This window comes from Ammospiza caudacuta, chromosome 2 (assembly GCF_027887145.1).
Source record: "Ammospiza caudacuta isolate bAmmCau1 chromosome 2, bAmmCau1.pri, whole genome shotgun sequence".
Lineage (NCBI taxonomy): Eukaryota > Metazoa > Chordata > Aves > Passeriformes > Passerellidae > Ammospiza > Ammospiza caudacuta.
Window position 1 is genome coordinate 57,876,248 of NC_080594.1, and position 72,089 is coordinate 57,948,336.

Here is a 72,089-nt window from a genome sequence, read left to right on the forward strand (position 1 = left end):
ACTCGCCGGGCTTGCACGTCCCGTCTCCTCCCGCCCCGCCCCTCCACCCCGATATCTTCCCCCACCACCCCTCGGCGAGGAGTAAGTGCCACCGCTCCGCCTTCTCCTTTTCGCAATGTTGACGCAATCTATAAATAGTGGAACAAAAGGACCAACTTCCTCGCAGCTTTGCTGAAACTGCACAAAAAAGGCAACCGGGGGGGGGACACACACGAGGTTATTTTTTGATTTTATTTTTCTCTGGTTAAAAGGCGAATCCTCCTCCTCCCTTCCTCCCTCTCTCTCCTTCCCTCCCTCTCCCCCCCTCTCTACTGGAAGATCTTTTTTATTTTCTCTTGCTGCCTCCTAAGCTGGCAACGTCCTGCGAGCGGCTATTTTGCTTTTGCACCGAGAGAAGAGCTTCCTCCCTCGCCCTCTCTCCTGACAGTAAGTGCCATTTAGCTACCGCCTTTTCGGGAACTGGGGGGGCGGGGGGCGCCTGCTCGCCTACCTGCCTGCTGCCCCAGAGAGCGGGCAGCAGGGACCAGGAGCTCCGGGGAAGCGGGGGGAGCTTCGGAGGCGGTGAGGGGACAGCGCCGCGGAGCGAGCGGGGATGCGCGCAGGGGGAACGGGGCGTAGGGGACCCGTGGATATGGCCGGGGGGGCCGCCGGTGAAATAAGGTGATCGGGAGAGGGGACGGCGGCTGCCGCCCGCCGAACAAAAGCTGACGCTGATATTAAACGGGCTTTTGTTAGGGGGAAGTGAGTGTGCGTGCGTGCGTGTGTGTGTGCGGGGGGGACACCCCGCCCGCAGCAAGTTGCCGTGCGGCGGAGGGCACCTCAGACTTGTTTACCGCTCGGCGCGGCGCTCACTGGCGTGTTTACCCTGCACACACGGCGCGGGGCTCCCCTCCTCCCCCAGCCCCATCCCTCTTCCGTGCCCCCGGGAGGGGAGGGATGAGCGGAGCGGGGTTTAAAGCGGCGTTGGGGGGGGGGGGGGGGGTGCGCCGTCAGGAGATGCTGATACGATCACGCGTAAAAAAACCACCCCCCCTCCGGTTTGCAAGTCGGATCGGTGCAAGCGAGGCAGTCACTGGCCGGAGGGAGAATTACATCATCCCCTGCTCCAGTGATGCTACCTTTCGTGCCGCTACCATGCGCGCAGGGAAACAACCGGGGGCGCGCCTCACGCCCCCCCGGCCGGCTCGGTGCCACCCTGGGGGCGGCGGGGGGGAGCTGGGGGGCGGGGAGGCGCGCCCCCGCGTCACTCGCACACACACACACGCCCGTCCGAGTGTTTACAGCGCTCACACAGGCGTATTGTGACGTCGCCTGAGTGACAGCCCGCCGCGCCAACGGGGGGGCGCGGCCCCGCCGCCGCGGCAGAGCAGGGGCGCCCCGCCCGGCCTGGCCCCCGCCCCGCGGCGCCGGCAGCGGCTCCGCGGGGCGCGGCCGAGGGGGCGGAGGGGGCTGCGGGGCCCCCCCGGGCCCGGGGCCGGGCGCATCCAAAGTCAAATCCAACTCACACGCTCCAGTAGCGGCGTGGCTTACGCGATGCCGATGGGTTTGTTTGTGACGTTGTGTGACGTTTTAGGCGCACGCTGCAGAAGGGATAACTCGTGAGAGAGGCGAGGTGTATTTGCAAGCCTGGCGTGTCTGTGAAGTTACAGCGGGGGCGCGGGGGCCGGTCTCTCACCGGGGAGCACGGTCCTGATGGGACTTTGGGACAGGGACACCGTCAGCGTAGAAGCTGCCATATCGATGGCCCTGGACACTCCGTTGTCCAAAGTGGGCAAAAATTTTTTTTTAAAGGTATATAGACTTCAGTACCGAGGACAAAATCGAAATATCAATCGAAATATCAAACATCATGTGCTTTCCCCGGTGTTACAAGTGTGATGTTATAGGGTTAGAAACTTGTTGCCATGTGCTACTGAGTTGGGAAAAAGTGTCGTGGGGTTTACTCAGCCTGTGAAAATATTGAAGCAGTACTTACCCACTGCAAAGTCAATAAAACTGTACCACACTAAAACCAACAAAAAGTGCTTTACAAATTGATATTTGTCAAGAATTGTCTACCAGAATGCAGCAGTGTAAAAATTACTACCAAAACACCAGCATCTACTTCGTGCAAAATTCAAGTAACCACGAAGCCTTGTTTAATAGTACACACGGTTTTTAATGTGTTAATGGTTTGGGGTTCTTCAAAGCATATTACTTTTTGAAGTCTGGGTGTTTCTATTTGTGCAGAAAATAGACTGAGAAGCTTTGAGCTCCTACTGTTACAAAAGTTAAAAGGAAACAAAGTTGAGCTGCTAAGTCGGCAGTCTGGAATGAGTCAATAGTATCTCCTTTGTCCTGCTAGCTTTCTCTGCTGTGGTGTATCTTTGCTCTATTTCCTCTCCAAAAGCAAATGAGCATTTCTACCCTCAGCATATTAAACAGACTTAGTAGAATTCCTGGTTTCTAAATATTCTTATCCACCAGTAATATTCCAATGTGTCTGCCTTTCCCAGCTGTGTACAACAGTTGTGCTACCGTCGATGACAGTATGCTCACTTCTTTAACCACAGAGATGCTGCCACATTTTCCATTATCTATAATTAATAGATTAAATTATTATTGCTTTTTTGAATATGCCTTCATAAGGGAACAAATATGCCTTTTTAAAGTACTCCATTATCTCTTGGGGTTTTGGTTGGTTTTGGTTTATTTTGTTTTTAAGAAAAAGAAAAGATTGGTCTGGAGACATGAAGGAGATGTAAATAACTCTCCTCTTCATTTACTTGGGGATTCCCTGGGAGTCTCAGAGGGCAAGGAGGTAACATAGCTGGCTTTTACAACAGGATGACAGGTCCTGACACAGGGTCACAGACAATCTATGCTTGGCCCTGTGCTCCAGTTTTGTTTAGCTGGTAGCTAGTCCCTTGAGGGATCAATGTCAACTTAAGCATGCTAACTTGTACAAGCAATAGGCTGGCCAGTGACCGAGAGCTGGGACTGGCTCCTCCAGGGCTCCCTACTCCTGCTGCACTTGGAGCTCGAGTGCTGCTGCCAGGCTGCGGCTCTGCAGCTTGACACAGAGAGAATTAAAGTGGCAACAGTACAAAGCAAGCCCCAACACTGCCTGTTCTCTGAAAACAAAAGGTGGTTAGATGTATTAGGTGGATAGGAAAAGCAGCTTGGGTAGGGACATGGCTTCATGACTGAGGCACAGGAACTGGAGCAAACTCCCACTGCCATGAGCTAAGTTTCTGTCTACCTCAAACCGACTTTCCCCTAAATTCTGGCCTTGAACTGGTATTAGTTGTTCCACAGACCTGTCACACTCCCTGAGATAATAAACAAATGTCAATTCAATATCCCACACATAAAGGTATTAGGTATCAATCTACTTTCTCTTTTAAGATATGTATATCTTAAATTTATCGATTAGGTAACAAGGTATATGTGTGCATGTGTTTATGCACACACACATACACACCTCCTCACACTGTCAGTCCTTTCTGGTTTAACTTTCAAAACTCCTTGGAGATTAGAGTTGGGTTACTAGAGTTCAAAAAAGAGTGAATTTGTATTAAGTGACTGGGGTTGAAACCTGTATTTCAATATGTACAGTATGTAGTTTTTTATTCAGTTTAATGTTACCGTAGGAAGGCTTTTTAAGTCTGCAAGGTCAATATAATTTTTTGTGTTTATAAAAATAAGGCTTGTTTGTTATTAATTTATCTAACTCTGCTTTTCTTTTGATACTTGAAGTACATAAATGAGTAATTTAGCACATTATTAGCTGAATGACCCTTTCTTTCTTTTTTTCACATTTGAAAAAGATTATCGGTCAACCACTGCTGCATTACTGTATATGTGACCAGTCTGTCTGTACCATTTGATGTCTGATACTTTTAATTTTTTTTTGTAGTCTTATTCTGTATATAGGATCCCAAGGTTTTTTTGTCTGGTTTTTTTGTTTTTTAATGCCCTATAATTCCTAACGATAACAAGCAGTTTTCTCTGATCACCATAAAGGCCTATGCTACGGATTTCTACAGCTTTCATTTAAAACTGTAGACACATTTCCATCTTTTCATTTGTAAATGGTGTTACTAACTTACATTTGGAAATTTGACTGATTCAGACAGCACAGTCTTCCTGGTTCTGCAAGCAGGCAGTTCCAGTGTTTCAGCTTTTGCACAGTAGCACTTTAACAAGCAGCAGCCATGCATAACTAACAAGATTGCAAGCCCAGTAACTGCTTTTTAGAAGCCTCTACCCAGCTCTTATGTTATCCAAAATGTCCATTTTATGTTGTTGCAGCCATATGACAGTACTACTTACAGCAGGAAAGTGTAGTGGTTATTTACAATGGATGACATACAGGGGGAGAAAAAGAAGTTTTAAAAAATGGAGCCTGAGGTGCACGAAGAAAGAAGGATAGATTCAGCTATCCTTTTATAGTAACTGGTGTTTTGTGGAAAGTGGTTAAGAAAGGAAGACTCTTGATTCCTTCCAGCAGTTGGCCAGTGATGGCATGATACTTCTAACTAAAGGCTGACAGCATTCTTGGATAAACCCTTATGCAGGTTTCATATCTAGTATCTCATATTGCTCAGCTCCTTCTCTTGAACCTACTTTTAGATTCTGGGTCTTACCCTCTAACTATATTGATGGATGTCTAATAGAGCAGTTTTCAAATTTGGCATTAATGCTTCATAAAAAGTAACATTTTAAAGTACCATTTTAGTTCGCATTAGTATTTTTTTAACTGTACAGTTAGCATTGTGAATACAACACGTGTATAGATAATATTAGCTAGACAGGGCATCACTTCAAAATGTGTCCACAATGTGTACACAAGATAACACCTAGCACAGACTCAAAAAAGTGTTCTTAGCATGGATTACAGGTACAAATGAATATACTTTGATGAATGGAAATTAAGAAATCAGTAGTAGTTCACCAGATGAGAAATATGCCTTTAGACTCCAGAAAGAAGTAAAAAATAAATATGCTGAAAACTAGTCAACACTAACTAGAAAAACAGATTATTGAGACTACTGTACTTTTTAAGGACTCAGTATCCTCGTTTCTGTCTGCATGTATTATTTGCATGAACATAATTTTTCATAAAACAATGAAATTCACAGATTCCACTGTACCACACTGTACTGATTGGCTGTCACAACTACTGACTAAATATTAATTTTGGTAATCCTTCTAAGTTAAATCTATAAACTCCTATATTTGGATAACTTTTAAAATCCTATACACAAGTGAAACACTCAGCAAAACAATTTTTACACATTGTCCATCCTTGTTTTTAAATATTTAGTTAGTAATTTAAATTAGTTTGTCAATTTTACTTTTATTAGTTAGAGAGAGAAAGATTAGATGGCCTCTTTTGTTTTGAAGTGTGTTTCTTCTCAGTTTTATTACACTAAGGAGAGCGATAAACACTGCAGGCTAACTAGGAGTTCCACATTGGTGCAATCACTTTGGTTTCATAACTCCTACAGATTTTTATCCCTTACAAGCAATGATTTACATACCATTGAGGGAAAATGAAAATGAGGGGGAATCTCATTATGACACTGCAAAGTGTTCTTAGCTTCTCCTAACATGGATGAGATTAAACCTGGTTTATGTCACAAGAAATGTGAAGGGTGAGAGCAAAGGGTCCTTTCTCATAATAGTCAGGCACAATTAATGCTCTCTTCACTCAATAAAGAAAACCAGACCCAAAATGAGGAGGAGGAGAATATGGACTCCTATTCTTTCACCTTCACTCCCCACCCCCATCCTCTGAGCTGTAAAGAAAGGATCAGGTTGCACTATTTTAAAAGCTGGTGCAGTACGCACACTTCCTCACTACACTGGCAAGCACTGGGAGAAAATATCTGTCAGAGCTCCCTGCAGGAGTTCCTACTGCTTCATAACACCCTTTACTCAGGATTGTGACTTCTCAACAGAGCTGAGTCTTCAATAAAGTGATGAAAACTTCTCCCATAAACATACAATATTTTTAGGCACATATACAAATATCAGTATTATTGAAATAACTTACCTTTGACACATGGCTTTGAAAGCTTCACACTTGATGCAAATCATAAAAATCAAACTATCACAATAGCTCAGCACTACAGGCAAAGTAGACCTGTAAATAAATAAATAGGTAAGTTAAGCAACTTACTATAATTTCCAGAATATGCTTAAATAAACAGGATTGATAACACATTAAAGAATAGAATTGCTCTGACTTTCATCCTACTGTCTGAGCACAGGTTTCTGGTTACTGCTCCTATAGACACTTCAAGTTGAATCACACTGCTGATGTTAGATCTATATCAAGGTGGAAGATGGATGGTGCTTTGGCCAAAGTTTGGAATGGGAGTCTAAACAAGGGCCATAACCCTGTCCTTGACTCAGAATTTCACCAATGGCTTTTCCATTCTACGATAGGGACAGTTAAAACTGTCCTACATCTCACTGAATCTAAGAGATAAAATAATGCTTACAGGATATGCCCATGCTACACATATCAGGGTTATAAAAGTCAAAAATATTTCAAGATCTGAAATAAGTGTTAAGCGACATTTTGTTTACCTGTACATTTGTCTTTTTCAAAATATAAAACTCATAGTTCCCAAGGCAAGGTGCCTAGTTAACAATGCCTAACAGATGTCAAGAGGCCAACCCAACTCTGAAGGTCTCTCTTAAGGGGAGTTTCCATGCCATATCATATCTCCAGATAAAAAAAGAAACCCAAAATTACAGTGATTGAAATTCTCACCAGTCTTCCACTCTCTTCACACTAGAAATTAAGACCTGACTGGGAAAGGGCACTAAAAGCCTCATATCTCACCCAGGGATCCTCCTGCAGGAGCTGTGGAAGGAAGTCATAAGCCACCTCCTGTGGGAATAGGGCAAGTTTTGCACTGGGAGAAGGAGTCTGCACAAAGCACTGCATAAATGCTGTGCTGAGCCTGTAGCACTCAGGGGCTAGAAGAGCTGTATCTATCTGTCAAAGGGCCTAACAGTGAGAAGGAATAAATCCTGTTTAGTCTTGCCTCAGCCACTATTACCTGAGCTCTGAGAGTTTTAAAGGAACAAAATCTCATTCCAGGCTTCAAAGAAGCTTGAGGTCTACAGATAAAAAGTTCTATACTACATCTAGGTACTACAATTGTAGTTGCAAATAATGCACAATTTCAAGATACAGACTGGGAGATATTTCATATGAAAGCAAGAAGGAAATAATGACAGGTTGTGTCATATGACAACAAATTTACAAGTAATAGCAAAACTGTTTTTTTTCTTATGCATAAGAGTCATCATTCTAGAGGGAGAGTGTGCTGGAAACAGGAAAGAGGCACATGAAAACGGAAGGAAAGATAAGAAGTTTAATGGAAGATGCAGATCTGAGTGACTGAAGTCTTCATCAAATAAGAAAGCAGTCTGCTATTTACTTTCTGATGCTGTGTAAATGAGTGAATCAAAGCCCACACATTCTCTTGCAAATCATGTCACAAGGATTCTACATCTCTATGCCCCTGAGGTCATGAGTGACCATGTACTGACAGACTCCTGCTGCCTTTCTTTAATACACCTCCCTAACCACTTGAGCTCCTGTGAGTGCTATACATTGCATGCTTCCTACCCTTCCTTTCTTTTATTTTAGCAATCTATACCCTACAAAAATTTCCAATAATCTTATGTGTTTCCCTACATGTTTCTTGTACTTGTGAAGTTTCTCAATACTTAAGCAGACATATTAAGGGGTAAGGAAAAATATAAAAAGATGAGATTATTTCAGGGAGAGGCTCAGCAAGTTTTCAGAAAAAGGAATACTGTATTTCAAATAAAATAAGATTGTTTTCAACTGGAAGAGGCTCACATTTATATTACCACTGAAACTTCTGCCGAAAGGGGAGGAAACCATAACTGTAGACAGTAGTTCAAAAGGAAGTTCTGTTACAGTACAGATAAAAAAACCCTTCTTCTTACCAAGTATAAAATATGTAATTAATGCTGAAATTCTGCATATGCCTTGAGTACTGAGCCCTGAGTGTAGATTGCTTAATAATGCGTCCAACAGCCTTAATGCTGAAACCTATACAGGGAAATAATGATGACAATAGCATTCACCAAATACAAAACTAAGATATTCTTTCATTGAAACTCCTCCAGCTCTAACAAAGACAGCATTCAAAAACAACAACAACAACAAAAAAGCAAACAAACCACAAAACAAAACAAAAAACCAAAAGAAAACAAAAAAACAACCCAGCATTTGAAAGACCACTGTAGATGCTGGACATACTGGACATAGACTGATTCTTGAGTTAAAGACAGACATCCTCTAGCCAAAAGGAGTAACTCAAACAAAGAAGAGACCTTCAAGTTTAAGACTTTCAAGTTCCAGACCGCTAGTTTGAACTTATCTATGTTTTCACACATCAGTAGCTTCAGCGGAGTTAGAAATACCCAGTATGTGTAATGAAAACAATCTCTATCAGTAGATACAGCACAAACACGATAACATATGTTTCCCAAGCCTAGCGCAATTGTCAAGCAATTACTGTTTGTCAAGACAACACACTTGATAGTCAGGGTCACCTAACCCCAGGTCATCTCCTTCTACCTTAGAGTGAGGCAGCTCTCAGTAGCCCAGCTGCCCAGCTCTCTTTCCTTGGCTCTGAAGCCAAGCTGCAGATGCAGGTTTCCCTGCCGCACGCAGCCAGAGAGCCGAGGCAGGCGGGTGGCAGGGCTCAGCTCCACACCGCGATGGCTCCAACAGGCAGCAGATGCTGCGTTTTGTTCCCTGGGAAGGAGGGCCCGTGCGGGTCAGAGGCGACTCCTGACAACTGATTATTAACCAGGCCTTTCTAAAGCACTTGCAAGGCCCATATTGTGTTTGTTTAGGACCCAGAACTACAAGTGCACGATATCGGCAGACTGGGTGAATTGCTTGGTGTCTCTGAGTTCAATTGCCAATTCTAGCTACCTTTTAAAAGAGAAAAGAGAATAGCCTTGTCTCATGCAGTCTATTTTGGCCCAGTTTTATATTTCCTTTTTTCCCCTTTCATTTTAAAGACTCTTATTCAATTAAATATATCCTCTTTATAAAGTGTTACTCTTTCTGCTATCTAGATTGTGATGTCATGCCTGCACAATTTTTATTTAATCATTTATATAAGGGACTTCTTATTCTTAATTTTTACATCTTATGATAGAAAGTTTAATGGCTTCTCTTTACCATGACTTTGTCTTCCAATTATAATTTATAAAAGTGTGTGTGTAGATGGAAAATGGAATTAAATTTAAATGTAGCAAAAGAGACCTTAATTTTTTCTCAGTTAAATCAAACATCTATAATGTACACAACATGTAAGAATAAAAAACTTATCAGAACATACTGTATTGAAAACTGATTTATTCAACAAGGATGAATCACTGCTAGTTGGGGAACTTAGGTGATTGTTTCTGGCTAGCATGACCTTCAAGACTGTACAACTAGTACATCTCATCCTCTTTCAGATTTCATTCACGGACCTAATGAGAAAAAATGAATTACCTGCTTTTTCATCTCCCATTAGGTTTTTCAATTTTGAACATACTAGTCATTAATATAAAGTATATATGAATATATTTTAAAAGAGAAAAAGATGAATACTTTAAAAGAGAAAAAGAAAAGCCATCAGAAGCTGGTTCCACATTTTGCAGGTTATAATTCCAAATGCTCTGCCAGTGACTTCCACCCCTTCAGTGGTTTGACTTTATCTAAAACTTTGACATAAAAAATGTGTGGCATGGTATTTTTATTTTGTTATTTTAAAATACTATAGTAAATTTAACCTTAATACTGGCTGCCCTTATTTCATAATTAATTTTAAGTGGTCTTGTTAAGGAAATAAACTTTTAATTTAAAGAAAGCATACATATAGAAGTCATTAATAGTTCCAGGAGACCACACAAGTAACAGAGAACATGAGTTCTCTCCTTTTTCTTATAGCCATTTATACTATAATATGTTGAAACCAGCATGGGTCCCTACTGTGCCTGCTGGTGCACATGCAGAGTTAAAGAGACAGAGCCCTGGCACAGAGGTTTGCCTTCATCTCCTCAGTACCTGAGGCACTAGAAGTAAGAAGCCAATCAGGATAGGCTGTTTCTTTAATGCACTGGCTGTTCACAGGTAGATTTACCAGCAGCAGGAGGGAAAGGGTGAAAGGATGCATTGAAGAGCTCTAGATCCTTCCCTGTTCCTCCACCCATTGTTCTCTTCCTCAAGTTATAGCTGCATCGATGCCTATCTACTGAAAACTGAACAGACTTCGTGCTAATCAGGGAACTGAACATAAGAATTCACCATCTTAATCTCTGCTAAAAATAGAGACTTATCATAAAACTTCCTTGTCCTTGCAAAGTGACTTAGAAGGATAAATCTACTGTCAGGACACCTTCCCAAGTTTAAAGGGGAAGGAAAGTTATTTCTGAGAATTTCCTACAGTTGTGATTCTGGCTTGCTGCATTTTGGAACATGACTTACAGATTGGTATTGCAGATCTGTGGATTTGATATATTCACTTAAGATGGATGAGAACAAAATTCCTCCTCCTCCCAAATTACTGCGATGGAAACAACACTATCCCATGGATTTTCTATGGATCCATAGATCCATAGAATCCCATGGATTTTTCTTGCTCTTTTCATTGCCCCGCTCAAAGATTTCCTCTCTGTAATAAAGAGAATCTGAAAGCCAGTATAAGGAACAAGAAAAGTCACTACTCAGAATTACAATGGTATCAACAAGACTCTAGAGAGAGAAAGATGAGTAAAGTTTGATTTAAGGAAGGGCAAGATTAGGTGAGAAAAAAAAAGAGGTAGAAGCATTTCATCAACATATGTCAAAAAATCTTTGAAATACTACAGATTGGGAAGTTGAGAGTGCAGTAAAAGGAATAAGAATGACTAAGGTTGACTCTTGTTGATTGAATTCAAAGAAGGGACAGTCCTGAAAGTATTTTGTTTCATTTTTGCAAAGACTGGGAATAGGTCATGATTCCTAAACAAATTTTGTTTTAAGAATACTAGAGAGGTCAGACTGGTTCAGGCCAGGCATATATTTAACCATGTCCAATAGCTGACAAAAGCCACTTCTTATCCAAATATTCCCTCAGTGAACAGCAGGACCAGGACAAGAACACTTGATAATGTCCATACATTAAAGCATCCAACTTTGTTTTAGCTTGGAAGGTTTCTTGTACCTGATGTGGTTTGTCCGGTCAGTGACTTTCACTAGATCTCTCCTCCAGGGCCTTATGCAGTCTCTCCTTAGTTTGTGAGAACTTTGGTAATCTGTACTGTCTTTAGTAAAGGAATGCTGTGAGTATAATACCCATGAGCAGATAAAGTAATACAACTTATTGTATTATTTACTTCGAAGAGACCTATTGCTGTCCTCTGATGCACCCTTATTTTTTCATTACTAGAGAAGGTGGAAAGTTGACCTCTGTCCATCCTTTCTGTTTGTGACTTTAAAACATTTATTGCTGTTTTGAAAATGCAAATTTTTCTGTTTGTTAGAGGGATGCTGTAGCTACAGTGTCTGAAGAGGACTGCATTGCCCCAGGGCTGGATATCTATTTCTTCTTAGCTCTGCCAATCCACCACCAGTCTGCCTGCTATCTGTGGCAGATGCTGAAGCTGCTATTGCAAAGAAGTCCTTCCAAGATCCTGGGGAACTGGAAGCCTAGATAAGCACATTCTGAGAGAGCCATTCTTTTCCACTGTTAAGAAAGATGCATTAGAGGAAAAGATGCAGTCATGCATATTGTGCTCTTAAAACCCTGCTGGTCTTTCTGCAAGCAGAATGTAAAAGAATCGTGCGGAGTGGAAATAAAAAGAAGAAAATTTGCCACTGCACAGAAATCAGCCCCATTCCAATAAAATTACTTGCTAATAACTAAAGCTCAAGGAATAAACGTAAACTTTATCTAAACTTGGAAGCAGAAAACTGAAGCTAAAGTAGTTCAAGCCTCCTCTAAAGGAGGAGGACATTGTTTCTAGAGTAGACCTTAAGTGGGCACAGTTAACATCATAATGAAAACCACAGAAGCTTGTGAGAGTTTCCTATTATTTCAGTAGGAGATTCTTAACTCATGCAGTATTCTCCCATTTTCCTTGCAATGTGTTTTACAAGACACAAAAATATTTCTCAGGCAGACAGGAAAACACAGTTTCTATTAGTAAAAAATCATACAGACAGGTAAGACAGGTCTCCATTGTTAGGTAAAAATATAAACTAAAGCCTTTCCTAAATCTTACTACAAGTTAAGGTATATTGTATCATTAAACAGAAGAAGATAAGCAGCTAATACTGAAAAATGCACTTTTAGAGAAATTATATAAACTCCACTTAGTGTTCAAATTATTTAACAGTCCTGTACTATTGAAGTAGAAGAGGCTAAGGGAGGCTGACCATGCCAGGATACTCAAACAGAAAGTCTTTTCATTCAGGTTTGTGAGTAACTCTAGTTAAAGTGACTCTATTTGACACAAAATGATCTGCACTGTTGCAAAATAGTTTCTGTCAGCAGATTTCACTTAGGCAACGCCCTGTCTATCAGCTATAATCATACCAGGTTTGGCTGCAGGATCTGATTATTATTTCAGTAGGGGATGTCTGGCTAAGCAGGTAAAGAGAATGTACTGAAAGTTTCACAACACACAAAGAAAGATAAAAAAAGGCACACAAAGTCCATGTTATAAACAAGTAAACAAAACATTTTGTCAGGAGTTCTCAGTATCCCTCTAGTTAGAACAGGACACCTATTTGTGTGAATAAATGTGAGCAAGCACACATTTCGAAGTCTTCATTTGAAAAATGTGACTCTGGAAGACAGATCAGTGCCATTGACTCCCTGCTATGATGGCTAGATATGCTGATATGATGGTAGAAAGGCTCAAGGCTCTAACATTTTCAGCTCTAATCCCAAATGTTTCCTCATTCTGACTGCCTTAACTTAGAGCTGTATGCCACATAAAAGCTCCTGAGGATGGTCTTGCCCCTTACTGGCTTGTTGACAAAAATATATGATTAATTATCATGTTGACTATTGGCACTTGTTTGGGAAGTCCCTGAAAAACAATCCGAAATTTATTTATTGTTCAAGGCAGAGAGTACTGACTGAAATATTTATATGGCAAGCAGGCATCTCCTAAGCACCACAAAGATTTTGAATGTGAGCAGATCCCTGTCTCTGAATAGATCTGTCTGTCCCCCAGATCCTTGGTACTTCAAAGTAAGAAGGCAACACTGTAATGAGTCTTATTCATTCAAAGTTTAATGAGGAGAGGACTCCTTTGTGTACCCCAGACACCTGATGCAGCAAGTACCAGGTCATTGCAAGGCTGTGCTTTCAGAATGTAGCTCAAGTACAAAATGTTTTGGGAGAGACTATAAATGCTGAGAGGTTTTTACTGATCTTGAAAGATGACCTAGAGGCTGATTTAATTGACCTGTTGCTGTCTACAACCTCTCCTCTGGGAAGTAAAAAGCTCTTGATAATATGATGTCTCACAGTAAAACCATAACAAAATGTTTTAAATTGATGTTGCTTCTGTAAGTCTGAGAATTGTTGAAGATACAGTTTTAGACTTGTGTGAACTGAATCAATGATCTGTTGTGGTACTGCACCTCAATGCTTTGTCTTCTGAAGCCAGCTCTGGTGATGGGTATTTTTTCTGGGAGGAGGCAGGGTGAACACCAAGTCAGCAGAAAATTCCTGTTTGGTTCACAAGACTCAAGGGTAGGACTCTGTAATGTAATCCAGAGTTCCTATGAGGAATCTAATGTCTTTTCTCTGCTGCATGCATCCCTATGTAAAAATAGACATCTTGCAGGCTGGCAGTTCAAAATCCCTGAGGATTAGTGATTGGTTAGGAGATTACGGATACTACTCCAATTGGAATTTGAAATAGCAAGCAGAATTGCTGAGGCACTGATAGTTGACACTGAACTGTTAGGTCTCTCACTCTTCCTGTAGAGACAGAAGGTTCTGCCACTGATTTGGAATGGTACATTTGTTTCTGCAATCAGTTGTAGAAGACACCCTGTTTCTGGTGTTAGTTGTTTCTAATAAGCTGGACAGCTTGTTAGAGAATGAGAGAGGAAAGCCACGAGGCCAGCAAGTCACTCAGCACTGTGTATGACACCAGGCTGAAATACAAAGACAATCACTACTATTGGGGCTATAAATACATAAGGCACTTAACACAAAGCCAGCCACTATCAAGGTCCCTGCAAAGAGTATGCAAGCAGTAAAATTAGTCTTTTCAGGACCTGAACTTTAAAATACATGAACCAAAGACATGTCATATTGCTGAGGAGTATTTTATCCCTTCTACATGCACGGGCAGCAGCTTGTACTGGAATTCAGGTTCCTCTTGCCTCCATCAGACTTCCCTGCCAATACAAGTGGATCCTGATAATGGATATGCCCCAGAAGATCAGAATCCCAGCTTTTAGGACACTGACAAAGAGACAATATCTTTAATCATAACTATAGCTTTACTTGTAGAATTTAGAAATAAACTGATCTCTGTTTAAGGGAAGTCTTCACTCTCTCCCTCCCTTCCCTGCTTTCTGTTTCATCTCAGAAAGAGGAAATGTAACTATGGGATATGTTGGTCCCTGAACAATCATGCTAGGGAAAATATTAAACACCAGTAACCTATGGCTCCATTATCTATATAAAAAGAGGTATATCTAGTATGTTAACTCAAACTGTATTTTCCTAAAGGTCATTAGGGGACTTAATTTATTGTATGAAATTAATTATACTATTACAACTAAAGTTAAGTAAATCATGCAGTACATGATTTCCATCTCTGTGGTATGATGGAAATAATTAAATCATCCACATTTGTATTCACATGGCTATTTAATGGCCTGAGGTCAGTGGACATGAGGGTGCTTCAAGTATCTGCTGATACCATTTAATGGACCTTTTTGTTCAAATAACTTGTCCTTGCACTCATGGGGCACATGCACACCAGCAATGAAACGCTTCTATGCAACCACTCAAAGAGGCATCCAAGAGTACCCCAGAAAAGTTATTCATGTTCTTTATAAAAACTGGGCAATTAAAGTACCTGTCTGCGTTTTGGCCAACTTAGATGGAAAACTGGGTTATATAAATCAACACACACAGACACTGAATTAATAAAGTCATTATCTCTTTATGCTGTTGCTGTACCTCACACTGTTAGTGTGGAGAGCCCAAAACTGCATAGAAATGCAATTTCTAGTTCTTCAAATAAAATATTTTTCTTAATTCTGACGTTTTCTTATTTATTTCTCAAAACTGGCCAAAAACCTTAACGCTCTTAAATATTAACACTTTCCAACCTATATCTTTCTGATATGCAGTTTGTGCTACCTCATTCAGTCCAACTGCACTTATGTTAAAAAAGGGGATTACATTACATAATTAAATCTGCTAAAATAGAATAACTCAGAATAACTGCACACCATGTTCTACCAATTCTACTCCAATCATATATTCTTCTGCCAACTTAAATAAATATTATATCATTCCAGTTTCCTTGCATGTGGCTGTTTACCTCGCTGCATATATTTTTTCTTCCTAACCACCTTTTAATTATTCTGGTTTTGGATGTCCATATTTAATCTGTAAGTAATATTTTAAAAATTATTTAATGATAATTTCATTAACACCTTTCAAAATGGGGGTTATATCCATCTATATATTATTAACTGTATGTTTCTGAGTACCATACTACTCAAAATAGATACAGTCATCTTATTGGGATTGATTTCTGCAGTAGTTGCACTGGACTTCATGCAGGAAAACTAAATTTCTCATCCTAATAAATCCCCTCTGGTTACAGAAATACTTTCTTTAGTCAGCAATTTTTTTAACTGTTCAATAAAATATTACATGGGAAAGCTTAAAAAATATAGTTTGCATTTGCAACTTCAAACTGTAAAAACGAATGTTCCATTACAGAAATTCTTAAATTAATATACATGTTGAGAAGCAAGTTCTTACAAGTAAAACCAGACAACTGTAGTTTTCAATTGTAAGTAAAAGAAGCTTTAGCATTTTTTCTCAATTTGTTTAACTGATTAAGGCATCTTGCAATTTAAAACCATTATTCTCTCTTCAGGAAACACCTTGGATCAGAAATTACATTTCTGACTTACATGAGAAGTCAAGCCACACAACTTTTAGAGGCCTCTCAAAAGCAGTATTCACTTCTATCCAGGAATTATATTTTCCTATCCTTGTAAAAAACTGTAACTTAAGCATTCTAAAGTTATTTGCTAGACATGTTCCTCTAAAAACTTCTCTGACCTACACTGATTTCCTTCTAAATAAACTGAACTAATATAAAGGTGCAGTGAGTGATATTTTTGAATAATTCTATTCAAGCTGACAACAATCTTTATTCAAATCGACTTGCATCATGAAGTTTTAAGACTTTGTTGGTCTCTTTCAAAGTTAATACTCAAACAGCATAAAAAGATGCCTCCTACTTCAAAAAGAAACAACAACAACAACAAAAAAACAACCAACAAACCATAAACTAAAGCCAAGTAAATGTAAATGGTTCAGGTGCAGTATTAAACAAAAAAAGTCGTACTGGAACCCTTTGGTTCCTTATCAAGATAACAAGATAAAATGAGCCACAAAGGTGAAGGGGTGCTCCTTTTCTTTTTTCCTCTCTGAGGTATTAGCTGAGTGAAAGCTATTTGATTCTCTTTACAATACTCACATTTTTAATACAGCTGCACCTAATAAGTGAAACTTTTCTAACACAATTTGAGGGAAGAAGGTAGAATAAAATGTCCATTTGCAAATGTTCGCAGCCTTTCCTGTTGCAGAACCAATATAAGAAAAAACACTGGAAGATGAACACTTTAATTTGAAGACTTTAATTATTGTTTGATATAAACATATAAGTCCTCAAACATCTAACAGAGTACAACAGATAATTATTATTAATACTTTTCTCATCAGAAACAGAATACAACAGCAATAATTATTAATACTTTTCTCATCATCCTTCATGTTGAATTTCTAAGAGAGAACAGACATGATAGCCAGTTTTCTGAATAGACTGAAGTCTGTTGGTATTCTGAATAGTCAAATGATCTTTATTCCTTCAATATTCTTGTTCTTATGTTATATATTTTATGCTCTAACAGAAGCATATACATGGATTATTCCCATTTTAATCAAGGCTATGAATGTTGGTAACATGAACCATACATTTTCTTTAATATTGTTTTTGAGTACAGGAAAATAAAATAACTTGAGGTTTGGAGCAGAAATAGAAGTGATTCTTTCTAATATCACTAACTAATTTCACTTTAGGGTTCCATTATCACAGCATAGATACTAGGTTTCATTTTTATTACTAACAGACTTTATTTGTCACTGTAAAAATAGCCTGTTAACCACAGAAAGTAAAATCCACCATCAAAGTTCTGGTTTCGTTTAGGAATCAGACTTTTTCAGAAATTCTGTCAAGTAGCAAACCCTACTTATCGATATGTGACTTAAAAGAAACTACATGTGTTTTGAATTCAGAATATTTCCCTGTAATACCTACAAAGCTATACATACCTGAAGAGCATGTGCTAGAGAGAAGTAGAATTCAAGAAAAAAGGGCACTGGCAATGCTGAAATTAGCTTCCTGACCAGAAAACCAAGCAGTGCAAGCAGAATAATAGCACTGCTTGCATGAACATGTCGGATGCTTTATCCTTACTGATGATCTGTAATCAGAAATTATACATAAATAAACTTCAAATTTAAATAAGTGAAAATTAAAATACAAAAAGGCATAGAAAATTCAAGAATACATCTATTAGAAGAAAAAGAAACCTGCATTTATGATGATTGGTCATGTGTTCAGACTATACAAATTTATGTCCACATTCCAAATTTATTTTTCAAGTAACAACTGAATATTTTGGGTTATCTATTGTGTGGAGCCAACAATTATGGAAGAAAATAGATATAAGAGCATTATTATAACAGAAACATTTTTTCTAATCTGTTCTAAATTGTCAATGAGGAAGATGCTGCAGCATCACCAGAAAATTCGTTTCATTCTTTAACTGTCCTTGTACTTAAAAGGGCTTTCTAAATATGTAACCTGTTCTTTTTGACGGTAAATGAAGATTTTTTTTCTTGTCCTTCTGCAACTAGGTACAAAAGACCATTGGTGGCCATCTCCTTCACAATAATCTTCAGATATCCTACTATTTTCCCTAGTCTTCTCTTCTCTAGACTAAACAAATACCACTATTTTGAAATATGCCTTATAAATCTTGCTTTCCAAAAACATTTTCACTCATGTGTTCTTCTATAGATTCCCCTTCACCTGAAAATTAAATTAATTTTCTTTTGTAGACTTTATTTTAACACAGAGATCAAATAATTTTACTCACTGATTTTTATTCTGACAATTTTGCATGTATGTTCTTTGATTTTGCTTCATCTGTAAAACTAAGTAGTATCCATACTACTTGAAATTTTATGGAACTGTAGAGCAGTAGGGCCCACAGACCCTTGAAACAAAATACACCTCTACATCCCTTCAGTAACTTTTTTTTGGAAATCAGTAGTGACAATTTTCTTTGCATACAAAGTAAGTCACTTTTTTTTTCCCCTTTATTCAAAAAACTGGATACATGAAAGATTTTGTCTATATTCTTAGTTTTACATTTAACAGCTGAAATAAGAATTTTAATATTCTTAATAAATAAGCGGACAGATGGATGGATGGACAGACAGGCATAAATCCAGTTTTTCTTGGAGAATCAAGTATAATAAAAGGGAGATTTGACTCTCATCCCATATCTCTATTGTCTCAAATAGGTAATGTCTGCTGAAATACAGTTAGAAGGATGTTGGTAGTTGAAGAACACTAGGAATCTCTTTTTGATGATTACTCAACTACTAGTTTGTGGTAAAAGTATGTCCTATTTTGCATTATTTTCAATGAGTTTTGTGTGAATGAAGAAGAAATATTGTGGACCAAGAAAAGTGAAATAGAGGATTTAAGATAATAACAGATCAATTCTGCAGCAACTGTCTGGATTCATATTTACTCCCAAATGCCTGCCATTAGAGATCCCAGTCTCTTTACTTTTTTTCTAACCACAGATGATTTATTCCAGGAATCTTTGAATTATTTCCTTGGAAAGAAGGTGGCTGGGGTGGCAGGGGAGGTGAGGGGGAGAAGAAGTGATAAACTGCAGAGCAGTTTATGACATTTAGCCCAGATTTCCCTCTTCTTTGCTCTACTTCACTTGTGCAGACTGTGCAACTATACCATAATCACATATGAAAGTTCTTCTCAGAAGTGGTTTCTACAGTTTGGTTTAGCTTTTTATTATTCATGTAGTTTATTCATAGAGTACTTTCATAATGAATTTCTGAAACACAGTAGTTGTTCTTTGTAATCTAGTTAATCTATCAAAGGGCAAAATATCCCTAATGTGCTCTCAACAGGCTAAATGAGTAAAGAGGCTGAAGGACTCCTTGCAGCACTACACTCCTGCTCAGAGCCACCCAATCTCAATCTCCAGAAAAGCCTCTACCCTTCAGCCAAACTTCTGAATGCAGTTATCTCCTCCCTCCCATACTTCCAGCAGCTCCTAAAAACTGTCCCCCCTCACTTCCTCAGGAAACATAGACAGGCAATCCTTCAACAAGTGATTATTTAAGCAGGAGTGATGGGCACTGAATGCAATCACAATGAACAGAGAAGGAGTCTATGAACACTTATTTAGCACACTCGTCCTATCTGCTGTAAGATTTTTCAGAATCTCTTTTTGCAGAAGTCTTGAAGCAACTCTTTACCTCAAAACAGGAACTACCAGTTCTGGCAGTTCAGACACTAGGTTTAGCATATATAATGTACTCCAGAGAGAAGTGGGTAACTTCAAATATTTTGTTTGGCTGTTTCATGTAATTTTCTAAAGCTATACTTAAGGGCATTACAGTATTGTAATTTTATATAATTCACCTGCGTTTTCAAAATACAAGGTCATTATAAGAAAGAAAATTTCTTTATACGCAGCTAGGTATGTAATATGTGTGACATATTTGCTTTATGTTATTCTTTATGTGCATCTAATTCCAGGTTCTTATAGTATCCATTGATATTCTCTTCCTTTTTTTAATGTAGTTTCTAGTATTGGCAAAAACATAATCCTACTGATGTAAAGCAAGCCAAATGTACAGATTTGTACATTCATACTACAAAAGGGATTTTTCATAATGCAGTTCCCTACTGTTGCACATCCGGTCCATGGCAATATGGTAAAGCCAGATCAGCCGGTTTGTTCCTCCAGAAAAGCTGCCTGCATTTCTGCAGAACAGCTTCTCCAAATGCTAAATCTACAGGCAAATTTATGCTGAATCGTTGTTATGATGGTATATTTTCTTACCAGCATTCCATTAAGAATAATTTAATATTAAGAACTGTTTTCAAATCCCTACTCCTAATCTTACATCTCAAACTCTTGGCTATTTTCCTTTGATCTATAGCATCCTACAATTTTGCCCAATTTCTTTCATTTAGTTATTTTATGACCTCACCACACACCAGAGTAGCTGACTGCTTTCAGAATATGTATTTGTTTTTATTTGAGCAGTTTATTTCCTGTCTTTACCTCTAAGTGACTTAAAAAACAATACTCAACTGAATGCTAATTGATCATGGTCCAGCATTGTCTGATGTGCCACATTTTCCTTTCCTTTTTTATTTTGTCTTCAGACTTCAGCACTTAATCCCAGGTCACAAAGAAGTCTATGAAAGTAATTGCATTTTCCCTTTTTGTGCAGTTTTGCCTTCACATAGTTTTCTACAACCTGTAAAATTAGAAATTACTATGGAAATAACTGGTGACCTCACAGGTCAAAAGGTGACCTGGAACCTAATGGTAATTATATCACATACTGAACACCTGTCCAAGTAATACAGAGATTGCACTCATTCAAAGACATTACTGCATATCAGTTTGTTTGAAAGATGTATAAATATTCAGTAGAGCCCTTATCCCATCTTGTGCATGATGAGGTGACTATTTTATATTGAAGCATGCCCACTTCAGCATCAGCTCCTTCTCAAATGTCTCAGAATAAAATACCACAAGCATATTTCAGGCTTTTATCCTACAAGGTAGATGAGACCCAAACTGTATTTTAATAGTGAACAAAATCTATTTACCCAAATGGTCCTATGCTGAGTTCTTTATTGTAACCTTGCTTATCTTGAAAAGAATATTCAGTCATCTGACTGGCTTTCAAGTTTCCATGTTAAAATACTTCCACATCAGATAAGTACTGTTTTCCCTTCTATTGTCCTCTGACTTTCTTAAATTAACAATTTTTCAGAGTTCTGGTCAAGAAATAGTAGTCTGTAAGACTACTGGTTTTCATGCCATTGCATTTTTTATTTGAAACAAGCTAGTACAGTTGTAATTATTGCCAACTGGATGTAGTTCCTAAGGTTACATCCGTGTTACTGAGCTGAAGAGGGCTCAGGCACAGACTTGAGCTCTACCATGTAATAATCCACACCCTTTAACTGTTAGCCTTCTCTTTGGTGTACTTTTGGCTGAGGCCAACAAGCACTCAGGTAAAATACTGCAGGATTTGAGGAATAGCATGGGTTAGGGATTCTTGTAGCAGACAGTACAAATGAGGCTACCCTGGCTCAGGAGAGCAGGTGGGTTAGCCAGGCAAATGTGAGCTATAGTTTGCTACTGGCTCTTAACTGGGCTGTGGTGCATTTTCTTTTCTATATGACCTAAGAAATTAAATGCAGCCAAAAACTGGTAGAGAGATACCTTCATATGATGCCAGTCTCAAACCTGCACAGAGGACTGAGCTGTTGGTGAAGGACAGACCAGCGTTAGGCTGACTGTGACTTCCCAAAGCAGGCAAATTCTCAGCCTGTGAGTAGGAAAGGATCTTGGCTACCTTGTGCTACCTCTACTGAGGAGAACAACAGGACAGAATCTAGAATCTTTCATGTTTTCAGACACTTTTCTACATTCTCAATTACCATTAATGTTCACTGTTTCTTCAACTATCTTTTCAAATAAATGATCCAATTCATAGACAGTGGTCTTAGGACTTCCTTTTATTCAGTATTATTCTGTGGGGAAAAAAAAAGGAAAATTAACTGCTCAAGAAACTTGAAAAAAATCTGCTTTCTTGTATTCTTTTAAAATTTTCACATACTTTCAGAATATATTAGCCAAATTATACTAATTAATTGGATAATTAGGCATTCTTAGATAGCATCACATGGTCTGAGCTCTCTTTCTGTTCTTTCTTTGCATGATGGCAAGTTTAAAGTTCTCCTTTCCAGTTCTGCTTCCTTTTCTCCAACTTTATACTTCACTAAACATTTTTTACAGTGGATTCTCTCTTATTCTATTGCAATGTTACTCTGAACCAGCTTTTTGCTATTACTCTTCAAAATCATTCTGTCAGTCTTTCTGTCAGTGTTTTTCACAGTATGTTTACACTTTTTCTGGCCTTTTTATTAAACCAGAAATATTGTACAGTTATAAGGTCTTAATGTTAGATCTAGTATCACCTTTTTTCCTGATCACTATCAGATCCAGTACTGAATTAACTCTCATTATTTCTTCCAGTTGTTTTAAGTACTGTACAAAAATCCTGTACCTATTTTGAAGCACCTCTTGCACAGAACTCAAATTCCTCTTTTACAGCTGTTTACACATTTCCATATATACAACAATATATGTATGCATAACATGAATATAATACATCTGTATATATATATATATGATAATCATGGAGACCCTCATAGGCCTAGAGAAAGTCAAACAAATCAAACCTTCAACACAATCTTCATGGATTTTTCTTCTTCCATTTTCATTTGTGAAATTATTTCTGTGTCTGCCAGCCATGTGATCTGCAGAATCTGCAAGCAGGGTGATTGTTTTATAAATGCTATTTATGTTTCCTTTACCTTATATTCCTTATACAACTACAGATAGTTATATTCTATTTATGTCTTAGCCAGGCCTGTTTCTAATGCAATCAAAGAACAATTCTTGGAATTTGTAGTGGTATTGCATCTCTAAAGACCACCAGTACCTAAGCTGTATTTATGAACAGAAAGACCTATTTTTTCATTATTATTTTCTGCAGGACTTTATAGATTATGTTTTCACATCTTAATGTAGCAATTCACTCAAATTTATTCTCCTCTGGCAAATGTTTCCCTATGGTTACACTTATTCACTTGCTGAAATATCTTTCCTGTTTTGTTAGTATTTTCAGCTATGCTTTCCTTAGTGCTCCTAATAGATTTAAAAAGAAAGACATTTTAACTGATTTTTTTAAAGTGAGATTTTTATCACTCAAAAATCTCAAATCAAAAATACACAAAATTGAGTATAGAAATAATCTTATCATCAAACTACAAGTCTGAATTTTAGATTAGTAGTATTATTAAAAAAAACAATAGTTTTGTGACTTAAGCTACACCAGTACAGTACTCTCAAAACTAGTTTTCTAAAACGGTGCTAAGTCAGTTTGATGTACTTCCTTCTAACAATAATATGCCATTGTTAAAATTGTATTATTTTTCATGATGAGCAAGGCTCTAGTCCATAGCAACTCTGCTGTAAAATGAATAGGAGTATTAAGTCACAGATTATTTCAGGATCTGTGTTGCCTTATATTGTTAATAGAAGGGACAGATCTTCAGCAATCAGTGGTGAGTTAAATCTATGCTGTCAATGTGAATCATTTGAGGGTATACTGCAGAAAGCCAGATCAGGTTTTACATGGGTTTTAATATTCTTTTGCTCTCTATGGATAATTTTCATATAGTCTTTCTTTATAAACTTTGTTGCAGTCAGTGCAACTTAATTTCAGCAAAAACTTTCTGCTTCTACTGTTCAACACAAACTCCTCATTGGTGTAACTATTTTAGAGATTCTGAATTTCCTCTGCTTTCTAACCATTGTCTGTAATGTCATCCTCATGCTCAGCACACACATCTGGCAAAGGTGTTTTGTTAATGGCCTCCAAATTATGCAAAGTCCTGCAGGTAACTAACGCTAGTTAAAAACTTCTGGGCACCATAAATGACTCTCACTCACACCTCCAATAATTTTCTAGTATATTGCTATTATTAGTGCCATTATTTTTGCTATATTTTACACATGCCTATATAAAGCAAAAGTTCTGAACATCGCTGTTTATGTTTTATCATGGTATTCATTTTACTGCAATCCAAATAATTTAGATTATCTAAAGTACATTTAGTATACCTAATAAAATAGGTAGGTATCTATCCCATAAAAACATTAACTGTTATTCAGTATTTCTGCTACAGCAGAGCATGATTTTCAAAAATTCTTCTGATTTTATGCATGTATACATTTTAGTTGTCTTTTTAAAATATTCTATTTCCTTACATTGCTATCAGTACAAAGCACTCTTTCCAATAGCATTTTTCTTTATATGCAAACAAAACTGAAAACATTTGCCATACCATTTATGAACACAGCATGGTTTCATTCATGCTCTTTTTAAGTTAGCATTCCTATATTGAACAAGTACCATAGGTCTTTATTTTTACAGGAATGTTTATCTCTGTCTATAGTTACTATTCCATTGATGTTGGAAGCAAGGTACTTTGATCATCTGAAGGCATATGTATCATAAAAAAACCCTAAAACACTGTCATGAATTAAGTTTCTTTTCTGCTTTACTGGAAGTCCTAAAATAGCAGATCCATCCAGCATTTAGAAGTAAATATATTCTTAGGTATATATGATCATGCTCAAGGCAATATTCGAGGCAAATGGATGCAAACATATGAGAAAAAAGGGATCAGTATTGGACCAAAAGAGTTAGGAGAGACCAAGGTAGAAAGGAATCACAAACTTAGGTTAACAAAAGGAACAAAAAAAAGGGAGAAGACAGAACTCAAGAGAAGGAGATCTTTAACAGGTATAACAAGAAAATATTACCAGAGGGAGAAAGAAAATAAGTTGACCTTTTAATTTTTTAATAACTACTGAACAGAAAAAGAAATTTCATCTTTTAGCAAGTCAGACTTTACCAGTATGCAACTCCGTAAGTCTACACCACATTTTGCAAGTGAGCCATGTAGAACTCAGTTGTTAAAATAAAGACTAGTGCTGTATTTTATAACATTTTTATGTCTTTAATATGGATTTTATACTCTTCACATTTAATTTTACATTTCTAAAAACATCTTTAAGTTACAATTACATTGAGAAACCAACACATTTTATATGAAGGCAGAAGAACAATATTTTTTGACTACTCAAACCATAAAAAATTCATGTGAGCGCCATAGTCTTCTTTTTCTATGTCTTCATTACAATCCTATCAGTCAAGAAAATACTGGTATCAGCATCAAAGGAAGAGCCAGCAATCTTCCACATCACAAGTTAGGACAATACTTTCAACATGGAAAGGAGGATTGTCTGAGAGGTAGCAAGTGAAAAGCTTCGGAAAGGGTGGCAGCTGTAAAGAGTCAGAAGAAAAAAAAAGAAACAAAACAGGGAAAGATAAGATAACAAGATTGAAAAGGACAGGAAAAAACAATACACAGGAAATGGCAACAGCAACAATCATGTTTATCCATATTAGAAACAGTACAAGAACACTGACAGAGAAGGTGAGGAATAAGGCAGCTGTTCTTAAGAGTGGTCTTACGACAACATCTACTGTGGTATGCCATGCTCAGTTATTTCTCAATAAAGGTGACAGGCCAGTCACTTAACTTTTAGTTTGAATTAGTCAGTTCAGAGCAGGATTCCTGTGAAGTCAGCAAACTAAAATGGGCACCTCCAGAGGGCGATTCATCCCATCCTAAGATCTGAATCTTAGACTCTGAATCGCATATTTGAAATGTAATCAATTTTGTGAAGTTCACTAGGTATTTATGAAGCTAGCATTTATCTTCAAGGTGAATATTTATGGATAATAATATCTGGATTAAAATAATAAGTGATTAGTATATTTTAAACTTCCTTTAATGTGAACAAAGAAAATTTACTAATGACTTTCATCTGCACAGAACATATAATAGGTTTGTGCTGCAAAATATTTTTTACTACCAAACAATATTTGTGTGAACTACAGTGAGCACAAAAATGAAGTCTGACCCCATAAAAGGAAGTTTGCTTTTCTATTAGAATTAATTATATACTACTGGGCTTTAGGTTTATCTGCTGTAAATAAAAAATTAGGCTTAATATCACTGGGATTCTCTATTCCAAAATTTAAGACACAATTAATTAAATATCACATTTAACTGATACTTAAAATAGCACAGCTGATAGTTCAGTAATTTGTTACTAAATGCAGTAAATACTGCTGGGAAAAAATGCTGAAATCCAATGTCATGGTCATGGAGACATATTATAATGGTTATTTTAAACTAACTATAATTAAATTAAAGAGTCATGGGTGAAGGGCTGGTTTTAAAGTTGGTATACAGCCTAGTCTGTACGGGAAACTTCAGTGTGGAACTGGTCTCTGGAAACAACCTCTTCACACCACCTTCTCCAGCTTGCCAGGCCAGATGCAAAGCCAAGACTGTGTGCTTACAGAACAGCAGTACCAAAGCATAAATAATCAGAGAAGGGGATGTGAAAGTGAGCTTTCCTCCTGGGCAGTGATCTGGGGGCTGGAAGACACCAAAGGCACAGCTCACCGTTGGCACTTCCTTGTCCATATGGAAAGTCTGAGAGACATAGTCCTGGGACTGGAGTGGTCTTCCACTAATAACCATTTCAGAATACAGTCATCTTGATACTGCCTATTACATGAGGACAACACAGAGTTGCCAGTTACAATGCAATTAAATAGAATCTAAATATACTTGAAATGGGTTTTTGCACTGAACATTTTATATGACTTAAACCATTTTAGAATCACAAAACATTAAATAATGCAACATTAATGCAAAACAACATAACAGCAAGGGCTTAACCATAAAATAGACCAAAAAGTCTCTAATTTAGAACTTCTAAAATTTTATCTGCATTTAATTTCCTTTTTTTTTTTAGAATGAAGAGTACAGTTATGTTAGTTTTTCTGTATTCATATCTTTACTGGGTGCCCTTAAAAACTGCTGCCCAGTGACACAGACATAGCATAGGAACAGGAACCCTATCACACAGCAATTTATAGCATAGTTCTTATGCTGACCTATCTCTATCAGCAGAAATTAATACACTACATTCCAAAAGGTAGATGTTACCATTCCAAAATTAATTGTGAAGTGTCACCATAAGGCCTCTCCCTGCCCCACCCATTTTCTCTCTCTGTCCCCTTTTAGAGGGGGTGTTATTCTGTCATACATCAACTCAGGGCTCAGTTACACTGAAGTGTTGCTCAGGTGAACAGTTAAAATGCTTATGCTTACCATTGAGTGAATGTACAAAAATGGGAGATCCTTATCTCGGTAGTTAAATGGTTTTTTGCATGGTAATTAATGAAGACCAGTTATAGTCACTATGAATATTTGTTAATTGCTTAGTTTAAAAAGTATAAGATTTTCCTAAACATATACTCTTGCCATAGTACTATATATACTTATGTGAATCATGCAGAAACCAAGCACAGCCATGAACAGATTACTGAATGAAACTTTTTTTTGCAATTTCCTAATTTCTTTTGTTTTCTTACAGCCTATGGATGAAATCCACACTGGTGTCTAACCTGTAATGAGTGCCAATGTAAGTAACCCATTGTTCTACAGCTACATTTGGTTATGTATTGACTAACTTTGCTTAATCCTGCTGAGTAACAGCTAATAAGCAGGTTTTCTTTTCAATTTCAGTATTATTACAATTAGGTTTTACACAGAAATTCTGACACTCTTTACTGTTACTGCATGCCTGCTTTTGCCTTTTCCCAAATACCAGTGACTAGAATTAACAGAAACATATATTTTTTAAATGGTTTTGATTTTTTTCATGTCTATAAGTGGGTTTTTTAACTTGGTAAGACAAACATTGAAGTAGTCATCATTTCAGCATGAATTTTGTGATTCAGGTCAGCCCTGAAAGTCAATTTAAAGCCTTCCTTAGAAGTGGCTGTGCTAAAATAAAAATGCACAGGGAGTAAAGTACAGCTCAGAACAGCAGTTAGAAAGCTGAAGTCTCACTATGTTTTCCATGTAGCACAAAGCATAACATATCTGAGCACTATATAAAAAATATTACTGGAAATCCTCACCTGACTCCTCTCTTTCATCCTATTATTTCTCCTACACTCTTTAAGTTTTTTTCATCTTTCCTTTTGTAAAGGAGAATGAGTTCCTTCTCCCCGTTTCAGTTTCTTCCTTTGCTTTTTCCTGCTCACCTGCACACTTTCTGGAATTCCAGAATTTAAAAGAGCTATAGATCCAGTTGTGGGGTTAAATACCAAATTCTGAAAGTTGTAGCATGGATGAAGATCAATAACTTAAATTTCAAGTGTTTGTATTCTCTTACTTCCAGCAAAGATATAAAAACACTGGAATAAAGTTCAGCAATGAATCTATTTAGATAACTGCAACCTTTGGATGAGATCATCATTCTGTAAAGGGCTATGCTCATACAGCAAAACATAACAATTTCTATAAATTTGAATGCTATCATTATCTCTGCTACCTTCTTCTCATGTGTAGCTGTTATGAGAAGGGCATGTCCATTTCCCTCCTTTAGTGCCATTCTAAATTATGCACACAATGCTTCAACAAATTAAATGATTAATATCTTTAAATATTTATAACCACCTTATTATTAGATATTTAGGAGATAAAAATAGTGAGAGCTAGGACTACCATCTTGTACACAAATATAAGTATTTTCTATCCTGTAACAATTAATAAACAACATTTATTACCTGCATCCATGATATAGATTTTTAAATGCCACACAAAATCCATCTGTATAGTATTTTTTCAAGCAGCTTAATAGCCATAATATCAAATGTTGTTTCACACATAGTATCAACATTTGATGTTTCATTGACACAGTAACAGGAAGCCAGCTCAGTGTAAGTTACTTTGTAGAAGACAGTGCCAGAACTTCAAGGTGTTACTTCTCAGGAATCATGAACTCCGACAGTCTTTAAAGATAAAATGACATATGACAAACAGTAAAAGTAAAGCTAATTTTTAGGGACCAATGTTGACTAACTAAAAGAATAATCTCTATATTCAGTATCCAATCAAGAGAGAAAAAATAATTTCCTTTTAAAATAACGTACCCTGTTATCAAAAAAAACAAACCAACCAACACCCCCCACTCCAAAAGTGCTTTTTTTTACTATTGTTATGGTGATCTTGGTACATAATCTATTTGTATAGTCATGTGCTGACAGGATTATTAATTACTGAGTTCCAAGCTTGAGCAGAAGTCCTGTATCTTGTTAGCTAAATTTAGTCATAGACATAAGTGTGCAATCATAATCAATATTGAGAAGAAAAACTGTTAAATAAAAGCTGAAGGCTTATGAAAAGATCAGAGCCAAAAAAAACCCACTGCATTTAAAAAAACCTTTTCATTTAAGGGGGTGTTCTATGACATTGCTTTCAGTCTTTCTGCAGACTCTAGTCTTCATAAACAACTTTTTAGGGATTTGCAAAATAATAGTTATGGAAAGTAATCCCACTGTCCATAAACTTCAATTTAACACCAGTAGGTGTAATAATCCACTGGATTAATTTATTGTTAGAAAGATCATAGATCTCAGAAAAATGCAAATCAAAGAGACCAGGCTTTAGAAATCCAAGACTTTTTTCCTGTCACTTAGTAAGACAAACATTATCTAAAAGTCATAACTCATCATGTGGAAAAACTCCATCACATTCTTATGAGTTACATAGGAAGGGGGGAAAGGAATAAATTAATCAGCAGATTTCGAATGATGGGACTTGTCCCACTTGGAGAAGATGCCAACTGTACATTGTAAAGGAGAAGAATTACCATTGTGCAGCCGCTTTCCACAGCAGCTCATTTGAATCCTTTTGTATTCACTGGTGAGACCATGCTGCCAGTACTGTGCTCCTTGCTACAAGGACATGGATGTGCTGGAGCATCAGAGAAGGGCAATGGAGCTGGGGAAGGGTCTGGGTCTCAAGTCCTACGAGGAGCAGCTGAGGGAGCTGAGGTTGTTTAGTCTAGAGAAAAGGAGGTTCAGGGGAGACCTTATCACTCTGTACAACTGCCTGAAAGGAGAGTGGAGCCAGCTGGGGGTCAGTCTCTTCTTCCAGGTAGTAACCAGTGACAGGGTAACAGGAAATGGCCTCAAGTTGTTCCAGAGAAGGTTTAGATTGGATATTAGTAAACATTTCTTCACTGAGAGGGTTGTTAAGCACTAGAGCAGGCTGTCCAGGGCATTTAAAAGACATGTGAATACAGCACTTGGGGACACAGTTTAGTGGTGGACTTTTACTGTTAGGTTTATAGTTGACTTGATGATCTTAAGGACCTTTTCCAATCTACATAATTCTATTTTGTGATTCCTTTGTCCATCTGCATCTGCAGTGCAGAACTCCGCAGATAGGAGGCTGAAGAAAGCATAGTGAGACAGAAGACAAACTTTAGATGTAAAAGATTTATAGGACCATTTGTACCTTTGCATGTACTTGTTCCTGGAGTAAGCAGGAAAGTAGGTTTTCCACTTAAAAGGGTCATGAGCAGAAACTAGAGAAGAAGCTGAGATTCCAGAAGACAGATAAGGGTGTAGCTAGGACAAGTGTGGCGTGAGCTAGAGTCAGACAGAGAGCTGTAGCCATGTTCTCTAGTAACGTGGCTTTCACCTGACCCCAGAGTGTTTATCCAACTGTGATCTCTCCAACTCTTATTGAAACCCTTTCTCTGATACCTGTTCCAAATTCTTCATTCTTATGCACTTATCCTCAGACCTAACAATACACCCCATCACTGCTTCTATACCCATATGCCTTGCCTGGAGTCATAAATTCCTCTCTCCTGTTGCTCACAGGTAAATTCAGGAAACCACCTTTTCCCACAGTATAGCAGAAGTCACTCTCTCCTTCCTTACAAGTTGCTTTCTGATACAAGGCTAAGATTCCACTCAATCTCATATTCAGCTTGCACTTCAAGCCTGACCAAAGACAACAGCAGAATCATGTAAGCTAGCAACAGGTATTTAGCAAGATAATATAAAAACAAGCACAGCCCTCCTTATTTCCACATTTGTATCGAAAGACATGAGTAAGAAAAACAGAACATAAAAAGGTTAAACAGAGCACCTGTCAACTTGCTTCATCTTTTTAAAAAAGTTATTGGTAGTATTTGTTTCTAGTATCTTGTTTAAATTTCATACAATACATTGCAGTGATTGTAGATCAGACAAATTATTTCTTTTAGATATTTTTTTAAGATAAACATATTTATACTACTTGGATACAGCTTATAGCTAAGTGTACCTCCAATTTGACACCACCACAATTCCTAACAAAAATATGCACGGAAGGTTGGAAAAGCTAACATCTCTGCAAATTACTTATGGATGTGCTTGTATGGTACTCAGGACAATGGGAAGTAAACTCTGTCAAGGGCAACTAAAAGCACTGAGAATATAAATATTTTATGATGCTGGAAAATTTTCAATAGTAAGAAAAAAGTAATAAGACACATGATATGAGGGCAAAGAAGCTTTTTACAATGTTAATTTTAACATTCAGGGAAATAAAAGAAGTTGGTCAAATACAATTGGGATTTTGAAAAAGTAACAAATGGGTAATAAGACATGCTAATAATTGTAAGGAAAGTTTATGCCCATTAATAATGGCAGAGTGTAAAATTCTAAAATCTGTTTTTCTGGCAATGAGAAATCAGGCTTTAATTCAAAGAAAGATATATATTGTAGTAGAGGAGTTGACAAGTTTATTTTTGTCAGATGAGGACCCAAGACTTGAAAAATCATACTTACCAGAAAATGAAATCTACTAGTTGGGAATATATATGAAAAGCAGGACCACTGAAGAATTTCAGGGATACTCAAAAACAATACAATGATTCAGAACCCCATACTTCTGTTACTGGGGGAGGCATGATGGGGATAGAAGGATTAATGCTGCCAGACTGCTTTTCCTGGCTCCTTTCTGGGCACCTTTTGCTTCTTGTGAAGAGAACGCAACATTCCTAAAACTGAGAAGGTAGGGAGTACTCTCTACTTTTTCATACACTCCAGAATATCAGTTTCCACTTTGTTTTGAGCAACAGATCATTATCAGCCTTCAGCAAGTTTCAAAAGCCACCACACACCCATCTGATCAAACTTTTAATTGGAAACACTATTTAAAGCACAGTTATGGTTTAGCCAAACAGATGTTCAATTCACCATAGCCTTGGAGTCCAGTAGGGATTTGCAGACAACAGCTTGGAAACCATTCCAGCTGTTGCAAAGGTACAATGATATCTTCTATTCCATCCCTCCCTCCAGACCTTCTGGTTGCTGCATGAAATATTTCTGCTTTTTTATCTGATTTTCCCTGGAAATAATTTTAGGGCCTGCAACTGCATTTAGCTTCTGAAGTAGCAGCCAACTGGCATTTGCCATTGCCCACAGGTTAGTGAACAGTAGAAGCAAAACTGATCTGCACATCCATAATACTGCTACAGCTAGAAAAAGGAACAATAAAAAAACGTCTACAGAGTTAAGAAAATGGGAATAGTATATGCTTGATTCATGTGCAAAAATTTATCATCAATCAATGAGGACAACAAACTTATTTACAGATCCAGATACAATTTTAAGAAATTAATAGAAGCTGCTAAAAATCCATGCAAACACCGGTAAAATGGCTTGAGAGCCCTGGCTTCTCAGAGCAGCAGCAAGACATTACCTATCACTTTAACAGTGATATTCCAGCCCTACAGCAGGCAGGAACTCAGAGTTCAAATCATGTACTTTAAGCTCGTTGGGGTTATAAAATTCTGAGAAAACAGGGAGAAAGAATCTTCTCTTCATTTTGCAGCCCCTGCTGTTAAAACGAACAGCTACAAGTCCCTGCCTTCCTAAGTGGCAGGACTGGTCACAGCCTGCTGAGCTCATGGTTTATGGGCTGATGCCTGCTGTAATCCAACAGCCACTGACTCTCTCTGATGATGGATTCAGCTAAACAGTGGGGTCAGCGATATCTGGCCACTGTGACAGACACAGCTCCTGGATCACCACAGGTCCTGCTGTGAGATCCTTCTGCAGCTCTTCAGGGTCAGCATTAGGTCTGCCTCCAACTGTGAATATTTTCCTTTTATCATCTGCAATATTTACAATTGCGCTTTTCCAGACTGTTTAGGAACAGGTGGACCAGCAAAGGTGCCAGTACAAACCTCCATGAGGGGGTAATGTTAAAACTGCCCATTAGTCTCTGTACTGTTCCTTATCTTCTGACCCTTTACTAATCCACAAAGAATTTTAAGTGATTCCCTACTTCATTTTGTTAACAGTCTTCAGTTACAGAACTTTTAAAAACTTTTGGGTCACTTTTTCCTGTGCATCTGGAAATTACTCTTTCAAATAACTAGCAAAACTCTAAGACAAAACTACTTGTACAAAAGGCATGATGGTTGCTATTACACCTATCTATGTTCCTATAAACAGTATGCTTCATCACAATCACTGGCATTTTGTCTGTCATGGTAGCCTCACTTTTTAGTCCATTAGTCCATGACCATCCCTAAAACCCTTTTCAAAACTAGGGTCACATGTGTTACTTTCCATTCCTCTGTTATCAAGGCTAATTTAAATACCAGATTATACAACACAGTTCGTGGTTTGCTCACCAATTTAATTTCTGAATTGTTCTAGGGCTACTGAATGAACAGCATATTATTGGGCAATTTATTAATGTGTATTCAATCAATTTGTTTAAAAACCTTTTATTGAGATATCAAATCTGAACTACTCCCTATAAAAACAACTCCTATTTGGGGATGTCCCTAATCATCCTGTCATAAACCTTGCCAGCACAATGAGTTCCATTTCTTTCAATTTCTTTTTGTAATGGCTTTGTCTTTCTCCTTAACCACAACTATCTATTAACCTCACCTCTCATCTAGCAAAATTTACACTAGAAATATGTGGGGTTTGGCTTTTAGAATTTTAGTCCATTGCATTTCAAAATCTTTTTGTTCTGCCTCATACTAGGTCTACACTTGCCAGAACTGTGCTCTTTTCTGCTTTGCTTGCTTGGATTTTGCTTTTTAAAAAATCTCTATTTCTAGTAGCTTCTTTTACTGCTGAATTGTGTTGGAAAAGGCTTATTTAATTGGGTTAGAATCAGAAAACAAAGCCTCTGTGTATTTTGAATATTTATTTAAACTGTCTTCATTAGTATACAATTTTTTTTAAACAAGACTGGACTTTTAAAAATTTTTATTTTAAGCTTTTTTTCTCTGACAAGTATGACAAACTTGAGTATGATATCTCGCTACTGAATGGTTCTTCCACTGTCACTTGCTGCATGTTGATCTAGACTAAATCAAGGGCTGTCTTTCTCCTTCTGGATTCTCTATCTTGTTTGCTCAAAAATTAGTGCTCAATGATATCTAAATAGCAGCCTGTGCATGATGGCCTAATGAGGCCTAACATTCAGTTTATCCAGTCTATACACATATAACCAAGAACTGTTGCTAGGATCAAGCTTTTGGGTTGTACAGACTCCCCAGGCTCCCACAGCATTTCACAGCAATTTCACCTCCATCTCTCCAACTAGCCCAGAGCTCTTACTAAAGTTCTCCTACTCAGCCATAGAACCATATAGAACTACAATTTGTGGCTTATTCTGATAAAATTAGTCTATTGGACTATATTTTCTTTGGTACGTACTGCACTATTTGTCCACACAGTCCAATCTACCATCTCCGTAATCAGCCAGGCACTCAACATTCCATCATCTCTGTACAATCTAAACACTGACATTTCAGGGTGCTTTTAAAAGAAGGAGTTACATGCAGACCCACTTACAGAAAGAGGGTGACATGCCTGGGGAATTCCAAATTTATTAATCCTTACCACTTCTCTGAAGGCTCATTACTTTTGAAGCACAGTGGAAGCGGAGCATCATGAGATAGGGACAAAGCAAGATACCAAATAAAAACCAGTGTAGGTTCCTTCCCAACAGAGACCAAATGGCACTTGACAAAAGGACTGATGAATGGCACAATTATGGTTATTAAAGACTTCTGTACCAAGAGATGCTGTGTCAGGAATGAAATTAAGTTTGCTACAAAAGTAAGAAGACCTTCTGCATACACTGCAGACCATTGTGATAGTTGCATTTACTTCCTTATACGAGAAGGGAGGAGAGGGAGAGGGAGAGGGAGAGGGAGAGGGAGAGGGAGAGGGAGAGGGAGAGGGAGAGGGAGAGGGAGAGGGAGAGGGAGAGGGAGAGGGAGAGGGAAGCTTTCAGGACACAATGGCAGTAGATACAGACTTGAGTTTGACAGCTGAGAAGGCCTCTGGGGCTAGCATTTTTTCTATTGGCTGCAACTCACTTATTTTCCTTTTGTGAGGCCTCTGATTAGGGCACCTTCTTTCTGCATTAAATTCTGACATGGCATTAGGCACAACAGAATCCAACAGCTATGCTGCAGCATCCAGTGAATATTCATTATTATTTATTTGTAATACCATAGATCTTGGAAGGTCTCACCATGGGCCATTTTGTATTAACTGGGCCATGAATAAACACACAACAAAATATAGATATACTTAAATTCTACATAAAGTGGCAACAGAGGGGTTATGGCAGAGTCCAAATGCAATGACACAGTACTACTGTGATAGGCATTAGCACCTATGTACCCACAGTATAACTGTTGTCTAGTTGGATTGCTTAAAGCTTCACAGTGCATAAAACTTTCAAGAAAAAATTAGAGGGAAGATAATGAACACTTCTATTTATGAAGAAGTCAATGAGTACATGAGAGGCAGCTGAGGTGAAAATATTCAGTGTGGTCTGAAAATTCAATGACTGAATGAAGGAAGTAGGCGTCATATGTTGATCAAAACCAGAGTCAACCTCTTGGTACTGAAGGAGAGGTATCAGGTAGAAGTAGTCCTGATGAGCCTTGAAAATAAAGACAGATAGCTTATATTTATTGCTCTAAAATGAAGCAGGAAATTGAAAACAGCAAAGGAGTAGGTTTGGAAAATGGTATTTACAGTAGAGCAGCACTTTGACAGCTAATGAGCAAGGCAAGGCTGCATTTTGTCAAGGCAAAGTAAAAGATTTTCTAATAAAGTCTTGATCGATGAAAAACCTGCTGACAGAGAAGAATGATCATCCTTTATGGATGGGAAAAAGATTCCTAAAATACAGGGTTTACACTAGATTTTATGATAAAACAAATGACAGCATGATGGTGTCATTCATAATGGGTTCAGAGAAGTTTTGTGAAGGCATCAACCTAGATTAAAAAAAACTAACAAAAGAGTAATAGTTCTAACTGCAAATAAGGAACTGAGGGCATTGCTGAAGAAAATTTTCATGCATTAATTCTGCTTAGGATTGAAAAAGAAAAGGTATTTCAAACACATAAAACATTGTTTTTCCTAAAAATACTGCGAAATAAGAAAATTCTTTCATGTCACTTTTATTATGAACTTGTTACAGCTATCTATGCTACCATGTTTTGACTTTCAAGGGCTGAAGAAAAACAATGTTCCTGATGTTACAATGTGAGGAGTGCCTCATTCGATACAAATAAAGACATGCTACATTCAGGACAGTCACCATACAAGCAGAGTGCAAACAATAGCAGGGGAAGAGATCTCAAAGACTTACAATTAACATGCTGAATGTTCAGGCACATTCCTTTGCTCTTCCTTCTCAATGCAAAGAAGGAAACTTACTCTGTTGCTGTGGTTTGGTATTCCAGCTCTTGAGGTATTCTCAAGAGGGGACAAAGTGTAGCTGTGCAGCAAATGCCCACTCCCTATATTCCAAAACATCATCTCCTTCTCTTGATATCCATTTCCTTGCTTTGGTCCTCGTTTCAGTCATTTATAGCATCATGGCATGAGTTAAATGAAAGAGACCATCAGATCAGGTACTTAACAGCAGGGCTAAGCAGCAGTGAGTATTGGAGAGCTGGTTACAGCAGGAGATAATTCAGAGTTTCTTCTCTTCCAAACATTGGTAGCAGTGCTGCTGCAGGCAGAACAGAGCTATGCCCCACATTATCTCCCTCAAAGTACTGGGAAGTTGCAATCACAGGAAGGGGAAGCAGTCACACCCAGGTGATCTGCCTCTCAGTGGTGATGAGCGAAAAACTCAGAGATGACACATGCAGAGGATTCCCCATACCCACTCACTGGCATGTCACTTTCCTTCCCTTCCTCCTCTGAAATTAGATCTGTTCTGAGGCACTTCTGGTCTAGAGGCTCAGCTAGAAGGCTGTGTTTAGGGGTTTTTTGCAATCACCTAATCTAATTCTGCTTTCCTTTCTTTCACCCAACTTACTGCAAGTAAAATATATATATGGCCAGTAGGATTAAAAGGTGAGAATGGCAAACATTTAGGTCTACACATTTTAAAAAGAAAATACACTGTTCAGGATTTTTTATGCAAAATTAAACATTCAGTGTTCTGAAACATTTCAGTTTCTGAAATGAAATCATGATTTCGCTTCATATTGAAAAATCTCAATTTCATTTTATATTGAAAAATCTCAAAAGAATAAATGTTCAAGTTTTTAAATGAGAACTCTGAAAATACCCATCCTGTAATTAACATAATAAAATTGTGGTTTGAGTGCTGTTGAAGGTGATACATTTCAAAATCATTAAGTTTTGTGTTTGAACAAGAAATTAAGGCTTCTGCTTGGCACTAATTTTATATAGCAACCCATTGTCTTCTCTTCTTAATTGTAACTGTCATCTTGAATCCCCAACTCACACTGTAATTCACAAGTAGTCACTGAGTCTTCTTTAACACTTCGAAGTTCTTCTACTCCTCTCCAGTAGAAGAAAACAAAAAACTTCAAGAAAAGCATTTACTGAAAATCCTAAGCTTAAATCAATCATATATTCAGTGCAATGAAAAATACCAGTAGCTATTTCTCTTTTGGTCTTGCTCTTTCTTCAAATTACTTTCATTTCATGCTGCTCTTGTGCCAAGCAATAAAAATAATCCTGTGCTCCTTAACCTTTACTCATCAATTATTATCTGTGTCCTTGCTTCATGAGAAAGAATCTCTAATTGTCCCTACACACAATTCCTCCAGACCTTTACAGCCCCTTGGTAATTATCCACAAATTCAGTAACATTTCCAGGTCTTCCCTTTTTTTTTTTGGATTAAGACACAGCTGAAAACATCCTTGAATTTAAATACCAGAAAGGAAATACAACATCATAAAAAAGGGCACAGAGTTTACAATGCCCCTTTTGTTATACAGGGAAAGCACCTACATGTAGTCTTTGCTCATTTGTATATAAAAACAGGAGTCAAAGCCATGGCTGTACCCATAACTACAGGAAAAGAACTTCCTTCTTAACCCAAGCATAGATATTTATAGCTATTTTTGGGTGAATCCACTGACATATGATATGGGTAATATGTAGTCCCTGCCTAAGACTATAGCTAATCAGCATGTATGATCAAATTCACTCATAATGCCAGCTCAGTTTAATTTAACCAAGGTACACTGACACAATTATAAGTGTATATTTATTAACATTTCAGTATTCAACCCAGCAAGACAATTACGTTAGTAAATCAGTTTGCAATATCTATACAAATATTAGTGGTATAAACAAGTTTTATAGATCAATAAATTTCAAAAAGTTTATCCATCAAAACACAGAGCAAGTCAGAGACACACCATTCTGAAAATAAAGAGAACAAACAACTCTCAACTCCCTACCAAACTGCAGTAGGGAAGAACTTCAGGGTCCCATGGTGAATTACCTAAGAATAATAAGATCCTTAATGGGTATACTGTATATATTTTCTAAAAAGAACTGAAGTAATTTGACATAAGTCAAACCTCTTGATTCACATTTTTATCACTATTAGTTTGCCAGCATCAGTAAAGACTAACTATTGAAAAAGTCAATCATTTTAATGTACTTACAGCTGAATTTTCTCATCATGTGACCAACTATCCACAAAGCCTCAGTGCCATTAAGAAGTTTTGAGGAAATAGTATTTGGTACTGCCAAAAAAACATAATTAAAAGAATGTATGTAAATTATACTAATTTTCTAATTAGAAATGTTTTATGGTTAATTCACATCTAAAGTACAAGTGGGGGAGAAGCAGGACTTACATTATCCCAACAGGCAGGTTCCAGTACAACCAATGAGACAGTGACAGAATGCACAGTAAGGAGTCACAGTAGGGTCCTGATCTTGCAACTGAACTCTCACAAAAAGAACCCCACACTACTGCAGAATCTCCTGAATTTCAATAGGGCCCTACCCACACATAATCAATTACAGAGTCTGCCTATGTGGGAGTAACAACAGCGAGAACAGGACCTGTTCTTCCACACACCTGCAAAAATACCAAGATTAAAAGAAATAAAATTAGTAACATGCAGCAAAACCTACTGATAGCCTGTTTTATTACAGCATTTAGCACATAATAAAGGAGTTCCATACATCTTTAAGTTGCATATTTTTAATAGGAATTTTAGCTCCTTCTTTAAAGAATGTTGGCTTAAAATTGCTTATGAATTTTACATGTAGTGACAGCACATTATGGAAGCTTTTACTGATATTAATTGAAATATAATTTTTTAATTATCACTTTCTAGAAATTATTTATGCTAGTTTCCTTGGTTTGTTGTGCAAGTCACTTTTTAGTACTTCAACCTTCTTAAAGTCTGTCCCACAACATCCATTTTAGGGATGCAGCATAGGTCTGTGAATTTATTGAGGTCTTCATGACTGTGAAAGTATCTGACCACATACAGTAGCATCCAGGACTGAAGTCTTCAAAAATACATAATGAAAAGCAGTTTAGAATTAGTAATTTTTAGACCAAAAAGTGGTATATTTTTAAAACAAAAAAATCCTTATGAAAAACTTCATTAAGTTTAAGGACTTTGTGAACACCATTTAAAACACAGGAAGCACACAACTTGTTAAACATAGTTAAACAACACACCACCACTTTGCTGTTCACACAAAACTTAACATCCATTGTTTGACCTTACTCTTCTTATTAAAAACACATCTAGGTTGATCTTTAAAAGGAAAATGTTATAAATTACAATATGTTTATATGTTATAACCATTTAAATGTCAGATAGCCATAGGTTCCATTAAGTTAAATATAACTGGTGATACTAGGCAAGACTACTGGTGATAAAGGTTTTAAGAACAAACAGATCCTAGAAACATACAAAAAAAATTTCTTCGTTCCTTTAATACAGATAGCTCTGCAGAAGAAACAACAATACTTAAAAACAAATAAACAAAAAAGCTGGGACCAAACGAAAGGATTTGAGAATCTGACAACCCAAAAGTTTCATAAAATTGAATGCAGTTTGTTCAAGGGGTTTTTTTGGATGACTAATTGTTCTCTTCTTGGCTTTGATATTGTGAAAAAACCCCATGAAAATTAGCAGAAAATGGAACAGAGTACCACAGGCTTTTGTTCCTTGTTGCAAGGTTGATGGTTTTCAACTGGGCAAACAAAATTTGACATTTGAAGACAGTTACCTTATGATACTGAACTGGAAGTGTTTCCTCTCATGTTACTTCTTTCAAATTTTACATTTCACATGCATGACTCTTAGGCTTGTTATTCTGAGAAATTCAATCTCTTTTAAATATGCTACAGCACTAAATTTTGTTTAAAGAGTGTTGTATCTTGACCCCTGTCTAACATAACACAGAAAATTTTAAAATATCAGACATATGCCAAGTTAGTGTGCCTACCTGAGCCTGTACAGTGAGTGACCCAGCACCTCTGGCAATTGTAATCTGCCCATTTCTCACTGACTCAGATGAATGGGCAGACAAGACCTTTCAGAATGATTTTGGTGATAAAATCACACAGCTGCGATTTTGCATTTCTCAAGTTGCAATGCAGTGTGGTGACTTGATGAAGCCTGATCCTAATACTGATTTCTCTCCCTGTATCTAGCTCCACATCTTTCTTCACAAATGAAGTATATTGGAATACAATGCATATTTTCTGCACTGTTCCAAAAGAGTAGGTTGTAGGATGGGTCAGGGACACATAGCTGCAGTCTAAATTACAGTCAGTTTCTGGAGAGAGCTGAAAACACAGTTTTACAATTTTGACAACCTAAGAAATAGCTCAGAGCTAACATACAAACAGCCAAAGAAATTAAATACTGAAGCTGTCTCAACAGTTCCCTTTTCTGACATGGACAAGAAAAACATTTTTCTAATCCAGGTATAGAAAGCACCATATCATGGAATGATTCCCAAGTGTTTTGGAAGACTAGAAGGCCCTGGCAAAACCAAGGCTTTTTCATGACTAGCAGAAATAATGAAGCGTAGTTACCTACCTGCATGCTTACAGGTACCACCAACACACTTGTACTGAGCTAGCCTGGCTGTTTTCCCAGTCTCTTCTAAACAGATTTCTCTAAATTCCAGCTTCTGATGTTTAGGAGAACAGGAAGCAGCTCACATTGTGGCCAGCTCTGAGCTACACATGTCAAGTGGCAGACCAACCAAGCATGCTGACCTGCAAGGCAACAGGTTGAAGAGAACAGAAAATTTCTGAGTCCATGCTGCAGCTTTTTCTACCCCAGGAGCACTAATTTGAGTCCCTTCTCTACTCACAGCTGCTAAATTTCATTCAAATTGCAGAAACTTGACTTTGTGACCTCTACCTCTATATCAAATGCAGCTGAAATTAAGCAGTGGATTTGAAAGTTGTTAGGAGATAACACAACCCTGTAATATAACTTGTTTTGCTCAGAACCTAGGCTTGAAAACACTGTAGCATAATCACTGTGATAATAATGATTTTTATGTCACTTACTGTTTTCATTCAGGAGTTACACCACAAAGTCAGATACAACAAAACACAATTGTTACACAGTGATAGCATAAATGAATGTAGAGACTTTCAATAAAACTGGATTCATTTTGCAATGTGAACAGGGCCCTGAATACAGGTTGCTTCATAAAGGTGATAATTTAACAGAAATACAGTATTTTTTTTAACTTACCATGACTATAACTGACTGCCCTTCATGGAGATCCATGCTTCTCTTCCAACTCCATACTGTCTTTCCTTAGGCTTAAAAAAAGTTCAATGATAGACAGCTCAATAAAACAGCCGCATCAAGTCTAATCAGTCTATTCAGTATAATTGTACTTTTGTGTTTGTTTTTTTTTTTCTTGTTAAGTTGGTTGTTTTTTGGTTTTTTAGGGTTTTTTTGGTTTTTTTTTTTTTTTTTTTTGGATAAGCATAGTGATTTTTAAAGCATCACCTTAAAATCCTGATCTTACTGCCTGGATCCTGGTATCCAAAATTAGGGAATAGTTTTTAATAATATGCAAAACCCAGTTCCTTTTCTAGAAATGGCATCCACAATTCTCTGTTTACCTTTTCTATTGATATAGCACTACATTTTTAACTTGCATATTTCTCACTGAAAAGGCAAACTTGAAATCAGAGGGGTTTATATGTTGCTGGATTCCAGGATGAAGAAAGGAAAGACATTGAAGAAGTATAATGACTTCTCTAAAACTCCAGTAAAAAAAAGAAGAGAGACAAAGAATAATCAGTGTGGAAAAGTTAATGGAAAACTGAACATTAGAGGAAAGGTTAGCAGGACACAACAGGTATTAGAAGAGTCAGGGAAGTGAAAGTGATTCAGCCAAATGGGGATGGAACAAAAGAAACAAAGTTACATTCTAAGCAGGGTAATGAAAACAAGCCTTTCAAAACAGTTTGACATTGGCCTACCTCTTCTTCTGTCAAAGTGAAAGAATTACATCAATTCAAAAAATGCCTCACAAAAACCTTAAAACCATTTAACTTTAAGCATTTGGAGTTACTAAACTCTGCTCAAGTAAGCAACTAAACAAGGGCTTAAATCTGGAAATCAATTTACATCCTATTGTTATTTTTCATTAGGTCTGTAGTATCAAAAACACATGCAACACTGAGCCTCAGCTCCTTACCCTATAAACAGACTCACACTTTGGTGCTGGTTGGGATGCAGCCCATTGGTTACCAGACAGGCAAAGTCAATATAAGATGCAAGGGACTAATGTGGGTTCAGACTCTTCTCTCCCACATTCATGCAAGTATTTTTACTTAAGTGCAAGATTAAGAGATGAAGAGAATGCAGATAGTTAAATGCTCAAAATTAATTCAAGAATCAGCTCTCTAAAAGAAAACTAAAGAAAAAATGGCTGAGAAGGAACAAAGGAACCGATTGTTGAATCTGTATTAAAAATAAATGACCTCTGGGTTACATCTCAATGCACTGTGCCTGAAAACTGCTGCTTCTTTCTGGTTTAAGTATTAAACCTTGTTTTTAAAACATGAAATGATAAAGAACCTTGGCAGAGGTCAAGCAAGTTTAGTGGTTGATAACAGTACTAAAGTAATTCTTAACACAGGGTGTAGCTCAGATGTTGGCAAAAAGGACTCAGCATCTCTCTTGGCTATTTAAACACATTTGTGCTTCCAAACCCAGTTTGGTAAACAGCTGAGACAGGGTAAATATTCCATATTCCAAGAGGATAAACTGTGGAAATCATAAGCCACTCATAGGGTTCTGTCCCTTTTACTCCTTACTCTACAATACAGCTACTAAAGGAAAACAAAAATTGATTTGTTGAGATACCAAAAATGTCTGGGGCATCTCTCAGCATTCTTAGAACTTCTGGTCACTGTGATCCATCTCCTGAGCTATGGATCATTCTGTGCACCATTATTTTAAACTGTCATCTACCTAAATTATCAGGAAGTCAACAACAACAACAGTTAAGAACTACATTCTTACACAAGCAAGCCCCTGCTACCATCCTTTATTTATATCTCTAAAAGAAAGGAAACCCCTCATTTTAAGATCTATGCTTAATAAACCCATATATATAAATATCATTACCAAGTGATTCTTACGACTAGGATTAAAGACCTGATTAAGGAAAAAGAGAAACAGTTCCTCTATATTCAGTCACCTTTTCACAAAATGGCTAAACAAAATAATGTTTTGTTCCTCCCAGAATTACGAACACTACTAAAATTTTATAAATGTTGCGAAGTTCAGAGTTCAAAACTTCCCAGAAACTGGGAAAATTGAGAAGCAAATTAACATCTTGCATCTTTCAGTCTTAAAGGAAACAAATTGTATGCAAAAGAGCAAACAAACTAATACTAACTAAAAGCACTTTCAGATCCCCCACTCCTGCAGTCATTTCAGCAGCATTCCATTTAATTGCAGGCATTCACATCTGTAAAATTTAAACTTCAGTCTTTCAAACAGCTTCATATATCCTGAACTTTACTCTTCTAAGTAGTGCTATCGATAAAAGTATTCATTTGAACAGAGTTAGGCACAGGACTAAGGCTAAAGAAAGTAATAAAGAAATTAACTAATGAATTCAGTGTATCACTAACAATTATTTTTGAAGTTAAGGACAGCAAGGAATAAAGCAAAGCTTGAAAAATTAACAGCTGAAATATGGGGTGTGGAGGAAAAATTATGCTATGGTCTGAGAAATTACCCCACAAAAACTAACTTCAATACCTATTAAATAAAAGAATCAGTGCTAAACAGGAAAAAATAATAGAGCATCCCTAAATTAAAAGTCATGATGACCATGCTCTTTTCTCACCATTCGATGAGTCTTCTTCAGTTCAAGATTGAAGTTCATGGCTGCTGTGGAGATCACTTGGCCACTGTTCTGCTGTAATTAATCCACAAATAAAAGAGTGGGCTTCAGTTTTCACAGATACCAAGACAGAACTTTTCATAACCATTAAATCCACAAAAATATTAAAATGTTTAGAAGTTACAGTTGGACCATTTAAGCAAAACTTTACCACAGAACCTAAGTTTAATACCAACTCCTTATTAAATCCTCAGGGATAGGTTTATTATTATGAGTCAGGCCCATAGATATGTAGGAGTCAATACTATAAGATGCTAACAAAACATAGAAATCCAACATTTTGATGACTACACCACTAGTCTTTTTGCCATATTGAGTATTTTAGTTGTTTAAAAAAAGATAAATTGAAGGTTAGCTCTTGAAAAATCAGGAGGTAAAAGAAAAAAAGCTAGTTTTATTTTTCACATGGAAGTATATAGGAAATCTAATAAAGCATGTGCATGTCCTAAGCCAGCATGTACTTCTTTCAGTCCTTACAGTCTATAGAAGTATCCTTAGACCAGATTTATTCTGGCAAATTCAAAACTCTGTTTTCATTGTACAACAGTAAACGCTGTCCACTTCAGTCCTTTCTAGATTACAACTGCCATCATTGCAAGCAGACTAAAATTGCAAAGCAATGAATTCCAAATCCTGTATTTGTAAGGGTAAAATAGAGACTGAATGGCTACAGCAGAAAGCAAAATACACATGAAGGAGGATGCCCAACTACAGTTACTAGGTTATTAAACTGAAACTTTAAACTTCAAGTGATAAGAAATGTACAGGGGAGGCCTGAAGGGAGGCTTAGATGAACCTATAACACGGATGAGAAGGCTGGATGAGCATCAGGGGCAAGGGAGGGCTCAAATTAGAAAAATAAGTAGGAAAAAAATTCAAATTTCCACTGGCTATATGTCTAGATACAGTACAAACACTGAATACCAAAACAATATGTAGGTGTGCAATTATTACAATCATGTGGGTGTACCTTAGTGCCCCCCAATTGGTCTAACTTACCTAGGAACTTTCCAGATGAAATAGAAAAACATGCAAGAGCCCAGGCAAGCCAAATGATCTAACTAAAAAGTTACAGAGTAATGACACAACGCCAGTTTTCATTACAACAAATTCCTCTAATCCTCACAGTTGTAAAATAAATCTTAAAAACACATAGCAAGGTAATTTGTAAAGTAATGCAAGCCTGAGCCAGAAGACAGCCTCCAGCTTTCTAACCATCCCTAGCTATGAGTTTCTGTGTCATTTCACCAGGCATGTGCCTTGCTTTGGTTTTGCCACCTCTCAACTGGATCTAAGCAATCCAGTACATCCAAGCACAAAGCCTGCTGCATATAGGAAACTCAAAGTACAGGAAGCTGGGGGGGATGTCATCTTAGCAATGTAGGTTATTATAAGCCCTTATTTACACTGATTTTCTCTAGACTTTTAATTTACAAATCTGGGGGCTCAGGATTCTCCAGGGCACAAAACCAGGATTCCTCAAGAAGTGCTTTCTAGGTCTCTAGACTGGATCCAGTCAGCAACAGCTTCCCACTCCTGACATAAGAGCACCTAGGCAAGAAGTGGGAAAAAATGCTGAAAAGTTCTACAGACAGAACTTTCAGTCTAATGAATGAAACTGCCCAAGAACTAAGGGCCATCAGAAATGTAACTGCACCTTGCTTGAAGAACAAAACATATTACTTCAGCCTTACCTCACTAACATAAAGACATAATGTGTATGGAAGAAAAGGCAGATACAATAAACTGAAAACATTCAATTGCACATGCTCCTTCCCTTGGCAACAAAAGAGCAGATTATATGACAAATGCTGGTCATGTCACTTCTTACTGTATGAGGAGATTCTCCAACAATTTAATGGCACTCTCTGAGGAGAAGGACCTGTAAGGACCTGAAGGACAGGCACTACGAGGAGGTGTTCAGAATGAGAACTGCATGAAGAAAGGAGTTGATTATAGAAACTGCAGCTTATCTGCAGTTTCTATATCTGCTTCACCAGCAGATAAGACATTCACCACTTTGATGAGTCCAATTTGTTTGGGATGGAAATTTGATCTAAAAGATTTATATTATTTTTGGTGAGGCTCAAAATCCCTTTCTTTTCCTTCTGTCCTCAGCTGTGTTCCTGCTGTGACTTTTTGGCTTGGCTAGTCACTGAGGAAACACACTGATGATCCTCTCCCAGATGCTACAGCTAAAGAATGCAATAGCCACCTCCTCTCACATGGATTTTTACACTACAGCAATTGCTTTTCTAAATTGTTCTATTATTCTTCTAAATATTCTCAGTTAAATATTTACCCATTCTGATCCACAAATTATTGTAATTGTGCATTATTTAAGACATATGGATAGAAGGTGTAAACTAAGACTATCACATTAGGTTTAAGCTTTGTGCAGTCTTAAGTAATTCTGAGAATAATGATTGAGTAATGTCACTGTTAGCTTTGTAAGTCCGAAACACAAGAGCATAATAATAAAGAGAACTTCTCAGTGTGCTTACACATAATAATATACATTTCAGTCTGTGCAGAACAGGGCCTATGTGCATTAAGAATGGAACCTGAGAGCAAGTACTAGATATTAGGGGATGTAAAAATTTCACTTTCATTAAAAATCTTAATGAAATCTTGGGAATGATATCTGAAAGTAGCGCCCTGTTCATATTAGAAAATACCATGCATCATAGAAACACTGTATCACAGAATATTGACATACTATTTTCTACATCTTGTTTTTATATTAGGGTTGGAAAAATGGGTGGAAAATAATAACTAGAATTATTTTAGGGCAAAACTATACAAAATATAAGTACAGAGAAGTGGTATCAGCAGCACCATAATTTTACATTTTTCTTTACTCTTTTCACTGCTACTTCTACTGCAAAGTTTTCTTTTCACAGGCACATAACCTTCAGGAAAAAAAAAAATAGAAAATATGTACTATCATTTTTTTCAGTTGAAAGGCATACTTTTCAAAAATTTTGCTCAGAGTAATTTTAATAAAAGAGCAAAAAAGTAAAGATACTACAAATAATTTATATTTCCTCCTTCTTAATAGAATGGCTTTACGATCTGAAGTTTTGTCATCTGGCTCATTTTCATTGAGAACTTGGTTTTAAAAAATTAGGAATCAGTTTCTTTAGCAGCACCAAACTTCAATTCAGAGGAAATCATAATAATATAAATGCATAATATTTGCTATGTGATTACTTACATGTTGCATCGCACTCTTTTTTCCTTAAGGAGCTCCAGAATTACATGGTCTCTGAGCAGCAGCAGTTTTCGTAGCCATGATGGTCTAGGCTTTTTGAGGGCAAAAGCTTGGTGTTTTGCACTGTAGCAGTGGCTAAAAAAAAAAAAAAAAAAAAAAAAAAATTACCTCTCCCTTTCAAAACTTGTTCTGCTTATATTTTGTCAGTGCAGCTCTAGCAGGGAGCAGTAGAATCATGAAAAGCATTAGGCCCTGAGCCTGCTAGCGCTCGTCTGCCAGCAGTCCAACCGAGTTCAAGAGGACTTGCTCACAGACGTGAAGGGAAGATTTTGAAAGTCAGTGGGAACACAGCTCCCAGACTCCCATTATGTACTTTTGAAAAATCTTCCCCTAAGTCGAGTACAACAGTTTGCAGATCTGAGGCCCCTGCTTTCCTTTCCCTTTCTAAAAAGTGCATCAGATTAGTAAAAAAACCCCGAAACCCTGAAGGCAGAAAGCTCGAGGAGCGGCTGGCAGGGATGCGCTGGGTCTCCCAGCCGAGGCAGGGTCCGCGGAGCTCCCAGGGAAGGACCCTTCATGAGGCACAAGTCAAGTGCAGGCAGCGAGCGGCTCGGGCGGCACTGTAGCCTGCCTTCCCCCCGCGGCTTTCGGCAGCTCGCTAACCTCCATCTCGGCTTCCCCATCCCTGAAACGCGGGTGGGAGCACTAACCCGGCCATCAGGTATGTTACGATCAGTCACAGCTTGGGGCGGAGGGGAGGATGCGACTTGAAAATGAAAGTTCGCCTTCTCTCCGAGCGCTCCGCGCGCAGCCGAGGCGGGAGCGCTGCCCGAGTTGAACCTCGTTCAGTGAAGTTCCTCTGAGAGGGCTTTCTGCCTTTTTTTTTTTCCCTTTTTTTTTTTTTTTTTCCTTATTTTGTGTGGGGTGTTTTAATTGGTTTGAGGTTTGTTTTGGTTTGGTTTTCTTTTTGGGGTTTTTTTTTTGGTTTTTTTTTTTGCAATAACCAGTGTAGTCCGCTCCGGGCCCGCTCTGCCCCGGGATGAGCCCACACAGCCCCGCTCCGCCGCTCAGGGGCTGCTCGCACGCCCGGCCGGAGGGCGCCCCGGGGCGCTGCCGCCCGGAGCGGGTGCGGCGGCAGGAGGGGGATGGGGAGCGGGGGCTGCCAGTCGGGATCGGGATCGGGCCCGGGCGTTGCGGGCAAGCGCCGAGCGCTCCGAACGCTCCTCTGGCTGCGGCGGGGCGCGCGGCCATGTGGGGGGACAACGGGGGTCTGGCTGCAACCTGAGCGCAGCGGGAGCCGCGGGGGTCCTTGGAGGCGCGGGGGGGAGGCGCTGTTCATATTTTCCTCAGGTTCTCTTGGCGCACATCCCCCCCCCCCCCCAGCCGGGCTTCCTTTCCCTACCTTCCCAAAATCCGCTGTCGTGCCCCCCTATCCACCCCGCTCCCTTCCACCGGCGCCTTTACCTTGACAAGTTCGCGGGGCCAGCGGAGGTCTCGCTCCCCCTCTCTCTCTCTCTCTCTCTCTCTTGCTCCCTCTCTCCCACACACATCTCTAACGCGCCACCTCTCCCCCGCGGGCCCGGGCTCCGGGTGACATTTCCCTCTCTCTCTCTCCCTCCCTCCTTGCCTCTCTTCCCCCCCCACCCCCCCTTTCCCCATTAGCGGCGGTTGGGTCGGGAGCGCGCGCGGTGAGGGCGTGGAGCGCGCGCGCGGGCGGCGGGAGAGGGGGGGGGGGGGGGGGGGAGGGGCGGCATTGACAGCGAGCGCCGTGTCCGTGCGGCGCTGCCGCCTCAGCCCCCGCGCGCCCCCCCCCCGTTCCCGGCATGCCCCGGGGCGGCGGGGCTGGCGCTAACGAATTTGAATGAAGAGCCCTCCGCTCTTTCGGCGCCATTTTCGAGTGATGCCCGATCGCATCGCTGCTACCGCCGCCGCGGGGGAGGCGCGGGGGCCGCCCGCCCTCCCGCCCCGCGAAACTCACCTCCCTTCCCCTCCGCTACCCTGCTGCCACCCTCGCCGTCGCGCTTCGGAGCGGGTGCCGCCGCTGCCGCCGCCGGCACAGGCGGTAAGAGCCGGAGGGACCGGGCGCAGCTGGGGCAGAGGGAGCTGGGCGGGCGGGGGAAGAGCGTCTTTGGAAAACGGGGGCGACCTGCGCCCCGCCGCCGGGAAAAGTCACCCCGGGAGCCCGGCGGGCAGCGGGCCAGGAGGCTCCGGGAGGCGGCGGCAGGTCCTGGGCGGATCTGTCACTCGCTTCCCTCAGCCTCAGCGGTCGGGAGCGGCCGTCTCCTCCGGCAGGTAACCCCGCTTGCTCCCCGGGGCGGCACCGCGCCCGGGCGGGGATCCCGGGAGCGCCGCTCACACCCGGCCCGGGAGAGCGGCGCGGGGGGGCGGGCGGGAGCCGCGGGACAGTCGGAGCTCCAGAGGGTCCCAGTGCCCCGCGTTCCCGGGACATGATAGGACAGGCTTCCCCTCATCTCCCCTCCGGTCCCTACCACCCACCCGCCAGCGGATCCCTCCCTCCCGCGTTCTCCCCGCTCTCCGCCGTGGAAATTTCGGGGCAGCGCCCGGGACACGGAGGCTCCTGCTTCCCGGCTCTGCAGCAGCAGCCGCCAGGATGACTTCCACACTTACATGCACATCTCCCTTTCTCGCCCGCCGCCCCCAACCCCCCCCCCCCCCCCCCCCCCGCCGCCTCCTCCTTCCTCTCTCCCCATGTTTTCGTAAGCTGGATTAATGCCCCTTCGCTCTTTCTCTTCCCTTTCCCTTCTCCCCTCGCACCCCCCCCCCCACCCAAAAAAATATATAGAGGACAACCTTCAGGTTTTTTTTCTCCGTTTGTTTCCTCTCCATGTTAGCAGATTAACTTCTCCGTTTAAGCGCTTTCTCCACCTCCCACTCAATCGCTTAATTTCCCGTGTCGCGATACGGAGCCGCCTTTTGCAGGAGCCCGGGTGACGGTCGTGCTGCCACATGCTGTCACATCTATCATCTCTGGCCCTTTGGGTATTAACGAATGACCAAAGTGCTCTTCATCCCCTATTGCACAGAGCTATTTTTTCCCCTCGTAGCGTTATAACGCGAGTTTCCTTCCTGGACTGGAGGGGGGGAAACATAATCCGAGACCATTTGAATCGTGCCAGCTATTTGTAGGTGTTTTTCCTCTCCTCCCACACACCCCAAAAACCGAGTAAATACCCTCCCCATAGATAGCCCAGCCTAATACTGTGATCAGAGCTGGCCATTCACCTCCTCTTCTCCGCCTACAAAATTCTCTGTCTCTGTCACCCGGGTCGCTATTTGTCATTGGCTTAGCTATTTTTTGGTGGTTGTTTCTATGTCATTTCTCGGTGGCCAGCAGCTCTCGCTCTCTCGTAGCTGTATGAACGCGATCGTGCTTATTGTGATGGGCGCCGAGATCTCTCGCAGCCTGTGCGCTGGGCGATTCCCCCTCCGCACACACACACACATACACACATAATATGTGACACGGTGCCTTTTTCTCCACGACGCCGTTTAACCCCCTCGGGGCCGGCTCTGGCGTGGGCGCTCGCGTTTCGGAGTGGCGCACACAGGCTCACAAGGCATCTTTTTGTGGCGGGAGCGCCGGCGGGGACAGCACCGTGCCGGCGGGGCCGGGAGGGAGCTCGGGCGCTGCCAGGCCAGCGGGCTCCTTCCCAACCACAATTTCTAAGCCTTACTTTTTATTCGTCTTCCTACTTCCCTCTTCACTTTCGGCCGCCCGACGTTTTTTTGTTATTTTTTTTTTAATCGTTATTATTTTAATATTTTCTTCTGGAGGCAGGAAGGCGTATGGATATTTTCCCCGATGCCGTGTGAGCGGCGGGCGCCCGGGGCTGCCGTCGAGCTGGCGGGCGCGCAGGATGCGCAGCGAATGCAGCATCGGGCCCCCCGTTAAGGCGCCCGCTCAGCGGAGGCTGGAGCGGCTGCCGCCCCCCCCCGGTTGCCCGCAGGGGCGCGGGGCTGGGAGGTTGGACCGGGTCACAGCCTTTCCCCGCTCCTCTTCCTCCCCCCACGCTGCCCCCCCCGTCCCCCGCCGCCCCCCCCGCGCATCCCTCCGCCGCGTTCAAAGCCAGAAGCGGCCGCCTTGCGCTGAAGCACCCCGAGCACCGAAAATTAACGAGTTAACCGAGGGACGTAGGAGGGACGTAGAGAAGAGTTGGGGTGCAGAAGTGCCGTACAAAAGATTTCTGTGTACATGGCTGAGAGCTTGTAGTCTTAAAGTGAAATGCAAAACTTAGCGTTTCCAGCATGGCAACTGGATTGTGATTCAAGGTATTTTCTGTGTAATGCAGAAATCCAACAGTTCAAGGAGATTTTTCTGTCTCAAATCCCTAGTTTCCCTGGGTTCTTTTAATCCAGTACACAAATTACACTTTTTCAGTTATTTTTTTCCTGGGAATAGCTGCTTAGTTTGTCTCCGCAATTCATACCTTTGTGCCCTGACAGAAAATTCCACTTAATCCTTGAAACTGAGATACTAGGAAGATCCTATTGAGGTTTAGCACTCATTTCTTTAGCTCTGCATCATTACCTTCAGAGTGTTTTCAGAAATGTTTTTGACAGTCAGTATGGGAATGTGCACAAAGCTGTTTCACTGTAGCCGTGTATACTTTGAAATATCAGAATTTGAAGAGATTTACACACTCCGCTGTGGAAGTGCACTAACAAATACTGACTTTCACTTTCAATGAAATAACTGTCCTGACTCATGGCTAATTTACAAAAAAACCCCTATAAATCAGTATTGTACAGGTGCGTGTGCATTTTTCCCCACTAGTCATGTTCAATAGCATGCAATTTATACTTGTTTTTCATTTTAATTAAAATCTGTGCTTAGCACATATTTGACTACATGAAACAACTGTTCTTTTAAGCTTTCTTATTTCTCAGCTGCACTGTTCTTATATTTTACAATTACATAAAGGTGGGTGTGGCTAAAATGAAAGCAGTAAGCAATCTAATATGAATATATAGCATATTTTAAGTAACTTTTCCTTTCTTATATTTGATGTATTCCTTATTTTAAGATATTTTGGGGGGGGGGAATCACGTAGTTTAAATAGACCCTTGTAGTGCTGCTTGCATTTTTTACCTCAGTTAAAATGTCAAACATTAACAGGGATTACTTGGCCCTGGAAAAGTTGCATTTGGAGGAAATATCAATTGAACTTGAATATCTAAATGTATATATTTATATTTTATCAATAAGCAAAAGCTAAAGTTCTATGCTCAATTAAACCTTGCTTAGGTATAACATGTAGCATAGTGTGGGGGGGGGTTTTTAATTTTTTTTTTTTCCTTTGTTTCTTTTGAGTTTAGTCCTTTATCTTGATTCTTAGGAAAAACATCAAAATAAGCTTCATTTGCTTCGGGATTGGTTTTTTTTTTTCTTTTTCTCCTCTAAAGTTTTACTGAAAGTTTCGAAGAGGTACCCTGTAATTTTATAGATATAAATCTACTGAAGCTGAAAGTAGCTCTTGAGAATTTTTAATTTTCAGAAATAACAGTAATTTGAAAGTATGACTGTGTATCTGTGTGACCTTTTAATGTGTTAGGCGAATACTTCATAGAAAGCTTATTGTAGTAACATTTTAAAGGCAGATTACATATACGGTACCAAGGTATCATGGGCTTCTTTTTCTGTTTAGTTCATTGTCTGGGTTTTTTTATCCTCAGCTTCTGGAATTCTGAACCTATTACTATTCCATCAAAAAATGTAATGTCAAGGAAAGAAAAATAAATTTGAGTCTTTAATTCCTTAATTATTTTTATGACTAATAAGTAATACTCTGCAGTGAATTACAAGTGGAACTGCATACAAACTACCTGGCTCTGTATACCCTGCCTGCAAACACTGTGTGAAGATGCACATCTCACCCATCCTGAGTGTCAGAAGCCATCCTAACAGGTGTATCACTGCTTTTCTGATACACTTTTACACCTGTAGAAGCAGATGAGCTTTCTTTACAGGAAAAGTCGCCACAGATCAGCTAGTGGTCCTCTTATAGGACCTTACTGAGTTTTGTTATTTGCTCTGGGGAGCAATTAACTCCTGAATATGTAAGGGAGAACCAAGAAGCTTATCACTGTGTTCTACAAATATGCTGCAGGTATTCTGCTTTGTAGATGCAGTCATCCACCCACACCCAAAGGCCCATTGCAAGTTATTTAAGTAATTCACATTCATTACAAACTGTCAAGGGTAGAGCGCATCTTGGACTAGTTTTGACTGTCTGGGAAAGAAATAGAGAATGAATTTGTAGGCTTTTGTGTAGAAACAAAAATATTTTTGTCAGAAAGTTTTTAAAACTAAAAATACCTTCATGTACACCAGTAAATGTTCTCCACGGTTTTTTTTTTCACCTATACATTATTATAAGTTCTAAACACTTAATGTCTAGCACTGGAACCTGATCTCAAAAAATTGTGTTTTCTATTATCAGTAATACTTGGAAGATTTTGTTTGAACAGGCTGCCCAAATTGTTTTTGAACTTAGTCCCCTGTGACTCTTCTCACAGCCATCTATTTTTTTAATAGCACTAGTAATGTATTTTAAAGATAGGAAAAAAAGTTGATATGCCCCTCAAATAGAAAGGGGACATCAGGCAGAGTAGAGAGGTGTAGCCACAGATTTTCAGTAACCTCTTTTAGTCGGTGAAAATGTTGCTTTGCAGGGGTTTTTTGTGCATTATTGGCAGGAGTTATGTCAAATTTTTAGGTTACTGGTGTATTAATACATAAGTTGGATTTCAAAAGGAATCTCTTTTTTGAAAAATGTCTTCATTGTGGATGCTGGACAATTTCAGAAATATTCAGAGTAAGCTAGGTATAAAAAATTTCTGCCCATAAGGGTGTAAGGCAATTTCTATACTGATTATTTTTTAACCCTTTCCTGTAAGTTTTAAAAACACTTATTCTAATAACAGAACTTTGGGATACAGTTGATATTATCACAATTGAGGAATAGTTCTGATCTTAGCTTTGAATGCTGTGTGAGAACTTTAGGATATTTGGATGAGTGTTAAAGGAGGGAGCACAACTTGAGCTCTAGTCCAGCTAACACTTAAAGTTGGTCAATTTTTTATTCTAATATTTGCATGTAATAATATTTTTAGTGTACCATTAAAAACAAAAAAAAAGTTCTTTTTACAAAGAATATTAAATTTTTAAAGTTTATCTAATTCTTAACACTTTTCCAGAGCTCGATAATAAACAGTTGCTAGTGTGTAAGGATGACATTACACACACACTTTTATTACCATATGCACACAACAGTAGCAAATGTAAATTATGTACATTTAGCTTTTATTTTGTAAAAGGTTTCCCAAGATGCCTTCTAAAACTGAAGGCAATATTGTTTTATTGCTTAAAACTGAAAGATAAGAGTGACTTTCAGTGCTCGTTATTAATGTCTAAAGGAAACCACTGTTAGAAATAGGACCCCCCCACCCCGTGACTATTTAGTTTGTTTTCAGACACTGTAGTGAGTGAATCTGCAGTAAATAGATTATTAATAAACTTTTCAGCATTGAATCTTGTTACAACTAATTATTTTATTTAGCATGAACTGAAATTTTCTTGAAGATTGGGTCTGAGAAGAAGATAATTACACATCGTATAGGGCTTAGGCATGTATTTTCATTTTAAATAGCTTTATGTAAGTCTAGTTTCAATATAATCTTCAAGTATGTGAAATCTCAATATAAGCACAGAGGGGGACCACAACTTTGGTGTGTTTGCTTAAAGAACAAAAACTTTTTTTTAAAAGGTGAAATACATGATGTGTGGAATACACGAAAATACAAACTCCTTTTTCTTGTTAAAGCAGGGTGATTATTTTAAGTCCATAGCTGTGAGAGGGCTTGGAGTATTTTCTGGAATACTCTCAAAGAATAAAGAACAAATTTATGGAAGTATTTATGAGCAGGTGACCTGATGTAGGCATCAGCTATTCATTTATTAGGCATAGGATGTGTCTTGTTATGGCGTCTACAATGAAAAGTTCAAATAAAGTCAAAACAGATTTAAGATTTTGTCTCTGTGAATGCAGTATTTCCTCCAGTAGCTACTTGGCTATTTTTACTGCATCTGTCAAGTTCAACTTTGTTCTTACCTGATCAGGACTACTGCTTTTCTTTTAATTTTTTTCTCTTTTTTTTTTTTTTTTTTTTTTTTTTTTTTTTTTTTTTAGCTATTAAAATTTTATTTCCTCTCTCAGAATGTATTATATGACTGTAGTTTTTCCATTATATGCTTTAAAGTAGCTAATATTTGTAGGCCAAATTTTAATAAAGGCAATAATGGTACTGCCTTGAAGAGCAAAAAAAAAAATTCCTTAAAGTGAAACACTAGAATTTAAATACTTAACAGTCAATAGCATATCTTAGGAAATATGACAGCAGTAATCACACATTCATTAAATACTTTACTCCCTAAAATAACTTACCTGTTTATTTGTTTGTTTGAGGGTGGAGAAAGGGATTGGTAGTGAGTGGGAAGGGAGAACAACACCCCTTACTCCTTTTTTTTTTCTTTTTTCCTTTTTTCTTTCTTTTTTTTTTTTTTTTGTCTTCTTTTTTTTTTCCTCCTTCCTCTTACTTTAATCTTAAAATGCTGTGGGTAGAATGAAAGCAGAAACATGCTAATCTGATTTGTTTCAGGAGGCTTCTGATAATAAAGAGGCATATCACAGGTGTTCCTAATCAAGTCAGTTTGGTTTAAAAAAAAAGTATTTTTAAAATTAGGATTTCCTGTAACATAGACAATGCGAGGGTCAAGCTGATGACCTACATCTATGTTTGGGGATCAACCATGAAACTGTGGGTGTTGGAAATATGTTATAATACATGACATTTTTATTGCAGGTTTTGACCTTTCAATAGAGAGCTGATTTTGGAGAATGGCTTACTCCTGTGATTGAAAAACTCTCTGGAAGGTTGATGGAGCATGAGCATGGTATATATTATATTAACATTTCTCTTATTACATATGTTCTTTATTTTAAAAAATGTACACAGTAGTATAACTTATTCAGAGTATTCAAAATAGGCCAGTTCTAATGGGATTGTTCAAGAATTTATTATTTGTTAAAATAATTCTTCTTTACACTCCTGTAAAATTATAAACACTAAGTAAAAGTATTAACACAGGCTGTGCTCAGAAGGAAATGAAGTGGCCAAAAATATGTATAAAAAGCTGAGTTTGCAACAGCCTTGATCCATTTGAGCTATATAAATTCTCTGTATAGTATTGTTCTCATATTCCTGTCTTGGGAATTACTCCAACTGAAATGTTGCTAATCCAAAAACAGAGTATGGATGATATAAAAAAATTGTTTTTCAATAACTTTATTTTTTTTGTTGGGAGGGTGTGTTAAGAATAGAATAGAATAGAGAGCTAGCTGGGTGTATTTCCATGTAGTGTGTAAAATTTGGTTTTAAAGGCATTAATAAACTAGCTACCTGATGAGCAAGGAAGCAGAAAACAGGAAAAAAACCCAGGTTTTCAGAGCCTTGCATGTACCAGAATATTCAGAAATTTTATTTGTTGGCAGACAGATACTATATAGCAAAACACTGAACAATTTAGAGGAATTAATATGGACTGTGCTACACTCATATTGCAAGTCCTGCTTTGCACTAAAAGTGCTCATTTGGCTGAAACTGAGAAATCCATTCAGAGTAATCATAACCTATCTACTCATATACGAACAGTCTTAACTAACCATTTACACAGACAATTGAAATTAAAATAGTAACTGCTCTTGGATTGAGTAAATTTGTTTAAATACAAAATGGAATAGTAAAATCTGCAAGACTTTATCTTCAGCAGAACATATTGCAGTACAACAAATTTTATGAACATGTTGTGACTTTAGCAATTCCAACTTTCAGCTGGAATTCAGTTTTTATCCTTAATCAAATCTGTCTGTCTTCAAGAACACTTCTTCTTTGTAGGAAGTAATTGTACCTTAAAATCAGAGGAGTTTTAAAAACCCAAAATTTCAGTTTATCCCAGTAACTCCTAATTTCTACCAAGCAAATCCAGTGAGGTGTAAATTTCATATTTCCTCATTGTTGTAAGTAATGGCTGGTAGAACTGAAGAATTACTGGAATTTACCAGCAGTACACCTCCTGTTACAGAAGTATTTGAGGCAGATGGGTTCTGAATATATTTTTCATACAATAATATGATTTTAGGGTGGTTAAGGCCTCCTAGAGAAAATTCTTAGTTGAGTAAGAAAATTTTGAATACAGAAAGTATAGGAAGTAAACCTTAACTTTATATAAGCTTTGAAGTTTGTGATTAGTGAGTAAGTAATTCTTTCAGTTTTAATCCTTTCTTTATGTGATTAAACACACAGTGAAAGTACTTCTATTAATGCTGTAACTGTGTTTGGGTAGCATGCCTAATATGCTCCCAAATAAATAAATATTTCAGTCTGTCCAGAAACTGCTTTGGAGGTACTACATTGCTGGTTTTAATTTCTTATTTTCTTTTTTTCCTTTTTTTCCCCTTTTTTTCCTACTAGCTTTCTTAGGAAAATAAGGATTTTAGGATTTCACTGAACGGTTTGAGTTTGTTCATTTTTTTTTCCTGTACAAAAGCAGTTACATTCTTGTTAATGAAAATCAGGATTATATTGCAAGGCAAAGGTATCTAAGGCTCCCTTGTGAGATATTTAAAAGGTGAAAGTTTGATGGAGTGTTCCTTGGTCTGACACAGGTTCAGAGTATTTCTCATAGATTCTTATTCAGCAAAAAAGGTTGTTTCTGGTTCACAACTGTAAATCAAAGGGATTTTACATTTAGGGCCTAATCCTACAAACTTTAATATACACAAGTAGTTCTAATGACTCACAACCATGAATAAGGATTTGCAGAATGGTATTCTCATTTGATGCACACTTTCTTTCCTTTTACAAATTTAGTATATATTGAAGTATTTAAAACTTTAAGACAAGTCTAAATGTTTTTTTAGAAAGTGCAAAGAGTTTTGCAGTAATGCAGTAATTGAGTCCTATTTACAAGCTCTAGTATCTTTTGGGAGTGCTGCAGTTGTCAGTTATGATTAGAGTCCACTTAAGGTGTGATTTGCTCTAGAATATTTTTGTGCTGAATTTTGGCCCATATTAATTTTAAATTTTTTTTTCTATAGTAACTTTGTACTCGGTAGTCAACATGAATGTTTCTTGACCTGAAGAGTAGATGAAACTTGCAAGAAAGGTGGTGGGGTGTATTTGCTTTATTTTCCTACTCTTAGCCTCTCCTATTGTAGTTCTTATTTAGCAAAACAGCTTCTGATTTTGTTGCAAGTTCAGCCTGAATTAAGGGCCTGCCGTGCTTGCCCCTTAAAAATTGCTGGTGTGGCTATTGCAAGCTGTGTGATTGACTTTGTAAACTGTTTTGCAATATCTGATTGTAATGAGGTTGAAAAGATAAAAATGTGCAGACTTCTTTACTGAAGTGCTTCAGATGTGGAACTTTTCATGGCCACTTCTGCTGTTCCTACTGTAGGTAGAACACTTGAGGCTCTACAAGTCTTGTTAACTAAATCATAATTTGAAAGCTGACAATGCATGCTTGTTGCTCATCCAAAAGGAACTGTTGCAGATTACTTTTACAGTTCGTTTATGATTTCTTGAAGGACTTCTCTTGCTTTGCAAAGGCAACTGAAATAATTTTCCTGAAAGAGATCTGTAGCTATAAATGCAACCCATTCCTAGTTACTACAATACATGTAAAATCAGCCATTGTTTGATATCTTAGGCATGACTAATTTAAGTTTTAAATCTGAAGCCATTGAATGTTCTGAATTTTCTTAGTTTAAACTAAACCCAGCCCTACATTATTTTAAAATGGAGTTTGGTAGACTATTAGATTTAAATAGACATTATTTTTATTGTTGCTTCAGACATTCAATGAAACATGTATATAGGAAGAATTTAAGACTGGCATACTTACACATCATTTTTACTTGTCTGTTGATAAAATGATCTTGCTAGGCAATAGGAAAAGAAAAGCAAATGGCATGAAAATTCTTTAGGAAAAATAGTTAAAATATGCTAACTGGGATATTTAAACACTTACTCTTCTCACTCCAATGTAAATATATATAAATAACACATTGCCCCCTTTTTATTGTTATTTTTGTCTATTTTCAACAGAAGTCTAAGGAAGAATTTATGTAGGCCCATGCATTGAAAGTTTCGGTGGGGGAATGAAAAATGTAATCAAAATTGTTAAATGTTCATATGGTGTATTGATGGCTTCTTAATACACCTTGGTTTAGACTGCTGTTTGCACACTAAAAACAGGGCATATATGAAGCTGCAATTGCTAATTGAGTAGTGTATTTGCATAAACAGTTGTTTCTAGCTTTGTTAATTTTGTATTACTTTCAAACATATGGATATTCATGGTAAATTTTTTTTCTGCATTTGTTTGGGGCAGGACTTTTTTTGTTATTCTAAATTTTTAGACCAGTATTATGAGAGAATTAGTTCTTTTTATTGAAATACATTATCAAGATATTCTAGTCAAAGCAAGATATCAGCAATATCTGTTTTTAATTTGTGAGGTACTTAAAAATCTTAGTAATGTTCAAGTACCTCTGAAGTATTTATACCTTTTCTTTAACCCACTAAATTTTAAAAGCTTCGTTTTTACTTCCTGTGAGTGTCCTACAGTTTGGTGGGTGTTTTTTTTGTTTTGTGGATGATTTGGTTTGTTGGTGTGGTTTTTTTTAAAGCCTTTAGTCAAAGATTTTTATGATTTTATACTTCCACTTCCTAGCTGACATGAAGAACAATTTAAATATTTTTTTAATTTTTTTTAACTGCCCCTTGTCCCCACAGAAGGAAATGCATTTTCATATTCATATGGAAATTAACTTAGAAATTTAGAAAGTGTTGTAATTATGAACATGATTATGATTTTCCCAAATTTAACTGATCATTTCCTGCTTCAAAATAGATATATAAGTCACCTCTAGACATGCAAGTCACTTCTAGATTTCGCAGGACTTCCAGTGGATCTGATAAATGAAGACATTTGCTTTATAATTTCTGTATTCTTTTGGAGCAAAATTTTCTCTTAGTAGGATGGGTAGATACTGTGGTCTTATGAATGTTAGTACTTTATTCTGAAAATGCCTTGCTTTCTCTTGTTGCAAGTTAGTCCATATTTTAGACAAGCTCAGAAATTAGACAAAGAAGATGCTCCATCTGTTGTGAAACACTGCAATGGCTCTTATAAGAAAGTCCTTCTCAAAGTGAAAATATATTGAAAAGTTTATTGTGGAACAGAGTTCCCTTTTGATACTGTAACACTTAATTGTCAGCATTTTTCACAGGCAAAAAGAACTCCTGATCAACAAGAATAATTATGTACTGGTTACCCTGTCCCTCTCCTACCTAAAAGCAAAATATTTTTTCCAGGTTCTCAGGAGAAGGGAAAATGCTGCTTTTAATGCAAAGCACAGGAGTTACAAAAGCAGCACTCAAATCTGTACTTTTCTTCATTGTACTAACACCTAATTCTAAAAATATTTTTTCAGCTCTGTCAGAGTGAGGGATTGTAGTTCTGTAGGACCAGAGTATTTTTTAAACAAAGGGTCATAAGCTCATCTTTAATTCTATGTGTGTGGAAATCCATAGCTTGTATGACATGCGAATGTTACTAATATATTCTCCATACTTCTTTAAGTTCCAGATTCATGGCCTCTCTAAACAATTTGAGGGCAGATAAAACATGGTTTGAAATAAAAGCATGGAAAAATGCTTGCCTTCTCTTCCTAGTATTACCAGGTTTAAAATCTGGATCTTCATGGTGCCTGTTTTGCCTGTGGGTTTAGGGTGTAACAGAGAGACTCTTGAATTAGCAGAGAGAGAATAATTCCTTCCAGGGCATTGGTATTGCTAAACCCTGTTCTTTTGACCAGCAACTCCTCTGTTTTTTTGGTGTTTTGATCCCACCATCATGACTATGATTTTGGCTGTGAGTGTTGAGTATTTGCTCCAGAAATTGATATTTTTGTGAAACTGCATAAGAAACTCACTGAAATGTAAAATACAGTTGGCATAAGTTCTTTAATAAATCTGTTGTCCTTGATTTTTTTGGGGGGTGCTATTTAGGTATATAGACTTACTGTATTTTTGGTTTTTGGTGTGTAGTACTTATTTGTCAACCTCACAGTCTTCTGACCTGAAAACGAGTTTGGGACACTGTTCAATTTTTTTTGTTTAATTTTTTTAGCTTAACATAACTTATGTTGCTGACCCACTTTCTGTTATTAAAAACCTGAACAGCATTTGTCATTGAGGTAGGAATTAATGAAGGCTAACACTAGAGGGCAATTCAAAGCAGCAGCCTACCCCAGAGCAGTTATGGGTGCCTGTGGCCCTGAGATGAAAAAGAGGGAGCCAGTGGTTTTTTCCAGGGTCTCCCCCAGACAAAAACTGCTCTTTGTGATTACCCTCCTAAATGGTTTGTTTAACTCACTTTTCATATCTTGGAGTGCTCCACTGAATGAGAAAGAAGTTAAGACAGTTGTAATGCTTTGCTGAATTACAAGTTAAGAAACATCTTCCACAGTGTCTTACCTCGTTCACTCTTGCTGTTGTCAAAAAGGCACAACTTTCTCGGTGGTGGGTTTTGTTTGGTTTTTGTTTGCTATCGTGTGCTGCATGAAGCTCTTGGAAAGATACTGGATTTTGGGGGGGGTAAGGTAACATTGCAGAAAAGCTTAAATGTCTTTTGTTAAGTAGCAAGGAAAATGGAATGTATGGTGAGTAAAATATTTTCTTACAAAATACTATAAAGTTTGTCAAATAAAGATGACAGTATGAATAATTAATTTCATATTAAAAAATACACACAAAGCAAACCACAGAATAAGGCATCAGAGAGGTACTTTGTGTCTCTAATTTTATCAAGTAAAATATATAGAATGGGAGAAAAAAATTAGTTGAAGATGAGCAATAAAGTGCTGTATTTAATATTTAACCAAGTAGAAGTGATTGTGTATATTGTACACAATTTAAACAATTTATATAACAGTGCATTACATAATAAATTACAGTTTTCACTGTTGCAGTGTTCATTATAGATTTACAGAACATCTTAAATACTTGTAAATAATAACCTGTAATGCAAATGATGGTGTTGTGGTTCTTGAAAAGCACTCTAGTATTCTTATTTTAGAAATACAAATTTTCTCATTATATTGAAATGTATGCACCCAGCCGTGTAAATGCTTGTGGCACAGTACAAATTTGAAAACAAAGGACATTTTATATAAGAGTGTATGTGTGAGTTTTTACCTGTCTTTCTATCTAACTTTATGTGCATATATATATAATCTCATATATATTTTGTGTACTTGTATATAAAAAAGCTGATCTATTATTAAAGTGGCATGTTTGTTTCTACACTCTGGACCAGTTAGTCAAGTTGTATTTTCTTTGCATTCTTTTGTACAACTTACTATTAATGTCTAAAATTTGCTTTAGCTGCAACAACTTTTTCAAGTTGTTTTTTTATGAAGAATATTTACTTGCAATCACTCTGGCAGTGCCACAGATCAGTATAAATACTGCAGTGCATTGTTGCAGTAAACATTTACACCTGTTTTCAGCAGGTCTGATCAGCAACTCTAGTGCAATTTGAAAATGTAATCTGCTAGCACTGATGTGCCCAACCTTAACTGGTGCTGGTACCTTTGAAGAGAGCAATTGTGTCATAACACAATATATATAGTCCAACAATGACTGGCCTTGATCAGTCTGTCCAAGAAGAAAATAGTTTTCTTGCTTCTTAATTTGCAAAATGCACAACAGGGGGGGAAAGGAGCATGTGAAATTTAACCTACAGAAATTGGTAGGTTCTCTGGGATTTAGGGGGGGATTTCTGCTTTAACTGGGGGAGTGGGTTTGAGGAATTCACACACATGAACTCTTGGTTTTGGAATGTATTTCTGTGAAACCTATCTGATTCTAGGTGATTAAACCAAGCATGCATGTAAGCTTTTAAGGAACTGAACCCTTAGTCTTTTGCAGGTAAGACACTACCATTTTAAGAATAAGCACTTTCATGCCAATATGACTTTTTTTTTTTTTTTCTCCTTTTACCAGCTTGATTTTTTGGCCCTAAATCAAAGAGATAAGTTCTGTCATTAACATTAAAGCTGTCTTCAGTATTTTGTTTATTTGAACAAAGCAAGAACAAATGTGTAAGTACCAGCAATGTGCAGACCAGTATTGCAATATTAGTCTGTTCTGCCTTTAAGCAGGTGGTTTCATGTGGCAGGCTGGAAGACAGACTCTTTTTCTTCCCAGCTTTTGACAAAAAGATGACGCATATGACTCAGAATTAGAAGGGGAAATCTGCCAGTTTGCATCAGTTCCTTAACTTGTGGGCTGCTATTCACCACAAGAAAAATCAGTATACTTGCACCAGTGCTGCTTAAGAGATGAAGAGTAATCCTTTCCTTCAGAAAGTGTAGGATGATTGGAGTAGGCCTTTCATATATTACACTAACCGTTTCCTATAATAAGGTACTTTTCAATTATATTAATTTTTTAGAAAGAAAAAAAATTATTAAATGCTACATTTAATAATTAATATAGGAATCAGAAATTATAGCTTAAGGTAGATCAAAAGCAAAGTGATTTGTTTAATGAAATTTCTGTTTTGTTGGCACTGAAACTCCGCTGTTACAGATCTCCAGAGTCAAAAGGTAAGGAATTTTTTTTTGTATATTTTTAATCTAATTCCAGATATGTGATTCTCCAGTTCCAGCTATTAAATAAGTTAGTAGGACTGAAAAAAAAAATTAAAAATAATAACTTTGAAGACAGAAGCCATCTATTTTGAAGGGGAAGATAATTACTTGAAGTATGGAAGATCTGTGTTTTCAAAATGTCTTGCCTTCAACCTGCTATAATAGATAATGCAGATAATTCTGATTCTTTCATATAGATTTGGATTATGATGGAGAAACACTTCTTGCAGTACTGATATTGCTCAAGGAGCATACTGTGAAGTAACTTTTTATTTAAAAAAAATTCAGATGCTAGTTTTGAGAAATTTAACATTTTTCAGGTTTGTGGGTATTTATTAGTTTGAGAGCACAATTCTGATTTTTTTTAAACTACTTGTGTACTTTAAGTTATAAATCCTTTTTCTTAATATATTAACATCTAGTTAATTCAGCAAGGTTTTACTTTAAGCTTGTTAGTAAAATATTGAAAATCTAGCTTAGTATAAAGCCATAAGAAGCACCCAGCATCCTTATCACTTGTCCTTTTTTTTTTTTTTTGTGGATAAAGTTCCTTTCATTTGTCAAAACCATTGTTATTATTTTGGAAAAGCATGTTCTAAGTGAAGTTTGTTTTCTAGCTGGAAAAATGAAATGTACTGCTTACTGATCTGTGTCAGCCTTAGAAAGCACCGTTTTATTTTAGCTCAGTTCTGTGAGTAGTGGGTCTCATTGATGGAAAGTGGGGAACCAAACATGTTTTTTAAAGGGTGTACACAGATCTGTGTGTTAGATGGTATCTATTAAGATTAGTAGGATTCTATTAATATTTCATGGAGAGGTGGGGGAAAGATTGCTGCACCAGCTACCACTAAATAAACAATAAGATAATATGGCCGGGAATCTGCACCCCAAAGGTGTTATGGACACCTGAAACCTCTGCTGAAGTGACTAATTAAATAATGAAGTTGTAGAAATACAGCTAAGGGCTGGAAAAGTATAAGTAGCAGTTACTAGGAGTTGTTCCTCTGCTATTAACTAGTGGATTCCCTTAACAGTTGAATTGATTTCTTCAAACAGGTCAGTCTCACCTTTCAGAAGTCATGCTGTTGTCTGACATTTTATAGAAGTCATGTAGTGAAGATGTTAAGAAAAAGACAAATTTACTGCCTGAGCCAGAAGGCAGGCTTACAAAAAGCAACTTCTTTCAGGACACGAAAAGTTCTTTGTTCTGTGGCCTTGGTCTTTTTGTGCTTTGACCCTTATTTTATAGCATTGTCACTCTGACCTTAAATCTTTGAAAACAGACAAGCAGCAAATTTAGCTCTTTACAAGTGGGGTTTCATTCTGAGCTATGGGCCTGGTTTTTATCTTTAGGCATTATAGTCCCATACAATACTGAGATGTAACAAAATCTCAATTTAAGTTTGTGGTTTGTCATACTGTAAATAGTTATTATTTCTATATAAGGCAATTAAAAAAAAAGTTGCTCTGTTACTGGCCTATGGTTTGTAATTATAAACCAATTTGAGATAAGACAGCAACTAGGAAGGCAGTCTGGCTAATATTGACCAATATATTTTTCACTTTCCTTGAAATACTTTGGAAATGGATCCTGTGCACAGACCACCTGGGTTTCTGCACAAATGACTTGAATATTCTATTGAGGACAAGAAATGCTTTGCTATACATTCTGGAGTTAGAAGATGTAAACAGCAGTACTTGCATGGCCTTCTTTCATAAAAGGCTGTGCCAGCTTAGGGGAGCACAAAATTTTACACAAGGCCTGTGGCTGTTACAAGAGCAAGTCTTCTGAGAACTTCATAAAGCTAATTTTTTTTTGTAAAAAACCCAGGAAATTAATTAATAGAGAGAACCAATACTTGATTGATTTTAAAGTTTGGGGGTTTTTTTAATTTAATGTGTTTAAAAGGAGAACCTGTTTCCATGTCTTAGTAACTTTACATTATGTACATGGTTTGCATTGAACAGTTATTGTTTGGAGAGGGATTGTCACTTTTTCTTTTATCACTAATGATTCTATATATTTCAGGCTTTGGAAACTTTAGCTATAATAATAGGATAATATTTTCAGAATGTAATAGTGTAATAATCCAAATTTCCATTTATTGGAGAACTTGAAAATATTTATTTTTTTAATAATTTTTTTAATCTGAAAGGGTGCCAGAAAAATTTTTAATAGTCATACAGAAACTGAAGATTATATTCTAAGACAGACCTGGCTTTCTTTTTGATGGGTCCACTATGTTTAGTTATAATATTTTTTGTAATAAAATTGGGTGAAGAAACGTTTTAGTTACTACTATAATGAAATATAGAACTTATTTTTGTAGAACTTAGAAAATAGTTTCTTAGTTTTTCTTAATTTTCTATGTGTCCTCTCAAGCAGAAAGAATGCTGGTACAGATTGAAAGTGTTCACACAGTTTTTCTTCCTGTGTGCTTGCCAAAGGTGCAGAGAAGACAGATTTTTAAAAGTTGTGTGCAAGCTGTACCAGTGCAGTCAAGAGGGGTCTGGAAAACTTTTCTGAAATGCAACTTTTACAAACTCTGCTAGAACTTGGAGCTTGTTATTTTACAAGTTCCCTGTAAAGTGTTTCATATAGCAATCTAGTTCATACATCAGCTTCTGACAAAAAACTTCTTAGAAGCTGGGAAAAGAGGTAGGAGGGGTTAGTCTTATTTTTATTTTTAAGCTGCAATTTATTCTAAAGTATAATTATGATATACCAAACAGTACATTGATAAATTTTTTTAGTGCTATATCAGCTTCGTGTAGTTATGCTTTTTTTAGCTAGCGAGCTATAAAAATGGACATACTGTACTTGTTCAAGTCAGAACTGACTACCTTTCGTTTTTTGCCATTCATAGAAATCTATTGCATTCTGTTTGCTATTCATCAGTCCAATAGAAGCATCAATATTGCAGAACCAAGTAACAGTCTTCACTTTGGTTTGTCTTCCTGAGTGCAAACAAGGGGGGGTGCACCTCATACAAATTAATACATGAATCAAGCAGTACAAGCAGTAGTTGGAGTCTTAGATTAAGTAAAAAGGATTTAAACAGAATTTGATGCTGACAGTCCTCAACTGCACTTCTAAATTTCTAGGTATTTTTATACTTCTGAATTTCTCAATGGTTTTACTTCCTGGTTTTTATTTTTAGCTGGCTTTGTTATTTCATGTTTATCTTATGCAGTAGTTCTCCAGCTAGTCTAAATCTGTTTGTTCATGATCCTTGGAGAGATGGCTGGACACATGATATAGATTCTCCAAATTTAGTAGCAGTAAATTTCAGTAATTAGCAGTCATCTGCTTTACTTTAGTTATTAATACTTCACATTGCAAAAAGTGTAGTTCTCCCAGTCTTTTGCCATGGTTGTATGGGGAGTGTTGTTAACATAATCAGGAAATAGTGAACACACAATTTTTTTTTTTATGTCAGCGTTACCAAAACTCTTAAATTAGTGCTAGGTATCTTTGCTCAAATATTCATCTTTTTATTCATAGAATTATTTAAAGCTTTTTTTTTTTTTTTTTTTTTACACAACTTTATAATAGTCTTAGAAATATTCAACTGCTTACTAGAAGGTATGGGTGGACCTATTATACATGGAGAGTGTGTGTAAGCTTGGTCTTGGATTACTGCACCTCTTTGAGGGGAAGTGAGGCAGATTTATTGCCTGTGTTAGAGTTATTTAATTTTAAAAAAACCAAACACATGCAATTAAATTGCTAGCTTAGAGATATTTTTTTAATTATTTAATTTTACTTTTTCTTTTTAGAACTTAGAAACTTTAGAACTTTTTAGAACTGCAGTCTTAAACAGCAATTAAAAATCTCACTGTTACTGCAGGAGAAGAGCAATCAAGGTATATAGTTTATTCTCCTAATTCTTCTTCCTCTGACGAGAAAGTAACCTCAATTAAGTTGAGTGAATTAACTGAGTATTGCAGGTTATGCCTGAACCAAATAATAATGGAATAGTAGCCAAAAGTACACAAATAGCTTTAATGTTCTGAAATATTTCAGTGGAATCTTTTCTTTTTAAAAATACATGCATATCACTTTAAAGGCTGCTGACACCACAAATTAGATGGAAAGACAGTTCCTTAACAAAGAAGCAAGAATGCAGAAATAAAATAATATACTTCTAAATCTTAGATTTGAGAAGGAACAAAAGTAATAAATTCTAGTATGTTTGCAGTGTAAATACTGCAGTGTTGAGTAAGCATATGACAAAAATAAAATGAAACTATTGTTTTAACTTGAGAGAGGGGTGTAAACAGTGTATGAGAAAGATACAGCTACACACACTTTTAGATCTGAGAATCTTAGAGAATGGAAATGTTCAGATTTCTTGGTAGTGAACAGTGAAATTTTCTGTCTTTTTCCCAGATTAATTCAATAAAACCCTAAAAGTATTTTCCAGTGTTGAACTGCCATTGTGTGTACTCATAGTTAGTGGTGTGTTGGTGGCACTGAACTGTTAGAAGAGAGCTTGGCAACTTTACCAGCAGTTGTCCAAAAAGCTACATTGCAAAATGTCCTGTCTAACATAGAAGTACCTTACTCCATTAATGGAATGCATAGAGCAGGACACACTTGTCAAAAATGCCCCACTTCATGCTGTGCCATCTCAGTGCAAACCCTGTCTCATTTCTGGTTCAGCTAAGCTAACCTGGGGAAACTGAGATAAGGACACTTGTAATTGCTGATGTCAGGGCTGTAGAGGATGGACAGAAGATGCACTAGTGGACAAATGGAAAAAAAAAAAATGCTTTTACACTGTGGAACACTTCAGTCTTTCAGGTTCATCTTCAGTTTCCTAATTTTAATCTGGAAATAAGGTTGGGAAAGGGTCACAATGAACAGTGAAGCAATAGCCTTGCTTTCATATTGGATCTGTTTTGTATTAATGAGTAAGGATGTGTTTTGTATTAATGAGTAAGCAACTAAAGCAATGGAATATGGTTGTGAGCAATGGTGTATAACACTATTGATGAGGAAGAGCTTCTGGCCAAGAAGTATCAAGGGAGTGCCTTTTTTGTGTGACCAAAAGGCACAAGACAAATGTTTGATTTTACATCATGTTCTTGGGTATTAGAGACAACATACAGTGTTTAATACAAAGTCCTTGGTGTCTCTTGCTCCAAGTCACTGGCCTGTCAGTCAGATTGCAGGCCTAGTGGTACCTTCTGGATATAATATGTTACATAGAGGTTTAAGGAGCTTATTAGTAGTTATAGTAGCATTTAAGGAGCTTATTAGTGTGTATAGTAGCCAGAATTGACTTGTAGTTGGTTTTCATAGGGTCAGAAAAGATTGAGTTTGGCTTGGTGTTGCCATAAACTCTGAACTATAAACAATAAAAACTGAAAATTATATTTTATGTTGGGCTTGTTCTTTGATAAATAACTAAAAAAATACTGAAATCGAGGAAAGGCTCCTTCATTGCTTGGGAACACTCTTAACTGCTAAAACAAGGGCAAATACATATACACATAGACTTCTCTCTTTTTTCCTTTCTTTTTTTTTTTTAACAGTTTCGGTATATTTTTTTCAAAGAGCATTCCTGACTTGTGTATGTGAGCTGCTTCTGAGGAATTTCAGTTTTGCATCTTCAGGATCCTTCTTCCTCAGCAGAGCTCTTGCTTATAGGAACTTGGGAAATGTAATGGAACTTCTTGCATACATGATTCCCATCTTTTATTGAGGTCTTCTTTGTCAATCTGTCTCTCATCCACAGACTTAAAACACGAGGATGGAGGTAGGAGAAGCACTCATGGTAACAACTATATTGACTTTATGAGCAAAGCATAATGGTACACAGCTTTGTGCAGAATTCCTGGATTTCAGTAGATTCCTAGCTCAGCTTATCACTTTTTATCTTAGACTTCTCTTTTCATTCTTTTCCTGCTCCACAACCCCTTCTCTCACATAGACTGCCTTCAATTTTATGTGATAATTTGCTTATTCTCCTTGCAGATTAGATCTATTTTAACAGCAGTGTAGAAAATATACAGTCAGATTGTGTTGAATTTTGGGTTGGTTGGTTTCTTTTGGGACATTTTGTAGTAAAGCTAAAAAATAACACCAACAACAAAACACCTTCCAAAATAATTTTTAAAAAAAGCAAAACTCAAACAGTCTGGAATCCTGTAATTCATGCAAGGTTTTGTGTTCATGTTTTGTATGAGTGGGTGGAATTACCTGCAAGTTTTCTTACTAATGTACTTTCTGTAGAAAATAGCATAATAGTTCTGCCAAGTCTTCACTTCATGGTGTGTATAGTTTAATTTTAAAGGGATTTAGTTATGCAGCAGGAAAAAACCTTTCCACACTTAAGCTAGAACCTGAAATCAACCAGACAATTGAAAGAATAGTATCTGTTAAACACATGGAGTTTCAAATGAAGAATTTGGCCTGAATTTAAAAATGAGAAATGCACTTTCAAAGGTATTAAATGTTGCCACTGTCTTATTTAAGTAATTTTCTTTCAATCTTTTAAAGTAAATCTGTAAGTACAAAACAATATTTTTTCTTGCTAGAGAATATTTTTCATAATCTTTTTCCAGAAAAGTTGAAGTAAATCTTTTACTCTTGGCTAGCATTTTTGCTCACATCTATCTTTATCTATGCCTTCCACATTATATATATATATGGTGGAGATTTTGTCTTTACTTTTTCTTCTCTTGGTTTATGGCTAGCACAGTTTCCTCAGGAGGGAGACCAACTGTCAGAGCATATGTTTACAGTATAGGTTTATTTTGATTTTGCACTCCTGCTTTAATTCACCATGGTAAGTTGTGCCTATTTAATTTAGTTTGCCTATTTTAGCTGTCTGATTTTAAAAATAAACATAGGTAGTAAGAGGTGGGGTAGGGATAAGTGTAAGTAGAGCTGTGCATATATAAAATATACTGGAAATGGCTCTTTGATGCAGTTCCTAAAGTTAGCATTCCTATCTGGATAAACTATATAAAAAGTGTTGCTGCTGTTACCTGTAAATTTACACTGGCAATCTCACTTTATTTGGCACATTTGTGACAAAGGACTCTTCTAGCAGATATTGCCCTGCTGTAGTACTGTAGGAACAAAAATAGGAAGGGAGAAAAGAAAATTCCCAAACCTTTCCCCCACATGGCCTGCC

At 37.7% G+C, this 72,089-nt stretch overlaps 2 long non-coding RNA genes across 2 annotated transcripts; one reads left to right on the forward strand and one right to left on the reverse strand.

Moving 5' to 3' along the window:
- Positions 1-352: 352 nt before the first annotated feature.
- LOC131554609 (uncharacterized) lies at positions 353-42,294 on the forward strand. Its single transcript, XR_009274403.1, has 3 exons — positions 353-426; positions 27,746-27,793; positions 41,662-42,294. It is a non-coding gene; the product is annotated as an uncharacterized LOC131554609 (long non-coding RNA).
- Positions 39,354-48,250, reverse strand: LOC131554608 (uncharacterized). The gene is made up of 5 exons (XR_009274402.1): positions 48,143-48,250; positions 44,869-44,940; positions 42,243-42,313; positions 41,571-41,752; positions 39,354-39,580 (listed from the first exon to the last, which is right to left on the reverse strand). It is a non-coding gene; the product is annotated as an uncharacterized LOC131554608 (long non-coding RNA).
- Positions 48,251-72,089: the final 23,839 nt, after the last annotated feature.